Source organism: Ptychodera flava, chromosome 13 (genome assembly GCF_041260155.1).
Source record: "Ptychodera flava strain L36383 chromosome 13, AS_Pfla_20210202, whole genome shotgun sequence".
NCBI lineage: Eukaryota > Metazoa > Hemichordata > Enteropneusta > Ptychoderidae > Ptychodera > Ptychodera flava.
The window spans coordinates 9,108,052-9,163,360 of NC_091940.1; the positions used below are offsets into that span (position 1 = coordinate 9,108,052).

At 37.1% G+C, this 55,309-nt stretch overlaps 1 protein-coding gene and 1 long non-coding RNA gene across 3 annotated transcripts; one reads left to right on the top strand and one right to left on the bottom strand.

Annotated features, from left to right (window-relative positions):
- Positions 1-11,640: 11,640 nt before the first annotated feature.
- On the bottom strand, positions 11,641-37,317 carry LOC139147338 (uncharacterized). 2 transcript variants are annotated; one of them, XM_070718397.1, is made up of 22 exons: positions 37,150-37,317; positions 36,448-36,506; positions 35,227-35,313; positions 33,982-34,080; positions 31,119-31,238; positions 28,451-28,559; positions 27,515-27,639; positions 26,806-26,983; positions 24,126-24,254; positions 23,399-23,582; positions 21,422-21,531; positions 20,717-20,842; positions 20,239-20,499; positions 19,037-19,185; positions 18,439-18,601; positions 17,139-17,258; positions 15,897-16,177; positions 14,682-14,764; positions 14,344-14,384; positions 14,119-14,209; positions 13,647-13,758; positions 11,641-13,450 (listed from the first exon to the last, which is right to left on the bottom strand). In XM_070718397.1, the coding sequence occupies exons 1-22, from the start codon at positions 37,232-37,234 to the stop codon at positions 13,385-13,387; spliced, it is 2,778 nt and encodes a 925-aa protein (XP_070574498.1). In that variant the 5' UTR covers positions 37,235-37,317; the 3' UTR covers positions 11,641-13,384. The 2 variants fall into 2 exon arrangements, 1 of the variants encoding a protein (XP_070574498.1); XR_011555708.1 differs by lacking the exon at positions 14,682-14,764 and having other exon boundaries at positions 12,769-13,450.
- Positions 37,318-43,290: 5,973 nt separating this feature from the next.
- On the top strand, positions 43,291-46,436 carry LOC139147339 (uncharacterized). The gene is made up of 2 exons (XR_011555709.1): positions 43,291-44,291; positions 45,353-46,436. It is a non-coding gene; the product is annotated as an uncharacterized lncRNA (long non-coding RNA).
- The last annotated feature ends 8,873 nt before the right edge of the window (positions 46,437-55,309 follow it).

Genomic DNA, 55,309 nt, shown 5'->3' on the forward strand with positions numbered 1-55,309 from the left:
CGGATCGGACTGTTTATTTAAACCAGGTACGCAATCCTCTACTTTAGTCGATCGAACGAACATTGCTCACACAAGTGAAACTTTGAAAGCCATGCCGTATGTATGCAATATACGCACTGCACGCTGAGATGGTATCACCACAAGTTGAAAGCTGATCTTTCTGCAGCAAATTGTGTGTTAACTGCGAACTTTATTCCGTTTATGAGTTCAGTCAGATGTCTGAGATTGTCATGAGAACATTATTTATGATTGTTCCACTGAACTTTTGTCGATGCGCGGAGTTAGCAGAAGAAGACTTCAGATTAGTTCGGCATGTCCCCGAAGAGCCGGCCGGAAGTAAACACAGACCTAAGATGGCTGCGCCCGTGGTGGCTGAACTGGACGCTGCTTAGCAGTGAATTGCGTGTGTTTTCGCCGACTTTCATGTGCGGACATTACACCGGACTTACAATTGTGCTCATCATCGAACATTAGATAAAGTCGCGTGTGAACTATTTGTGTTTCCGAGCCGCATGGTCAAGTCTGAGGTACCTCTGCGGTAACGATACGTTTTCCATTGAAATTGTTATTATGTTAAGCATTTAGAAAGGGTTTGAACATAGATTTTGTTCTGAAAGTGTGTTCGACTCCTGCCGTCGGGAGGTCGATCAGTATGGTTACTGTTACCATGGAGTAATATTTATAGTTTTGAAGTACGGTTTTACTATTTTATATGTAGACCCCGATATTTGACACAATATAGTAATATACAGAAGTTGTTTGTTACATTATATGACTGTGTGTTAGTTCCTCATTTCATGCCCCATGCTCTGTAGCCCTGCGTACAGGTCTGTGCACGTGTGTTTCCGGCATTATATAGCCTCTACCACAGCCCTGCAATGGTCTGTGAAGAGAACTGAGGTCTCTGTGGCCTGGATCTGGACCGCAATGAAGAAACGGTCTTTTTGGCCGAAATTCTGCACTATTTGGGCAAAATCCTTTCCCTGCCTACCTATACCTCCAATCTCAGAAAAGATGCGATTAACTTCTCCTAACGTCCAAAACCGCTCATTTTCTGAAACATAACGTACTCGACAAGTTGTTTACCCACGGAGATCCCCTTTTGGAATCTCGCTGCATAGACCCCAGTTATCTCCACAGACCGTTGCAGAGCTGTGGTGGAGGCCGTATAACGCCAGGAACACACAGACCTGTACTCAGGGCTACATGCTCTGTTGCTGCTCTAGAGAGGTTAACGCCAGTCTCGGACTTGTTGGCCCTGCTAGAGAAATAAATTTGGCTGAGCTTCGGTCGGTTATTATTCTGCCGTCTCGAAACATCGGTTACACAAGCAACATTTCGGTGAAATTCCAAAGTCAATTTTTTTTCCATAACTCAATACAAACCTTTGTAAAATTTGACCCCCCCCCCTTCAATCATTGATCGTAAAATTTGACCCCCTAAAAAGCGGTTTTGTAAAAGTCAACCCGCCCTGATTTCCACTGACCCCCTCCTGTAAAAAACGAATGCTCCCTTACCTAAACAGAATATACTGATAAGACTGAGTAAGCACAACAATCGCCTGTCCTTGTAACACTCTCCTTGTCTGACGGTCTTCATAGTGGAATTCCAATCAACGCGAATACTTCAAAATGACTTATTTCCAAATTCAAGTACGGTTAGGAAAGCATACCATCCACTTGTCACCACGAGACACAACGAAAAAATGACAGATTATATGAACAGTTTAAAACAACAAAAAAACGTTTGCTTTATTGGACTTCCTCCCACTTTAAATATGAGAACCAAAATAGCATGCTATCCACATTGTACAACACGACGCACTGAAATAAGTGCATAGCATGTGACCAGGAGCAAACAGACATAAAGAATTCAAGTTACATTTAACCTTTGTGCATGATAAGTATGCAAGGGTCAACGTAATGGTTGAATTAAATTGACATTTTTAAAATTGTTTTCACTAGTTTCTGTTCTGCACCTTTGCACTTACGCCGCCGATATAAAAAATGTACCGCAACGGAAATGCTCCATGAATGAAATTAGTAAAAGGATCATTTCAATTCGAGTGATATGGGCTAGTCATGCTAGACGTATACCATTTAGGACATAAATTTGTGTCCTAAACCCCTGTGTCGCTCGCGTTGATTGGTACGTCGTATGTCCCTATGTCCTATCTGCGTTCATTCATTGGCTGCCTATATGTCCTCAAGTCTCATTAATATTTACTGTTCCGAATCCAGTTCATTCATTTGCTGCCGTATGTTCTTGTCCTTGCCTCACTTTCGAGTGTTACTTGTCTCGCTCTGCCATGTGCTCATCACTGTAATGTACAAATCTATCTGCGCGCTCGCAAAGCAGTCCCAGACTCCAGGTGTTTCATTCATCACTTTCGAACAACGACTGGCAGTAACCTTTGTGAAGCCGCCAATAATGATGGATTCAAACACAACGTATCGCCATGACACTCTAAAGTCAAATACGCACCTCTTTACGATGACTAAATGGTCATATAATCCACCCCCGTCTTTGTTTGTCTCTGTGTTTACCGCAGCTCCTCTACCAAAGGCATAGTCAACATAACGAAAAAAAGAAAATCGTATTACTGCATGACCTCTATAATAGCAATTTCTGTGTGTGTGCGCACGCACACACACAATGTCGGCGCAGTCGCTTACTTCAATAGTACAAAATACACGGAAAATGTGTGATGATTTATTTCAAAGACCTTCGCTTGTATATTTGCGTCAGAAGTCAACGCAAGACACGATACAATCGATATCTGATATGTCGTTCGGTTAGGAATGTGCATACTTCAACTATAATAGGCATAAACCAACGTGGGTAAAAGACAGAAGTATCAACAATAATATAACAGGGGCAGCAACATTCGCCATATTTTAAAAAGAATTCCTCCGTTGAAGGTATCGTGTTCTTTTTCAAAGTCTCAAGTTTATTCGGGAAACGTGCGGCATCTAGCAGGGTTGTTTCTGATTGCCTTGAGTTTTGTCAAAGTAACTTCAAACAGGTGTACAACAGGCACATGAATTGCCCTCCACAGCTAATGTCTTGTAATCTTTGTTTCGCATCGAACGGATCACAAGCAGATTCACCTTGATCATTTCGATGATATATGTACACCAACATTGGATCTGTAGACGATTGCGAAAATAATCATCAACAGACGTGAATGTCCGAACAAACTAATGAGCTAGTCTAATTAAAGATGCTGACTAGGTTATACATGTACATGGATCATCTGGAATCAATGATGCAGTCCTTTATTATCAATTCGGAATTCAAGGGACATGAGCTGTAACTTTTGGCTATTTTTTCAGTATTTTAGTTCTGTAAATCTACTATAGTTTCTCATCCTAATTCTTGTGCTATGCTAATTTAAAGTGTCCATTACTCTGCTTTCGTCAACACACCCAGTACATGTGTAATGACCATTGTTATTGTTGATAATGTGGCGTTAATTCACAATCTGATGGCAGGCATTTTGTTGTACAAATGAACCTGTAGCTGAAGAGTGTAACTTCAAAGTTGTATATTTTTCATTTGGTAAGAAGCAGTATATTTTTTTGACAGGATTATTTACAGCTAATAAGACCAATATTTCCACGTGTCACATGTCCACGTGTCAGGGAAATGCAGGCAGCTTTGATACCGGAGCTTCCTGACAATGAGATTATTAGTGCAGCGCAGGTGCAAAGACAAATTTGTCTTCACAAACGTTGCGCCCACGCTACAGCTGTCTGGTAAAGATTGGCTAGGCTCGCAGATGCTATACAGTAATAAGCACATGGCAGAACGAGACAAGAAACACTCGAAAGTGAGGCAGCGACAAAAACATAAGGTAGCCAATGAATGAACTGGATTCGGAACAGTAAATATTAATGAGACTTGGGGACATAAAGGCAGCCAATGAATGAACGCAGATGGGACATAGGGACATACGACCTACCAATCAACGTCAGCAACGCTGGGGTTTAGGACACAAACTTATGTCCTAAATGGTATACGTCTACTTGGACTTGCATGTATGATGTGTCTCGAATATTGTGACATGCGAAATGAAAGTATAATAACCCTGAAGATGTTCTCATAAATACAGAATCCAACAAAGGGAAGTCATGCCGATTACTCGATCATAATTGTGACAAAATGTGTGCACATTGTGGCACAATTTCTATTTGTGAACATGTACTTACATTTAGAGTAATAATTGACTAAAAATTAAGTCTTTTAACCTCTACTTGATAAGGACAAAAGAGTACTTGTCTTTCTCAGTTTTACCATGCATTCTTTACTATGTCAACGTACATTGTTTTGTTGATGTAACCGACTTATCGTGGTATGTTGTTGTCTTACACTGTAATGACTCTACTATAGAATAAAAGAGGGCGTGTGGCGGCGTTTCGCAGATTCGGTACGCTCATGCCACCAAAGAGGTCAAATGGTGGCAAACCAATGCGCACAAACACAAACGAAAATATACGTATTTCTTTGCGCGTTTTTGCACATGATTTTGTTCGTATCGTTTTCTATTCGAATTCTTGGTTTCACCCATTTTATTAATATTTTTGAGAAAGCGAACCGCAAAGGAAAACTGCGTAACTTTCGGTCAAACCTCACAAAACTGCCAGGAAGCGATTAGGCTATATGTGGAATATATAGGTGATCTCTACTTGAATGCTCATTAATGGACGTTTGTCACGTAGATAAAGGATATTTTTTCCATTTCATCAAAGAAAAGCCAGCGGGGGGATAGAAGGCTCTGTGAAGTTGTCGAAACTATCCATACCCAATAACCTTAATTCATCTCATTATGCGCAATGGATGCTTTCCACATGTGATATGGCGTCTACTGACGCACCAAATCGACATTAAAGTAAGATGTAGCGCCGTTAAATGTTTGCAAAGTCAATAAACCAGAATCTTTAGCCAAAGTTTCCAACATCCAGCAGAAACTATAGTATTGCATATAGGTGTCATAGCTATACAATACTACGCCAAGCTGTGGCCAGCACTGTTTCGACTCTATAAACCAACGAAAGGCCTTAGGCATCTTCGATGCAAAAATAATACCTTACTGTTACGTAAGTTTTTTAGCACGACTGACGGAGTCAACAGTGCTGTCGTTGTGGTGTCGAATTCCGTAGAGTAGGCTGTCTGTGTGGATGTCTGGATGGATGTCTGGATGTAGACATTGGGTGTCCGTAAACCGTTTAAACTGACAAACCACTAAACTTTTGGCATTGAAAGTTTGTGACGGTCTAACTTGGTACACGAAGATGGGGATTTGTTCAAATGAAGTTGATTGGAGGATACCATCGAGAGTTATTGATTTTAGAATGATTATTTTCCGGATTTTTCTAGGGTTTTCAGATCACGTGACTTGGTGTTTGATTTGGGGGGGGGGTTGCCTGTGAACAGTCTCCATGCATAGCTTAATATAGTACACGGTCGAGAATTGAATATATTTAATTCAATGTAAATAAACATGAACTTACCAAATCGTGTTGTTGTTGTTATTTTTCGTTAAATATAATATTGGTTGTGAGGTTGTCAGACGAGAGCGAAAAGCATGTCTAGCCGCGATCGACAGCGCGGACGCGTACATGATGATGCACATTATTGTTTCTGATGAAGGCCAAGGCGGATTTGTCAGTGTTCCCGCTAAGGGACTGGTCAGTTTCTTCGGCCTGGGGGGCCGTGGATTATTTTTTGCCGACGTCAAAAAGTGGCTGACCCCCCCTATTCCAAATTTTGAAAACAGGGTGACCCCCCTATTTCAAATTTCGAAAACAGGGTGACCCCCCGCACGCGACAACTGTAATATGTAATAATATAATACTTTAATATATATATATATTATATATATATATATATATATATATATATATATATATATATATATATATATGTGTGTGTGTGTGTGTGTAAATATATATGTTATATTTTACATACATTTATATTTTAAGTCATTCTGTGTTTTAATGAAATTGTTGGCATGTCAGTTGTAAGATGGGAATTTCAAAGTGTCAATCTCAAAGTTTGAATACAGTACATTTTGAATGAGCTGTAAATGTATTCCACACTTTCTATGCTTAACCAGATGTCCTGAACTGTTGTACAGAAATGGATGTCAATCATTAATATCAAACAGGAAAAAGCAGTAAATCAAAAACTTTGATGGGGTTTAAGACTTGCCAGCCATCCAATTAAATCTCCTGAGGAACAATAGAGAGGCATTTTAGCCAAATCTGATGTATGCAGAGTCTGAGATGACCTTTTCTTGTAACATTGATATTTGTGCATGTTGCTTTCTCATACTGAATTGTCATAGAGAGAACAGAAAAGTATCAGGAATTTGTCATGCTTTTCATATGAAATGCAGATTTCATAATACACTTTCACTTAGCAAACATCAAGATATCTCTGGCATATATCTCTGATTTATTAAAGTATGGCGCCCGAAGGACGCGGAGAAAAATATGAAACATCCTGATATCTCTGATATATATGTCTTGTATATTAAAGTAATGCACAGGAAGGGTGTGCTGAAAAATGTCTGATATATTAAAGTAATGCGCTTGAAGAGCACGCTGAAAAATATTGAACATACATATGTATGCCTGATATGTTAAAGTTGGGCATGCTGAAAAATATGTCTGATTATTAAAGTTACGGGCCCGAAGGGGGCGCCGAAAAATGCAACTGGATGAAATTTGTGGCTGACACGATGCATTTTAGGCAATGATGAGCCTGTGTCGAAATTCAAAAACACACTGACCCCCCCCCTATTGGGCATTTCAAAAACATGGTGACCCCCCCTATCACCAAAGTCAAAAACAGGGTGAACCCCCCCCCCCATGAATCCACCGGCCCCCCAGGCCGAAGAAACTGACCAGTCCCTAAGGCTTATTTGCGCGCTAGTTGCGCAGTGTCTCGGACTGCTCTCGCAGTGAAATTTTATGTTTTGCGCAACTTTAGATGCTTTAGTGTCAGTTATTTCGATTGGTATTAGTTTTTGAAACGATAACTCAGGGGAAAATGTGCGATGTCAGCGCCGATTTAAACGATGTTACTTCCGTGTTTCGAGTTTAGCGCCCGTTGGCGGCGCAGTTGCCACCACGTTAACAATTGTACGTTGTGACTACGTACCTCTATAAATCAGCATATATGTATACATGAACGGACATGGCTAGGGGCTGCCCCTGTGAGGCAATCAAGGGTATCTCATGAGCCCTTCAAATGACCAAGATGAAGTTCAAAGTGTGCCGACAGATAATAAAGTGATCCCGAATCCACTGCTAAACGAAGAGCTGGCATGGTAGGGGACGTTTTTTGACTTCAGTTCATGGCAGACGACAGTCGGAACATTTCACTTACGACGAAGTCAGCAACAGGGCAACTTGCGAGTGAGTATCGATATATTCACCGAATTTTCAAAGCATTTGTGAGCTGTGTCATTCATTATTCTCGCCAAATTTACACGTTTTAGATCGTTTAATAGTAATTGATTTGCACGTTTCGTTGCATATAGTGGCACATCATCTGCTAGAATTCAGTCAAGAAGTTTGTAGTTGGATCGGACACTCCATCAGTTCGACTGCTCCATTAATTCGACAAACATTATTTTTCGGATAATTAATTATTTAATAACCTCCAATTGTTCGGCCAGTGTTTAACTGCATGAGTTTCTTTTCCTCTATAATTCGACCACAAGTGTGTTGGCATTGTATCAAAGTAACAGTAACATTGTAATAGTAAAATAAGGCCCGATTCTGAGGTACTTTTCCACTGTCAAAGCCTGCCAAAATCTGGCAATCAAAAGTTTGTCTCCGAATTTAGTATGGCCACAAACAGTAACATAAGGTCCGATTCTGACGTAGGAATCCGACAATTGAAACAGTTTCTCTTCCGAATTAAATACGACCGAAAACAGTAAAATAGGGCCTGATTTCACGTTCTTTTATGTTTTCATATGTCAAAGCCAAATGAAATCGGAAGATTGGAAGTTTTTCTATCGAATTTAGTACGACCGGAAAATATATATATACGAATCGAAATTCTGAAATAAAGTTTTTATAAACTTTTATAGTATTTTAAATATCATCATGATAAAACAAGAGATATAAAAAACAATAGATTTATCCATAAACAGTAAAAATGTCATTCCGTAAAGTTTGGTTGATCCATGCTTAATTCTGTCAGGGAAGTCCTCTAGTCATAGACCTGCCACAAGACTAACCAAACAAAATTCTGAAATAATGATAGTTTTGATAAACTTTTATACATTTTAAATATCATGATGATAAATGCCATTTGAAAAAGAGATACTAAAAACAATAGCTGTGTCTGTAAACAATAATAATATCCATTTTTGTAAAGTTTGGTGACGGGGTGCATAATAAATTCTGCCAAGGGAGACACTCAGTTATAGACCTGCCCACTAGACTAACAAAGCGAAATTCTGTAAGAATTCAAGTTTTGATAAACATTTATAGCATTTTGAATATCATCATGATAAATGCAATTTGGAAATAAGATAAATACAATAGCTGTGTCTGTAAACCATAAAAATTTCATTAAGAAAAAGTTTGGTGATCGATGCTTAATTAATTTTGCCAGGGACACCCCCTCTAGTCATAGACCTGCCACTTCACTTCATAACTTTCATGCAACGCTAGTTTAATGCAAGTAAAGAAACAGAAAAGATAAATATATTTTTCATTCATTTGTTTTATTTTTCTGTTACCATCTTCCTCCATCGGCATCTTCTCCTGTTATTAAGAAAGTTCCTTTTTGCTCAGAGTTCAGCTATGAGTTCTAAAACTGGGGAGGTTCAATTTCCGTATATCTAGCGCCCTCTATGGTATAAATATGCAAGTAAACATGGCGGCCTGCATAAGCGATGTTGTCATGTCTTCATGTACAAGTGTTTTTCTGTCGCCATCGTGTATTTCTAAAGATAAAATCTGCAGCCTGGACCTTCTAAGGTATTGGGAACGAACTTATTTTATTCTCTTTTACCTTAAACAGTCTTTTCATAAATAATATTTATTTTTTTCTGGTTGAATTGATGGAGTGACGGTTAACCTACGTACTACAACGTAGTGAAGTTACTGATACCAGCATAGCCCACTAGCTGAAGGCCACTAACTTGTGATGAACAAATAGTTATCACACTAAATGTCTTTCGCATGCAGATATATCAATTTCCATACCCAAAGATTCTGTCTTGTTGTTGCATAGAGTAACTAGGGTTTGAGTGGCTGTTTTAGCACTTTTAATGTTATTTTTTAATCACTTCATTTTTTATGCCAACGTTATTTGTGATTGTTCTGTTTAATTTTCGAACTGGTAGAAGATCTACTGCCAGACGATTTTGCTATTGGAAAACATGTCCAGACAAAGGATGGCAGGAGTACCTCCAGTGACAAATATAGGAAAGATACACATGTTGCTACTACTGTTACTGTGCACTGTGTTTGTCTGCATCCGTAGCATTTTGAAATTGAAAATAAAATGATATATAAAGGGACAGTAGCTGTAACTTCTGATAATACTGTAATCGTTTTTCATCTGTGTATCAACCATAGTTTCTTCTCAAGCATGTTCAAACACTCAATATTCAGTTTGAATATGGGTCAATCACTCTCAAGTGCATTGTTAATATCGTTGTAGACAACTAAATTTAAGCCCATTAAATTCAGTTTGGCTGTGTTGGATTAGTGATAAATTGATGGTTGTGAAGTGTCCTTTCCTTTCTCTAAAAGCAACTAAACAGTGTTTAAATCAAAACACACATGAATAGCAGAGTCGATCGACTCATTTAGCGCGATACGGGTTACGTGATTGGTCCATATACGATTTCAAAGGATTGGCGTAGCTCAATGGACAACACAGCGACCCGGGCGTTTTAAACTCCTCATGCAGAAGAGCAGAAACCGGAAGAAATGGTATCGCTTGAAAATTGCTTTCTCTTTGATCGCACATTCATTTTACATGTTGAACTTAACACTTGATATTCAGGAGGGGGTAGGGTCTAGAAGATTTATCAGGTAGCATAATTACTTTTTACCAGATCCCTTGTACATTTTTTCCCACTCTTTATTTTTTTTCCCACTATTGCAACCTTTACTTTTTGTCAAGCCTTCTCTGGCTATTTTTTTTGTTGACATTTGCTTATGTATCTAGGATCTGCTTGTCCCATTGCTATAGAATTCGATATGCATGTTGCTAAAGATGACCTCCAGTACCTAAGTTGCAGACCTTATTTGCTTTTGTTATTCTTGTTTTTCTGGTTTAAATATTTCTTGAGTGGACCGATTCAAACCGAATGTAGGCTACGCACACTGTCCTTGACGTTATTTTTTGTATGTTTGTTATATTTTGATTATTTATTTGCTTATTTATTTATTTATTTATTTATTTGTTTGTTTGTTTGTTTGGTTTTTACCTCCCTGCCCCCCCTGTGGTCTACAGACAGGACATTTTCAGTATATTAATGTGAATTACCCGTTATTTGTTGACGTTTTGATTTGAATGTTCAATCCGCAATTCACTGTTCAGCTTTAGAAAACATATGGATCATGGATGTGCAAAATACTTGAAATTTGACAAAACATTTAAAACATTTACGTTATAGACTGCCCTTTTACCTGTTGCTAGGCAGATCAGTTTTGTCATTTTAGCTTTTATTATACAAACTTTTGTCTTTATATAATACAGTAAAACATGTATTCAACCACAGACTTTCCTCGTCTTTCTAATTTCACAAGTCAACCATCTCCCCTCAAATAAGAAAACAAACTACACATACACCTTGAGATGGATATATGCTACCAAATAACTTTGCAAGGAAAGTAGAGACCACTATGAGTGAATATGAAAGGATAGGATGTCATGGCGCATTGCAATGCATCCTGGGTAATCAAGTATATACTCCCATCTACGACAGCGCATTGTAATGCATTATGGGCAAATTATACGGCACCCCAAGGTTAATATTGAGCATAGCGCCCCCTAGGATGGTAATCCATGAAAACAAGGACCAAAACGGTACGAGTTTTACACCTGGTCTTTATGGCATATTCATAGACTTTCAAAATAGCAACAATTGTTTAGATTTTGCTGCATGACGTGTGCATATTTATGAAGACAAATATAAAAAGGTATTCATAAATTCTTTTCAATTCGCCATGCTGTCTGAATTCACTTGTAATTTTAGGTAAATAATAGTTCCAATATCGGGCATAACAGACACCATTACTCTGGCATGTTGTCTATAGTATAACAATATATAAAGAACGGCTATATGGATTTCAGTCAAATTTGATACAGAAGTTTAGTTACCAAATGACCAAAACTCGTCACCTTTTCATTCATGCAGGCTACATATTAATAATTTTATCAAAATTCTAATTTTTCTGTTACATATTACTCAGGGGAGCATCAAAATGACCAAAGTTTGTTACGTACCAAGGTTTGCTACACCAAACAAAGTTTCTTGTAAAATATTCGTAGTGTTCTGCTTCGAGTGAGTTGCATCATAACAACTAGTGATTAAGCATACTTCAGTTAGCACAACAACATCAATAATATTCCAAATGAAATTAAAATAACCAAAATAATGTCAAAAACGAGTGACTTTGTCCCTTTAATGTGCTTGCATTGCAACTTTTCCATGCCTTTGTGCTAAACTCCCATCAAATTAATACTCCTGAATACCGTCAGTCGTGCCACGACGACTTCAGTGCTATGTTTTCAAACTTTACACATGAATGTATTCTTCCGTTGTAGTGTTGCTATTTTAGCAGCTCATTGTCAGCCTGCTTGATGACATGGTATGTTTTCCGTATAAATATGCTACTATGGGAGGCTTTTCATTATTCTATATTAATTAAAAACCAGACCTACTAGACAGGATTAATAAAGTATCGTTTAGATTTAACAGCTGCTAATGCTTTGACGTCCTGGTTTTATCTATCAAAAAAAAACAACAACAACAAACAAAAAAAAACCAATCTTGGCAGCAAAAACGAGGAAAGGCATGTAGCTTTTTCTTAGCAATTAATGTGATAACATTTTTCGAATATAAAGTACTTTAAAGGCAACACATGTCCATTCTACAATAAAGAGGGTTTCAACAACAAACGTGCGCACAACTTACTATCGTTTTTATATACGTCTTTGTCACCAGTAATTGTGGGAAAATGTAAGTAGCTTGGAATATATCGCGGGTGATATCCCGAGTGAGTAATAAGATGCCGTCTGAAATTTACCGTTTTATGTGGCTTACAGTTTTTCTGGAAAAGTTAACCAGTATGATTATTTTGTGAAATCGAAAGCACCTCGTTACCCTTGAGTCAACTTTTGATGACCAGGTATTGTCTGCCACAACAGTGTTTGTTTCTGGTCATTAGCTCGATGGTCTGTTGATCAAGTATAGATTTAAGACGTCCTTGACAGTGACAAACTAATTCATGTACAAAAATTAAATAAAATCACCTAAGGTTAAAATTAAAAATTCTACCAAATTCCAATTCACCAAAATTTCGAACAGATTTTACACGAAGTGAACTTTTTCTTTGGAGTTTATCAGTGTTTTCCTTTCACTGTAGAATACCGTACATTTCTGTAAATGACTAGATGGCCATATCAGTTGTTTAATAGCACAATACCACAAAAGGTTTTACGAGTGTTAATCTTGAGGCACATCGTATTGCGTTTACGAGACACCAAACTGATACCATCGATAATATTAATTCAAAGAAATACTGTTGCCTTTGAGATGCTTTATTCACATGTTACATTACATTCAATTTAACAGGAAAAGATGTCTTAATTTTTATACATGAATGATGATCTCGATGGGTAAATGAATGCGTATTTCAGCATCCCTGTGAACGTTTGTTTCTCAGGCGAAGAGTTTACTATTCGCCCCTGACTGGTGACCTATTACGTGTATCAAAGTATCACTCATAAAATGGCCGGTTCTTATATGTAGATCTCTCGTAAAGGTAAACCTCAAACTTCGAATGTCATCGATCAGTAGAGATGTATCATTTTTTATCAGTTTAGCCGTCAGTCTCAGTGGAATTGAAAGGCACAAACTTCTCTAAATTTGTAACGCAAATACTAGAATGGTCAGTTTTACAATGCAATTTAAGTCATTTCCAAATTTAACGACACCGATAAAATAAATATGGGGTAATTTGTTAGTCGAAATATGGTTTCTTAGTAATGGTCAACATTTCAAATCAAACGTCCATTGTCTATTTTCTAACACGGGTCTTGGGGTAGCCGTACATTAAGGTACGGCACTATGTCTTTCAAGTATTGGTATTCAACTTGCAAGCTATAGTCATGCAGGTCATACACAGGGTTGGCAATTGGCTGGATTCCTGTATCTCTCTTTGAAGGCTTTGGTGAAAAACCTCTGAAAGTAGTGAAGAAAAAGTAAAGTTGTGATTATAAAGGTGTGTGGAAGAACAAACTACTATAATGTCCTGCGCTAATCATTAAAACTTTACTTATACGATCTTTATTCTTACAAATTTGTTACTGATATTAGAGTTCTGAATGAAAGAAAATATACTTGAAAAATAAAGTAATGTGAAACTGTTTGTACGTACTTCAGATTTGTGCGCTGGTTCACTCAACATACAGTAGAATTCGTGATTCAGTTGGTCTGGTGTTGGACGCTCGTGCCTGTTTTCTTGCCAGCAGCCCCGCATAATTCTGTAGCTACAAAGGGTGAAACATAAGGGTCTGTGATGATAAAATTTGTAATATAATCTCTAGGCCAACCCTGAGTGCAATGTTGGTATAACAGTCGAGTTAAAGAATAAGCCATCGGCATTTGGTATCAACGGAAAGAACAAACTGTTCTCTTTTTCAGTCGAGTGGCCTCCATGTCTTCGGAAAGCATTTTCCCAAGACAACAAAGTGCTGCTGTGCTTCATGAAATATAAGCCACGGAAAACAATGATGATAAAGACAAATAAAAAGATAATGTATTTAACAGTTAACTGCAAGTCTAATAAAACTTGGTAAACTTTGGAACACAAGGCTACAAAACCTAGTATTTAAGACTATATTCCTTACGCTGGATGTGTACATCCTTCTGGTTTCGCAGGTCTTCCGCCTCCTTGTAGATACTCTAATAAATTTTCAACTCCCATCATGGGAGAACCACCTTGTTAAAAGACCAGATTAAACACGAAGAATTAAATCAGATGTAACTATTTCAAGAGTGTAGTCACCGAAAGATTATCCTCAGTCTCTTAATTGGAAGCTTACTTTGAATTAAAATATGATGATTTCACTTACCAAGTGAACCTATTTCCCATAGTAGTATTCCATAAGACCATCTGTTATGAAAAGAAAGTCGCCAATGTATAAAATGAATTAAGGCTTTTATTTTACTTTTATTTGAGATGATATCCTGAAAATGCGGCTGTTGCAAACTTGTTTCCTTGTCGTTATATTTGATGGCGCTGCACATATGTCCAATGTAACTGAAAAGACTATCTGCTCTTTGAAACTCACTTATTAAAACTGTTTTTCATTGAAATTATGATCATATTTACTATTTGTAATCATATGCTGAAAGACTAACACGGAAAGAAAATTCGGGGTGTTATATATTTTTCTGAAGTTCATCTTACATGTCGCTTTTAACACTAAACGTTCCATCTTTGAGAAACTCTGGAGGCATCCACCGTAACGGGAATCGATCATGATGATTTGCCTGTGAATAGACATTATCAAGAAAGTTGCTGTGAATTCGTAGTCTCACGTAAAGTAAGGAGGTGCTTTGACCTCGGGGCGGCCCTTTTTTCTATGAAAGACCAGTAATGTTGTATTTGTTACCACAAAGCAATAATAGAAAGGCTCAGTGGAGGAACATTGTAGGGTTAGCGGTCATAACGACAGAGAAACAAGGTAACAATTGCAGCAAATGAGATGCAGAAAGCTTGTGAGCGGTGGATTGAAAGGGCGTGAATGGTAGAGTCAGAAACACCTAATTGTACAGAAGACAAGGGCCAGGAAATACATTATTATTATTACTATTACTATTACTATTATTATTATTATTTGTTTATTATTTGTTTATTATTTATTTATGGAGGGTAATTTGAGTTACAAATGAATTGTAATTTACATAAGAGCCCTCGTCAAGAAAGCAAACAAAATAATACAAATTAAATAATTATACATCAACAGAAAAAAGAACGAAAACATCTAATTCAGTGATGAACCATCATTATTGAATTTTAGAATTGAGAAACTGCGCAATTGAGATTTGAACTGCGATAGTCTTGCAACACTTCGGATGGAAGTAGGCATATTATTCCAAATCGTGGCGGCTCGATAAACGAACGATCTGTGTCCAGTAGCTGTTTTGAAAATGGAAGCGTATAAATTTCTGTTACTAGAACCACGGGTATTAACATTGCTCACGTCAGAGATATAACGGAACTGGTTTAAGGAATCAGCTACAAGCACATTCAAGATTTTAAAGGTCATTAAAGCAATGAAATACTCAATTCGAAAGTCAATAGGTAGCCAATGAAGACGAGAGAAAAGTGTATGCGTAGAAACTGTAAAGTAAAGACCTAAAATAACCCTGGCCGCTCTCTTTTGTAGCCTGTAAATTCTTTGTAAATTACTCTTTGTGGTGTTTCCCCATACATAAAAGCAATAAGGCTATTGGCACATTTCAAACCACTGCATGTTCAAAGCATAAGATAAACTCTTTACAGTCGCAATTGAATGTTCAAATGTACAGCCCTCTTTCTCCAATATTACAAATTTTCTTTGTGACAAAATGGCCGACTCCCCGAGTTATGTTTTATAAATGGAAAATCATCAAAACCTACCCATAAGAGCGATTGATAATCACCAGGAGGTCTTTCGTAAACATCTCGTCCAAGTCCAAAATCTCCGATCTTGGCTGTGAAATCGTTGGTCAAGAATACATTGCGAGCAGCGATGTCTTTGTGCATCACACCTTTCGTCGACATGAACGACAGCGCCTTTGCGATGTCTCTGGCAACTTTTATCAACATTGTTTCAGTCTCGGTGTCGAGTAATCTCAGCGACATGAGGTAGTCCTTAAGATCACCGTTGGATGCATATTCTGTCAGTATGTATTTTGGATCTTGGAAGTCGAAAAAGCAAATACATATGTTACATTGACTTTGCTTCCATGATTCATGATATCGGAAATGTCAATTTGAACCTATTTCAGGTGAAACATGATACAATATTTTGAAAAACACTGTCACGTCTGATTAACATTACTGGGATACATTAACTAAATGACTTGGATAAAGTTATAAATACGTATATTTCAGTTGAAGTGGTGATTCACTTAACCAACGCACTTTGTGTTTAAGCTATATTTATCAAAAAATTTGACTCACAAAACACCTGACTATATATTTCAAAAACAATTTAGTATTGTAGTAATAACTTGGATGTAGGATGAATAGCACATAATATTCCGAACCCCTCAAAGTTGCTATTAATTGTAAATATTAAGTTAGTCTAAAGGTTACACACAATTAAATTGATTTATTTGGAAAAAAACACGACAAGGTTGTTTTGCACTAATCTATTTTCATTCTAAAATATCAGTAATTGAAAAACTGAAATTCAAAAATTATTAAAAATCATTATACGCAAAAGTGAAATGGCACATTCGAATTATTGTTGGAATCTATTGTCAAATACAACTGCAACAGTTGAAAAATTTGAATGTGATAATTTCGCAAAATTAAATGTTATATTCTTGTGAAATGTTGAAAACGCAATACATAAGGATCAATGAAGTCGGGTTATTTCCATGTACTTTCATATTTACACTTCTTTCTCACCCAAATCACACCTCCTTATTACGCTAAGAAGTATTTCGAATATTTCATTCTGGGTTTACAAATTATTTCGAATATTTCATTTTGGGTTTACAAATTAAAAGTCGATGAATTTTTGCGAAAAAATAATTAGCAAACACCGCTGTACAACTCCCCTACATGCCATCTTTCACTTTTCTGAATGTAAGTTCATAGTTTAACATTTTGGTCATACATGTGTTTCTGAGCTGAATGTTTGTGACCTACCTCCAATAGTGACAATACCAAGAAAAGAAATTATATTAGGATGGTTAGGATAGCATACCAATTCAACCAAACACCGAACTTCATTGACGAAATTTTTCCGGCTTATTGCATCTGAACGAGCTGCAAAGAAACGAGAAAATCAATATCAGTCGGCATTGTCGAGTAAACGCTGGCTGCTTTTAGATAAGATGTGATGGGAGAGGTCATATGGAAGACAAACAAAGTGAGTCACGTCTCAGACGTCGTCTGTCTTTACTCTTCAGAGAAGGCTTTCTATACGTTCTTGTACTTGTATCACGAAAGCCAGCCCGCATACAATCAAATAAAGGTGTACTATTGCACCATGCCCTCTTTTTAATCCCCCGAAAATATTACTATATGCATATATTCGAGCTGGAGATTCTGCATTGCTATTAAGCTTACACAGGAAAGTTGTAATTCTTTGGTTATAATATAGTGGATAAAACGGTATTTTTACTATTATATCTCGTGATGCTTACGCCTGAGTTGAAGCATTTCGGTCAATCGTCGACAAAACTACAACTTCTAAAGACAGTATCCAATCACAAATCTTAGAACTCTGTTAAAAGTACCCAAAGCTAGAGAACAATGAATTTATTATGTTTTCTCGTATTTCGTAACAAATGCGATTTGCTTTCAGAAACATTCTCTAGAACGCCCTACCACTACACAGATCCAAGATTAGTGTAAAGCATTTAGAGTAGCCAAATACGATCTAGTTCGCTGTAACTTTCAGAATAATTATGGTTAGGGTCTGTGAAGTTGACTGGTTCCGTTTTACTTTAAAAATCCAATAGATGAACCAATGTTATTTCTGACTAGTCTGCTGTGTATCCCTTAGAGTACATATTTTCTGCTAATACAGTATTCAAACGTTATTAAACAAGCGTTTCCCATTGAATGCGTAACAATTTTACTTGAAATGATGTTATCCAAACACAACATTCACGTAGCTGGAGATAACAAAGACATGCAAATGTTCGAGAACACTACTGAAGTTCTATGAAGAGTACTGCGTTCACAACAGTCGTAAGGTCCATTCGTGCAGCCTATACCCTGCAGAATCATGTTAACTGTGACAGGACCAATCGTAGTGGTAAGATATACGCAACTACACATTTATGCACATAGTCGGCATGCATATGCATGTTTTCGGGCTGGCTGTCCGATTACGATATGAATCCAGTGTTACCTGACGGCAATGCTTCGCCTTCGCATTCAAATCAGTGTACAATTTATGATCAGTGTACAATTTATGTGCACAGAAATCTTGACCTACTTTCGCAGAGAGTTTTAGCAGCAGCTATGTATTCTTTTCCACGGATGGTTAATCGAGCTTTGTAGACTCGTCCATACTCCCCGACGCCAATGGGTTCGTCCTCTAGTATCTTCAAAGCTTTTCTCTCAACATCCCAAGCAAATGCTGCTTTTGGTAAATGTTCCTACATAGCGAATACACACATAAAAATAAAACAGCCTCAGTGGAAACAAAGATAACAATGGTAAACACATAGGGCCATCGTTAAATCTGTAGCATCGGTAGGCATGTTGTTTATTGTTTTAATCATTATTGATGACATTGGTTCGCTTATTACTGGCGAATACATGGGACAGTACACATTAGTTTGAAAATTCAAAACGTTGCATCTTAAAGACCCCTGTATGTAAAGACTTGGAGACAAGGAAACCCTTGTAAGAAAGAATTGGTTGTTGTATTTAACAATACCCTACAGATGATGCCAACAATTTTGAAATCATAACTCAAGATATTTCTTTTCGGCAAACAATGTTTGAAGTCTGACGCTGATTCTCCAATTTACATGAAAAAGAGATATGTATCAGCATTGATTAGAAAGAAATCAAAGTGAATATCTTGCCTTAAGATAATACTCAAACTCCTGGTCGTTTGCTTCTAAAGGTACGTAGAGCCACTGTCGTTTTGCAATATACACAAGCAGCATTACAATAACGACAACTACACTCACTAGTATGGCCCATACATAGACAGGTATAGATATGGTTCCAGCTGTAGATGATAAATTTGCAAAATAAAGTTACTTTTTTGTCCTTATTATAGGTCGTGAAATTAATTTATGAAACCGTACAGCACACAGTGTATGATTAGTACCATCATGATACCGTGATGCCGTGTTATTTGAATATCTGCACGAAAGAAAACGCCCTTACAAAGGACAGAAGTGGTTTCAAGAGACCGACGTGGTACAGTTTGTACGATTAATCGCGCCAGCGGCTTACTGACTACGCATGAGCAGATCCATAATATACTATGCGAGTAACCGGAAGTGTACCCATTTTCACGGGCGCCGCCATGTTTTTTTGAGTGCTCGTAAATAAACAAATACGAAACGTAAAAAGTATTATTTTATAACATGCCAATAATAAAATATATCTCTTTAATTATTTGGCCAATAATAATAATTATCAACCTTGTCACTGATACAAAATATTACTATCATGCCTAAAAATAGAAAAAGAGAGAAAACTGTCGTACATGTGAACGAGAATATTTGCAAAGAATGCTGGGATTGAATTTAGGATAAGCACCCTCTGTGTCAATAATTAAATGCAAAAATTGCCAGTTTTTAGACGGAACGCTATAGTTTCAGCTTGCAAGTGGACGTTGAGCAGTGCAGTTACTACTGCAACGATAATAATGGCACAGGACGTTCCTTGTTGAACACAATAGGTATTTATCATGGTAAAAATTGCCAATTTTTGTTTAACATTTTTACACATTACAGAAAATCCATACCAGTAGTGTATCCGTATGACATCGTGTACAATGCTACATCAGAGGGTAAACTGAGCATTGTTTTCGAACAAACGTATTGAGCAAGTAACAATTAATTATATTTTATCCTTTACTATTACTAATCATGAATCAATACAAATAATATTTCTCATCTTCACCCCTGGGGCGACACCAAGGGCTGAGCCCTTTGTAGTATTAGTGGTTCATTTGATCAGAAAACATGATTATAATTGAGCCTTTTATAAAGTGGCTTTGACATCACTCAATTGGTAAAAGTGATAATTAAAGAGCCTTGAGCGAACTTACCGTTTTCTTCAAGTCTAGCAACAAATACCGAAAAATTGCAAAAAGCAGTATTATTTGATTGATCCGAAGCCCACATGATGATGTCATGCTTTCCAATGGCAAATCTCTCGCCTGATTTTCGATTTGATCCCCAAACAACTGGCTGACCGGAGTTGTCGACTATGGTTGGATTCCACCAGCTGACTTCAGCGGAGTTTTCATCAACTTCTGCCAATACGGTTTTGTCTCCAGGACAGTCAATGATATTTGGTGCCTGGATGTCTGTTGGGTAAGATGAGACAATCATGTTAAACATGCCCCTTCCAACGTGCCTACAATCGTGATAATGCGTGTCAAAAATGATGAAACATACAAACAAGGCAGAATAAAAACAAGAAATAACATATAACCGTTTCCAAATCAACACTTGAGATAATTGTATTCACTGTAAAATCCGTAACACATACATTTTGAATGTTTACACATTGGAAATTCTTACCAAAGTCGCACAATTTTCCAGCCCATCCATCTACACAAATGCAGCCTGTCGAACGATCACATCTTATGGCCTGCTCGCAATTGCATGTGTTGTTACAGAAATCACCGAACAAATTTTCCGCACAACCTATATAGAAATGTATGCCACATAGCTAGTTGGTGAAACATCGTCAAAATGTACAGTTGTTAATGTGATCGGCAGACATACAAAGATGACAAGCTGGATCTAGGTGAAGCAACATTAATTGTAATTGTTGAGACATCGTCCAGAAGAAATCCTCTTCCGGTGTTATCATTCTATCCGTGAAATCGGATTCTTGATCAGCTCTACATACCATGTTAAATTTATCGTATTAAACTTATCATCACAGCCTGTATGGGTCAAATAATGCCTGCATGTGTCAAATAATGACATGTGAAATATAGTCAGGACAAGACAAGAACACATTTTTGAAACATTATTGTATATTTTTGCACACTCTGTTGCGTTAAGCTTAATGTACAGGCGCTGCATGTCACAATTCTTAAGTGGGAAATATAAGAAAATGTAATTTTCAAATGTTATAGTTTTTGCCCCATTAAAGCTATGGCATGTTAAATAAACTTTGAACATTCAGTACCACAGGAAACAGGTGAAGACTGATGGAATACAATTGTTTCTCCTCGATTTAATAAGTCGTCAGCTACAACAACATAGTTTAGTTACCTGCATAGGTAACAGTTGCGTTAGCTGTGTACTGTACTCCATCTTGATCGGTAACTGAACACTGGTAAGTACCAACCCGGTCCTCATTGAAGTGAGCAATTGTCAGTCGACTGAATGACAAGAGGGAATTTGATGTCAAATTGTGTGCATACATAATTCAATATATTGAAGGGGTGCAATATATTGAAAATTGTTTTAGAAGTCAATTTTGCCTACAGTTATATATTTCGCCGTACTCGACTTCACCTACCACATGAGTTTCAATCATAGAAGAAGCGAAGCGAAACAACAGAAACTGAAAAAAAGTTTCGAAAGTAAATTCCCTCTTCGGTGCTAAAGCTACGTTTATTTGATAATTTCATCTTCACATTTTTAATAGTTACCACACAAGGCGTAGTGCATTAAGTACGTATACTTTTCTAGCGTTGTGATTGACATATTTCTGAATATCTGAGTAAAAGCCAAGAAAATTACATTTTGGGGAATCTGTTCTTTGTCACGGTGTTTTCAAATTTCCGAAATTTTATAATGATCTACAAATTTTCGCTGTTTTAAATTGGTCAACATAATGAAAGTATTGCTTCGGTTTCAACCTTATTTCATAGTGTAAAATGATATAAAAATGAAATATAATAAGCAAAATATTTCGCATGAAATATCATTATTTTCTCTCTATAACAGTTAATGATTTTGTAGAAGTTGATGATTCAAATAATTTATTGTTAAATTGGATATTAGAAATCCACTTGCGAATATCACAAATGAATCGCAATGCTAAAACATTGAACTTATCAACATCTTCCTTCTTTAATCTGTAAGTAGCCTACATTAAATACTGAACGTATTTGCTCTGCGATAAAGCTACTCTAATCTTGTACAAAGATTTGAAGATTTGAAGAAGCAAATGACGTTTTGAGGAATCAGACCTACTTTTTTTCACTTTTTCTGAGGTTATAATGGTTTACAAATTTTCGCTGTTTGAAAATGGACAATCTAATGAATGTATTCGTCGGCAGATTAGTAATATGACGTTATTCACAAAATATCGGAATTTATGTTCGACAGTGCAATGGAGGAAATACGTCCAATTTTACCAGAAAAAAAATTATATCGTTTTGAGGATGTCCATCACGCAGAGGGTCGTGCCATTTTAAGCAGACTAGGAAGGTGTTAAGCGTGTACGCAAAGCGCACAAAACGATCGCGAGACTTTAACACGCACAGCGCTCTGACAGTCCACGTGTTAGAAATTGAAGTCAAGCAGTATAATTGTAATCGCATGCACAGGTTTAGGACAGACTATTATTCACTTCATGACGTACTGAATGTTAATTGCAATTGTTTTGTAAAAATATTACATTTTTTCTCGATTTTTCCCTGTGTAAACGTAAAGGAGTTATGCGGTCAAAGATTAAATAGTGTAAAATCTGTACGTTGACTCAAGCAACGCAAATTCTATGAACCCGGCATCACGCTTTTCATTGAGTAAACTCAATCCTTTGGTCAACTTAAAATACGTACATATTGAAAACATTCCTTTCCGTTTTGGTTAGAAGTTTGAATGCAACAATCCTCCTTTTCGTTTCCAAATAGGAGAAATACTTTGAGAGTTAAAAAGTAACACGAAGAAAAGTTTTAAAATTGATTCATCTGTAATTGTAGTTTGAGTATATTGAAACTTTTATACCGCGAAATCTCTAACCCTTTGAGCACCAAGGTCAAAATTAGTCGCCTTTACAAAAGATACTAAAGTCAAATTTTTTCAGGTTTTTTCCAAAATTTTGAAAAAAATTAAATTTTGTTAAATGTGATTTCCATTTGCTCCAAAATTATCAAAACAAATACAGAAAAATTCATGAAAAATGGTAAAATGTTGAACTAAAATTATTTTGGGAAAATTACAGCACTCAAAGGGTTAATTAAAACGGACGTGGTGCTCTCTCGTTTTAGATAGAACAATCGCAGATAAAACACTAACCTGCTATGCAATTCATAAGAGATCTGTTCTGTTGGACTCCCTAGTACTCTACTAGAAGAACCATTGAAGTATGCCCAAGTTGTACCGTTGAAGTTTACTTTCAAGCTGTAGTGACATGAAATGTACAGTATTTCACCGTAGATAGGATTAGCGTCAACTGGTATTACCCATATGTCTTTTAACGCTGTAATGAAGGAAATGCGCATGGTATTAACAAGACATTATACAATGATTTGCCCGCTAAATTGAACATTGCTCATGGCACTAGGAACTGAAAAAACATTTCATGTCGTGTCTCGAATAAGCGATGTCCTTCCATCAGTATGAATCCTATGCATGACAAACGTTTCAAAACATGCTATTGAAATTTACATTCGGTAAACATTTATGTTGCTACCTGTAGCCCCTATACAATGGGAGTGACTTACTTTTCACCAATAACATTTTCCTGTAATTTTAATTGTTTTGTATGAACCCAGACTTATGAATTTTCACTACCTGATTAGAATTGAGAAGCAACGGTATCTACTCGCCCTGTAAAGAGATCGCCGATTAAGACCACATGGCAATATGCCTGTCTCTAAAAAGGAAGTGCAGTAATGGAGACGATGTCGTTTGTTTTTTAGAGTTTGTTTGTTTGTTTGATTTAGTTGATTCTTCAAAATATCCAAACAGGGAAGAAAATAAGTAAAGCGTTTGCAGAGTCGTAGTGATCAAGTTTATTTACCCATATCACAAGCAGGTCCTGTCCATCCATTGGAGCATTTACAAGCACCATTGAACCCATGGCAAGTAGCACCGTTCTGGCATATGCACTCTTTATCACAGAAAAAACCATACCTCCCTTCTGGGCAACCTGTCCGACAATGGCAGAAATAAAGAGCTTCAAAGACTTGATTTAAAACATGTTGGAGGCCGCATGATAGCTGGATCAGCTCTCTCTTCATGTCGTCAAGGAGAATTGCTTTAATGGTCGAAGCACGAGTATATTTTGAAAGGGAAGCATACGCAAACATTTACATTTTCATTTTACTCTAACACATGACCAGATATAGGAATAAATAAAATCTGATAGATAATTAAAAAAACAAACAAATTCATCATCCATTACGGAAGCCCTTATAGATGTCCCTTCCTTTTAAATAACTCGTTTGTGTTCTTAAAAAGTTTGTTGTTTTTGTTATTTATCAGCAGATATCGGATATTGTGATAGCTGATGCTATACTTGATATTGTAAGATCTAGAATCTAAGAATTTTGCAAAGATGGTCCGGAAATTATCTTTAAGCTTAACACTTGACGATTTCCTGTGCTTATCAAATACCTCCGATGAAAAGGGTGAATAAATCTATATTCGCAGATTTAAGTACGTGAACGGTGACTTCAGCATTACAAAATTCCGTCAACTTTACTTTAAGCGCAATATCTTATTATAATACGCAACATGCTCATTCCGTGTTGCGATTCGCCAGAATGCGTCACGTGACGACAAAAATAGATACGCCTGTATCACCCCAATATGTAATAATTGACCCAATATGTATATAACACTTAGCTAATATATATAATACTAACTCAATATGTACTAAAATCTTTACACTGTATGTAATATCACTGAACGTGGGATATAATGCTCAGCAACACAAGACAACTTACGTCGAGCGACCATAACCCTGTCCCTTAGTTACAAATGACCATTCAAAGGTTTTGGTGATAGTTAAGATGGTAATAATTATTTACGTCACCAAATATAATCAAATACTAAGAATACCCAGCAACCATAAGCATGTCAATATAATTTCGAATGATCTCAAAATTATTACAGATTGGGGTGATACGTCTAGTTCCCATGAAATCGACAAAAGTGACGTCAGATGGTATTTCTGAAAGACTACTTCCCTAGGAAAATAGTTTTTTGCTAAATTTGAAATAGTGCCCCATCACGTGACCCCAGTATCGTCTGCAGCTCTGTAGCAATTACGACTGATGCGCGCCGGTAAGAGCGACGAGCGAACAGCGTAGGAACTTGAACAGCTCATTGCCGGAAAAGGATCGAGTATGTTGCTAGGCAAGTTTAGACTATTTTTTTGGAACAAGTGGTATTACCACTGTGGAGAAATCGTCAAGTTTTAAAAGTTGTCACTATGGATTGTTGCCGTGCATAATATCAATCACATTAAACACCATAACATTATACAACATGAGCGTGTGGCGTTTCATAAAACATATTATATAACCTGGTCTTTATTCTGGCTATAGTGCCCGTTTATTACCCAAGAAACACATCGGTATACCGTCGGCCCGGACCTACGGCTTCGGGGAAAAGAGGCGTGCTTCTAGTAAAGCACGACCCCTCGCGGTAATAAACGGGCGCTATAGCCCTCGTGACCAGATAAAAGGTGTTTACTAAGTGAAAGTTCATGGGAAATTTAAGGTTTGACTTAGAGTGTCCGTGCGTCATTATTCACATTATTCTCAAATACCAAAATTTATTGTTTAAAATGTGGTATGGCATTGTTACGCTGTGATGACCAATTTCCATCTACTTATTTTGTATTATAACACGCCGCATGCTCATTCCGTGTCGCGATTCGCCAGAATACGTCACGTGACGAGAAAATTGATACGTCTAGTCCCAACCAGATCGACAAAAGTGAGGTCAGAGGGTATTTTTTGAAAAGCTATTTCCCTAGGCAAATAGTTCTGACCAAATTTGGAAAAGTGCCCGGTCACATGACCATAGTGTCGTCTGCAGCTTTGCAGCAATGGCGGGTGACTAGAACGTGATGTGCGTGAAAAACAGATTTTCCAACATTTTCCAACATTCCAACAGCTTAGGAACTTGAACAGCTCATCGACGGAAAAGATTAAAGTGCAACTAAGGATGTCGCTAGGTATGCTTAGAATATTTTTTGAAAGAAAATGGTACCACGTACAACTGACATCGCCCAGCAAACTTGTCACAATGGATTGTTGCGGTGCAAAATATCAAAATACATTAAAAAATTATGTAACAATACAACATGAGCATGTGGTGTGTTATAAAACACCTATAGCCCGGTCTTCATTCTGGCTATAGCGCTCATCTTTTAACCTTCGTGGCCGTGTGTTACCAGAAATACATCGCTCTACCTCTCGGTCTACGGCCTCGGAGCATAGCGATGTGTTTCTGGTAACACACGGCCCCTCGGGGTAATAGACGGGCGCTATAGCCCTCATGACCAGGCAATAGGTGTTTACTATAACCCGACGCAGTCAGTAGTGCGTCATTTACCATTATCATAAAACTGCTGGAAGAGTGATAATCTATTGGTTCTATCATAATGAGAAAGACTTTGTGAGTAAAGTCAGATTAGAAAGAGCAATCACATAGTAAAAATACAGATGTTGCCCCTTTTTGTAACTCACCTTGAGTCACAAGTTCTACTTTCACCGCGTTAACGACTATATCAACACTTGGAGCAACATCAGACATCAGCAAACCTATCGGTGCGCTCGTATTAACATAAAAGTCTTCCATCTGAATTTCCAAAAGACAATTAGACCTTACAGAGGAGTCCTGGGAAAAGTTCCTTGGAAAGACGCTCTGGAGAAAAGTGAACATAAGGCTTACATTGTCATATTCAATAGCCAAATAGTGGCGATTGCTAAGTACAAAATTTCCATCTCTCTCTCTCTCTCTCTCTCTCTCTCTCTCTCTCTCTCTCTCTCTCTCTCTCTCAATATTGAGAGTTTTATTACACAATGCAATAACATCTTGAAAAGAAGTCGAATGCATACTCAAAATTACGTGAAGTTGAGACTAGTACCAATATTTTAGAGTCCTCACTATGTGTGCCAGATAGCTATAGCGTTTGTTTCCATTCAGAAAAAAATGGATTACTCTTGCCAAATGAATATCGTGAGACCCTCTGAGCAGTGTACAATTAGGCCATATAGTACCAAAGTATGTTGCACTTATCCAAGTCCCATCCATTTTCATGCATTTTTCTTCGAACCATCCCACTTCTCATTTTGCATTGCGTAAAGCTTCACACAAATTAAACTCAAATTATTGGAAAGTCACATGTAGAGAATTCGCTTTTCAAGTTGGAAAATTAATCTCCAGGTTACGTACCCTGTCTTTGTAGTACGTGAACTCCGGTACTGGAATTGGTGGTCCTTCTATTTGGTTGAATACTACATTGTAGTCACAAAAGTACATATATGAGTCGAATAAATCTACAAAGATGTCTGCACTGCCTAGATAATCAAAAGATCATGTTCAAAGGATTATTTGTCGAGGAACAACACAAGCATTATAAACATCTCGTCTAAGGAGAAAAACTCAATTGGCAAACTATTGCTTAAAGTCTTTTGTACGGTTAGAACGCGACGTCCAAGAGGGAGTTCAATGTCTCCAAACAGTAAGTAGCCAGTTAGAACTTGATTCTACAGAGTCGACGTATTTGCAACTTGCAGTATGTAAACGGACGTAAGTTTGTTCAAATATCTGTCGCTTTCAAATTGTATGAGTAACCAGACATCACCCGGAACCCTAACCTAACCTTTGCGTTAGTACATACTGCATAGTTTAAGTATCGAGAACAACTGCTGGCAAATACCCCAAACCCAAACCCATACAGATACCGCAAATATAGAACTGGCATTTTCATGTGTTAGGGTTCTGTTCTTCCAGAAATACTTCGTTCTTTCACTTAAGTATATGCATGCAATCTCAACAATTTGACACTTTATTGCACCAATTTAATTGAGTGAAACGGACGATGAAAGTTTTGCATTATAAGTGAATCTAAAATCTATGAGCATACTGATATTTCAGAAAGCATGTGCATCGACGAAATCATAATGGGTTGGGTATCAAGACAGGCCTACTGGTTTACTCTAAGCGCAATGAGAAGCACAGATAAACTTGAATTCCTTCAAGGTGACACCAGAATAGCTTCTATAGATATTGCCAAGCATCTGGCGGAGTTCTTCCCGCTGTCATCTGTCGATGATTTACAATTGTTAAGGGTATTACATTTGAGAACTTCACTTAAAAGTGACTTACATCGGCCATTGTCAGTGTCTACTTCCAATATTAGATCTAGCAACGCAGAAGCAGGTCTACTCTGTTGTCTAGTGTCGCCATTTAATATAGATATCAACTGAAAACCGCCCTTCAAAAGAAAACAATAAAAGTGTACGTAATATTGACGATCAGCCACCGTAACTTCCTCATGTTACTTGCGTTAATAATGAACACCAGAACATGTTTTTGAAAAATGATATTTCATGAATATTAATGACTTTTTTACTTATATACGTGAATCTGTAAAATATACTTGGTGTTCAAAGTTTCAATAAAAAAAATCGATGCAAATATGATTACATCATTTACAAGTTTTCCCCATTGAGTTCTAAAAAGGACTACTAAATTATTTGGCATTTAATGCATTTTGCCTTGGGCAAAAGGTACCAATGGTTTGACTCGTCGTTGAGAACTATCAGTTAGAAGGTTTGATAAAAGAATATCACAAAAGTAAGGTAGGAAAATCATAGTGGCAAAAATCCACATTGACTACGATTACACCGACATTCGTATGTTCCATGTATTATTTTCGTCACATCGCCGTGTCGAAATAGCTGGCAGCCGAAGGCGGCGGGAAATCAGTTCACTGACACGCATGCGCCACTGCAGTGCGATGAGAAAAAATAACTCGAAGTCGCTGTTATTGCAATCCAAAAATGTGTCATGGCGGCCCGGTTTCAATATTTGCTATAGTGGTGCGGCATGGCAAAGCCATTGTGCATTTTGTGGTAAAAGCACCAAACTTGGCTCAGATGTGTCTTAATATGTGCTGAACAAATTCAGATACCGAGCCACTGAAAATCTACCAAAGCGTTGCCATGGCAACCATTTTCCCAAAATGGCTACCAGACTCGTATTTCTCACTTAGTAAATGTCAACTACATAAGTCGTTGGGTAACTTTAGGTTGAATAATTTCAATAAGAAACTGTGAAAAGTGTTATTTGAAAATTATTTTAAGTTTCCTTCACCACCTGACTTGTTAAACGGGTTGAACAAGAGTAAGAGATTGGGTTAAATTTCCCCACAATTTTCCATGTCAGGCCTTGTGATTTAACACCCTGCAAAACTTGTCAATGGCTGACTAATAAAAATTAGAAAAGATAATTAGTCAATGTCAAAATATTGCACATATTCAATATTTCTACTCAAGAACACTCCATCCATTGGAAGAACATGGAACACGCTGTTTTTACACTCGGACGCATCATACTCTGCCCACCACAGCCATGGGCCGATCTAGGCCTATTTGCAAAACCTGGTGAGTGTCGCACGTACCAGCTACAATTCTAAAAATGCTTAAAACTGGTGCATCAACGATTACAAATAAGAATAAATAAAAAAAACTCTGAACAGTACCTTCTGATAGTCTAACTACACAGAACAGCTGACAGCTGATCATCGTATAAAACATTCAATTTGACAATTTTGATTCTTCCACTTTTGCCTTGTTGCAACCATATTGTCAATAATTTTATTAAGAGAACCCGTTTTTCTGGTAGAATGAAATTATAAAACAATAAAAAATGCAAATAGTAATCTTAATATGCATTTATGATGGTTATACATCCACTATTCACTGCAGAATCATCCGTAAGAGTAGCAACTACGGGATTTTACAGTAATTGATGGTCGTCATATTTAAAAATGGCCGCCACACCAGAACGAGGCTCTACCTGTGAGGGATCTGTATCCAAATTGATTTTAAAACAAAAAATATGCAAATGGTAATCTTAAAAGGCATTTATGATGGAAATACGTCCTTTATTCACCACAGAATCATCTGTAGAGCAGCAACTATGGGATTTTATAGTGACTGATGGTCGCCATATTTAAAAATGGCCGCCACACCAGAACGAGGCTTAACCCGTGGTGGCTCAATATCCAAATTGATTTATATCATGATAATCTACATTCGTACCAAATTTCATGCTTTTATCACAAAATGCACAATTGTTATGAAAATTTTGGTTAGGCCGCACCACTACTATGCAAACGCACAACTTACAGTTACAAGGACTCAGTCTGGTAGTTTTATAATTTTACTGTACCAAGAGCCAGTGAGGCCTGTGGCAAAGAAGGATAATAGGGTTTCCCTAAAAATACTTTTGTCACAAAAAATACAACTACTATAAGCAGTGGACTGTCACTTTCAATCAAAATCATATTTCCATACTTACTCTACGGGAGCTAATGGGCGCAACCTTATTGTATTATTGTTTTTGTATAATAAATGAACAATTCAACCTGTTAATATTATACTTAAGAACAAGAGAGGCCATTATATTCAAAGGTAATTAACTATTATTATTATCATTATAATCATTATCATGACAATTGTTATTAATACCGAAATAATATGACAATTTCCTCAGGTATATCACGATTTCATCAACAATATGTTTATTATTTATAGATCTTTGGCAAGCTTATCCATTTTAGCTAAGAAAATTTTGCAGAATAGATTGGGAAACAAGGATCTGACATATAGGGCATTAGAGTTATTCGCTTCGACTGGTATATATCTCTAGGTGGTCCAGGGAGCTTTTGAATGTTTCATATGAATGATTGGGTAAAGTCCTTTTTCCGTACCCATATGAACACAATTTTTGTTAAAGAAGTAATACGCAAACGACAAAAAATACTCACAGTGTCTATTGGACTACCTTCATAAACTGGAGTTTCACATCTTGAGTTGTAAAATGGTGGCCAACTGATTTCGTCTAGAACAGTCACCGTCAGCGTCGTCTCATTTTCCCATGACTTTACCTGTTACAGATATTGACAAAACAAGGTAATAACATTCAGAATTCTTTCTTGTATACCTTTGGGTATTTTGATCATAACGTTTGGTATACGCTTTGAATTAGGAATCAGAATGCTTTTTTAAGTTTGTATATCCATGTGAACCCTTTGTTGCAAAATTACCAAAATCAGGAAGATCATTGTGATCTTTATGAACAGGAATTAATGTACGTACGTACGTACGTATGTACATATGTATGTATGTATGTATGTATGTATGTATGTATGTATGTATGTATGTATGTATGTATGTATGTATGTATGTATGTATGTATGTATGTATGTATGTATGTATGTATGTATGTATGTGTGTATGTATGTATAAGATAGAAATGTTTCAGATCAAAATAAATGATGCCACAAGATACATAACTTTCAGTCGAGTAAAAGGACCAATCGATAGTAATCAATGATAACGTTGTCCAGTCCCGATAGTAAGATAACTTCTTTCAAGAACAGGGCAGGTAAGTCGAAAAATTTACACCTCCAGATTTCTCGCGAAGCTGTTGACAATTAATAGCTTTGGATTCCTCGACCTGTGGGGCCGGGTAAACATTTCACATTATAAGACACTCCATCCGCAGTCTGTGTTCTAATTCGTCAAGTGATAGTCACGTGGAATGCGTTCTTGTTGTGCTGGTCCACGTAAACGACGTCATCAGGCATCATTTGTCGGAACTTTTGTCTGCCAGGCATCAGTTTTGAATAATAATGCCTGCTGACTTCAAAAAGGGCATTTGCGCATGCGCCAACTAGAATGTAAACAAATATGTCGTCTGCGGCCGAACGAAACGATAGTCGAGAAATGTCTTGGTTTATCCTACTTTCTGAAGAAGAATTGACTGCTCTGGTTTCTAACAAGGTCTTAAAATGGACGAAAACGATAGTCAAAGATGCAATGAACGTTTTGCTGAAAATATTGCGACGCTGTTGGAAAAAAAAAACATTTACGTGCCGAACCACTTCAACATGAGCTTTAATATTACATGCGACAAGTTTTGTGTATGGCACACTCTTATGCAACACTGCGGATGAGGTGTGTTATAAAACACATATTGACTGGCCATTAGGGCAACAGCATACGTCTTTAACCCCTCGAGCCTATGAGTCAGCCCAAAAAACAGACTGTTTCCCTCGGCCTTCGGCCTCGTGAAACAGTCTGATTCATGGGTGACTCACAGTCCCTCGGGGTACAGACGTATTCTTTTGCCCTCATGGTCAGTCAATATGTGTATATTGAACTGGCTCAATTCCATGATCACAGTTTCCGGTCGAATTCGTTTCAAAAGTAACCCCCAACTCTCCACCGCAATGTCTGAATCATACTGCACACAATGTATCGCCATAGGAGTGATTCCTCTTTAAGAATGAACAGAGCTGTCATTGTGTAGTTCACTTGTAGCCTCTCCGATTCGTCTACACAGATTGGTGCAATTGACTACGTCAAAAAATGGGCGCGGTCCCTACAGAGGTTTTTTTTTCAGGCAATGAACATTTTTCACTCTCACATCTATTATCAACAGGAAACAGTGAAATATTATTGCCATTTAGCATAATATTCTATACGGCTTAGCCCTTGGTGTCGCGCCAGGGGTTAAGATTGGCAATGTTATTTGTATTGATTCATGATAAAATAGAATTAAGTGTTACTTCATATGACAACTATACCCAGTTTCCCTCTGATGAAAGCAGTTCACGTACGTACACGACGTCAAACCCTGCAGCAGTGCAGGTATAGATTTTCTGTAATGTGTAAAAATGTTGGACAAAAATTGACAATTTTTACCATGATAACAGCCTAGTGCGTTAAACAAGGGACGTATTATGCAATAATTATCATTGCAATTGTAACCGCGCTACCCAACTTCCACTTGCAAGCTGAAAACTACAGCGTTCCGTCTAAAAACTGGCAATTTTTGAATCTAAACATTGACATAGTGGGCGCTTTTTTAAAATTAAATCCCAGCATTCTTTTCGTATGACCCGTTCATATGCACGACAGTTTTGTCCCTTTTTCTATTTTTGTGGGTTATGTTAATGATATTTCGTATCAGCGACAAGGTGGATAATAATACTTACTGGCTAATAAAAGAGATATATTTTACAAACGGCATGCTATGTAATAATTTGCACATTTAGTATTTTGTTACGAGCACTCAAAAAAAACATGGCGGCGCCCATAAAAGTAGGGTACACTTTCGATTACTCGCATAGTACATTATGAATCTGCTCATGCGTCGTCAGTAAGCCGCTGGCGCGAATATTAATACTATTTATTAGTTTTGTCAAAAAAATTGTCTTCTACGAGAGATATGCACTTATTAGATATGTTGTATTTTTGCCTTTCGGTGCACACTGGGTGTCATAACTCATCATGATACACATTGGCGGAGACAAGTACACCAAGAAGGTAACGTAAAGCGGTGACAAAAACAATGTGCGAAAAGCCACACACACACACACACACACACACACACACACACACACACACACACACACACATATATATATATATATATATATATATATATATATATATATATATATATATATATATAATTATATATGTGTGTGTGTTCTGCGACTACTATATGTGAATTGGCCATTCCATGCACATAAAAGATTGACACACGTACGTGTGAGAGTGTTCGTAAATGCATTTAGTATACCACTTTTGACTGAAAGATTATACAGGATAGATACTTACTGTGTATGAAATGTGCAGCCTGTAATGAGCATAGACATCAAAGTCTAGAAACCCGTTTGTGATTAGAATGCCATTGGACGTTATCTTGAACCTCTCATCCTAAACAAAGAAATTATAGAACATCGACTTAGCCTACACGTTGATAATCAAAAGACGATGTTCGCAAATGAAGTCGCTAATAAAATATCCATAATGCATGTCAATAATTTCATTGTAGTAAATACATAAATGAAATATTCGTGGGGTTAAATTTGTTGTCTCTTAAGTTACGGCTGACCACAAACGTTTCTAAGTTTTTTGAAAATTGCAGTAACCTAAATCTGACATACGTATTGAGAGCATGGTATGGTGGTAGAAATTATTTTGAATGGAAATGATATCTGGAAACCAACATGAAGTTGGTCACAGCGGTGTTCAAAGCGGCAAATAATATTTTTTTATGATTTAGATACTTGTATATAGCGGTCAGGGAGTACTATCTGTAATCATTTTCTCAACGGCGTGTATTTTCACCAATTGACTGTTATGTTAGTTTTGATATAGCTCACTGTTAAAGAAGAATGGCGCTTTAATGCAGAAGTCAAACAATTAAACATGGTGAGTATAGGCTGAAGAACGAGAAATTGTAAAATGAAAAGAGTAGAATGTACCTTAATATGAATGGAACACAAATTACCGATGTATTCTTGATCTTTCCTATCAGAATGCATGTTTACTTTTTGCTTTGTAACATTAAGCATTTGATTTTCATTAAAGGGACAAAGCCGGCTATTTTTCTCGAATTTTGTTCGATAGGAGATATACTACTTATATTGTTTGACATGTTGAAAGATACTGAATGAATGGGTGATTCCTTATCGATCAATTCATCCATCCAATTGCTTTATTTTTTCTGTTTAATTGTTTCAAATAGCAGTACTTGTTACGGAATACGAGACCTAAGTACTCAAAGGTCAAGTGGGGTCACCTGTAGGCCTGTGACAAAGATAACATTGAAAATATTTTTTTCTAAAGGATCATGTAGCTATTTATGTCCTTCCTCGTCACTATTTTCCCAATTTCCCCATTCCATACTTTGAGTATTTTCGCCCCATTTTGTTAGAATGCGCACTTATTAGACTTGGGTCGACATTGTTTCTTTATAGTCTTTTCGCCTATGGTAATTTCCCACATAACGTGTTGCGATGTATTGGAGAAGCAATATTGATCAATGCCAAGAAATTTGGTCCATCTGCATATATTTACCTTGTTTCCTGACAGAATCTGGAACGAATGTACGTCGCTTCCGAAAGTGTTCTGAAAATTAAATACTTTTTCTCCAGGCTTTGAACTCTACAAGACAAACGTTAAAAGTTTATAATTATTTGTCCGTTCTGTACGCTTTCGCACCAATGCACACTTTCGACTTTTGCAGGGTATACGCAGGCGTAATTTAAGAAAAATAAGTGAGTTTTGGTAAATGCTACTATAATATCCTAATATGATTATACAGAATTTTAATTTGTTAACCGTGTTAAAAAACTTGTCAGATTGTGTCCAGTTTATTCAGGAGGTAAAAGAAACGAACATCAAAATGCCAGGTATTAGGTGTGTTGTGATTTTCTCATAGGTTCAGCTGCTGACTTGAGGTGACCCTTATGTGGTATTTAAGTGGGCGTTAAATATTTGCATAATAGCTCACTTTTGAACCTTTCACCGCACAGATTTTATACATGCGGCCTGACCAAATCTACCAGCTACGGTAAGTACACAGTATCTATCTTGGATTACTGCTAGCGGGAAACCACCAACGTCCAGCCTTCATGACATTTCGCTTGAAAATATATGCAGCGATAATACATGAAAAGGCGGAGATTCAACATAAATAACTTTGGGCAACACGAAGGCAGCACAATTGGCGATACTACAGGGAAGTGTAGGGATGTGCTTCAAACAAAGATCATAACCACTGATATTGTCTCACTTCCTCTTTGTATAATTGGCTACAGATCTATCACACAGCAGCTGCACGTTTCCTGCATTCTGTACAAAGACATATTACAATTCCGATTGCTTCTTCTGCTTCGAACAAATACGCCTCCAGCCTCCAACTTATTAATAGAGTCCTGTCTTGTACGTCCTTCAAAATGATTTTGTCGAAAATCCAACCATGAAATTCTTTGAAAATTGGGACGAATAATTTCATGAATGCCATGAATAATTTCTGAAAATTTTGTCGGCTTTGATAAACAAAAACGTCAATCTCTTAATAAAGCAATCATCATATTTTACAAGTCATAAAAAGGGAAGCTACAAAGATGTAAATAATAAAAAAACAAATTAACCCTGTACAGAGAAGCTTCGCCAGATTCGTGATTAAACATCTGTTAGCACGTCCATACTGATGTAGTGGGTAGTCTAACGTATATACATTGCACACTCTTCAGTGGTTGAAAGACACGAAATCATTATTCAGACGGTACTTACTTCCGGTATGCTGACTGTGAAGTTAACGTTACCATCGTCTCCAACTGGCTTTGAAGAGGCTATTGTCGTGAACAGAAAAGCAAATGAGAAAATACAGGATTTTATGATGAAATTGTAATTATAATTTGGTATAAGGTCTGCAAGGTAAAAGTATACCCTTTGATGAACATCCGAGCATAAATATTATGAGATCAGTCAAGGCAAAAATTCAAGTTTATAATTAATTTTTCTGACGATAATTACAGTTTTAGGGCATGACAACTAATCTATCGTCACGACTGGATACTGTCTTGAGTCCGGTGGATCTGTAAGGAAAATGACGACGGCGAAATCACATTGAATAGAAATGGCTTAACTAACTATCCATTAACTATGACGAAATGAAAGCAAAATTACCGCAACTACACAGCTGGAATATACGTTAGAAGGTCACAGGATTCGTTTCCTGTTTCCTTAAACATATTTTTTTACTCTAAGTAAGTTCACTAGGAGATAGGAATGTTGACAACAGAATGTCATTACAGCGTTTTCCATTGCTTATAATCAAAATTGTAAATTAGATTGTGCTTCATAGAAGACGTTACACATGTTGGTTCAGCTCGCCATGAACGTTTTATGAGCCAAGCCGAACCGTAACAGGCTAACATGCAACAATCATACATCTTCGTACGATGACAAACCAACGGCTTCACTCTTACATACCTATACAGAATAATCTAATAAGCCAGCATAAGCACAAGACGCTCGTCTCCAGGTAATATAATTGTCTTCGGACTGTCTCCATCATGGACTCTTCATAACACTGTATGGTTTAATGAACGTTTTCCGAATATGAATATTAAACAAGGAAGAGGGAATACTTTCCACACGATACGCTGAACGTATTTAAAGCTGGGTGCATAACATTTGACACGGCACGAACAGAAATGTGGAATTCCAGTAATTTTTCACTCGAGACTCAATAGGAAGACTGCTTTAATGTGTAATGTTTCATATTTTTGGATAGCGCCACTTCTGTACTAAAAGCATTCAGAGGCGCTATAATAATCACTCAGTGATAATTAATGGCGCCAAAATGCGTGCGCGTGCATATACAGTGGCGCACGCGCGCGTGCATTTAGGCGTCACTCCTCTTCGTCCGGATCTGGGTAATTCCAGCATGAGAATTACTTTTATTTTCAAATGATTGCAAAGTCTTGATTCTCCCTCAAACAGATAATTTTTTAAAGTAGAAACAACACATCGTTATGTAAATAACCTGTTGTAATAGGTTGGTAAATTGGTTAATCTCTCTTGAATGTTTTTATTACCACAACTGTTACCAGGCTACGCTTTCTTATGTTGCTGTACATTATGGAGTTGTTGTAATTTAGTCATTGTGGCATGCTCCTGGCTGCGGGCTGTAGTAACATTCAAATTTATTTTGTTTTAAAAGCGACGTACAATGAAAACTTCAAACCTTTGACCTAAGCCCGACAAGCAGACTGCAAAGGGAAGTCTTTACTTCCCTCAAACTTCGGTCAACGAGGGCGATCTCTACGTGGATATTAACCATGTGAAACGGGCCGCGGGTAAACAACAGAGAGTCCTCGTATACAATACAAGTTAAGAAACTGAAAAAAATATCCAAATGCAAGTCTATACCTGTAGCCTGGCCACCACTTCTCCTAGGTCACTAAGTATGTTCTGAAAGGCAGTGTTACGGCTCAACTAATGGAGGGTTGTATTCTATGAGTAAGTAACCAATTTGGAAACGTACCAAATATAGTTAATTTAGATTTTTACTTAATCTAATATTTTTTTCATCATTATGAGGTTTGACCACTGCTATGACCTCGACCAAGGCTGCTGCTAAGCCATAGGCACTGACCATTTTGGCGGCCGGTGTGAAATACCGCCAAGCTAAAATGCGATTTCTGTTGATTTTTCTCACAAAACTAATGTTTCTTTATACCTATCGCTCGGATTATTCGTCCATTGAACTTTACCGAAGTAGGTATTTGTGCATATTTATTGATTTTTTAATATATAGTCATCAAAACTTAGCCTAGATTGCCGTACGCTGTCAAGGTTCGCTTTGAGTAAAATATTCGTCACGTGGGGTTAATTATTATATTTTGTATGTTCTCGAATTGGCAAACTGGTAGAATTCTCCTTTCGCTGTGGAGAGCTGGTAGTTTCTTGTCTGGTTAACGGAAAAAGATATCCCTGAACTAAAATATGCATGGGCTACCAACCATCGTCATCGGGCTACCAACTTCAGAAAATGGTAGCCCAATTGAACTACCAGGGAAAAAGTTAATTTTGATCCCTGCAGACGCACGTGTATAATCATATAGTGTACGCATTATGCTTTAAGTAGGTTACATTACTGTAGCGACAGCACATTGTTTGTCTGTACGTAAAAGAAATATCTGGATATTTGATTTTGTAACAACGATTTCAAAAGCATATTAAAACAGAACATAGTGTTTTTGTTTTCTACTTACACATAAATAGACCCTTCAGTCCGATAATATTAACTGGATTACTTCTGTTCGTTGTTCTATTTATAACTCCTTGATTTGATTAATAATTTTTATGAGTCAGTTCATGATCTGTCTTCTCTTTTCGAAATCAAATTAACGACCCGCAGAGAGTGAATGTGGGTTGAGTATTCCGCGTGTCACTGAAGAATTCGAACGCGTTCTACTTTACTGCAGACCATATTTTTTAAGTTTACAACATTAAAGACTATGTTCTCCCTTTCTCGTAAATTTACGAGTGAGGTTAATGCACCGTCAGTTTATTATCACATGCACAAGCCAAGTTCGTTTTGCAATAACCACAGGATTTATCCTCGGGTCGTTCTACGTCACGACAACACGCGTATATGTCATGTATTTTGGTAAGTCGGAACTTTTCTGCGTCGATCTTGTATGTGCCTGTTCAAGTAAACAAACAACATTGCGGCCCGCCGATATAAATCTTCCGCGATTGAATCTTTTGTATGACGTAAACATTTCGTATGACCAGTCATAACTATTAGGTTCTGACAAATAATAACGGTGAATGGCTGCCGCGTAATACTGGATTTCTGTGGAGAAACAACTTCCCATACTTTGAGCCTGACATTAAAGTAACTCTTTGTATTGTGTCAGTCTTCATAAGGTATTGTTGCAGGTTAAAATGCATCTCTTAGATAAATTCTTTGAGGTAGAAGGAATGACATTTATTTTAAGAACGTGACTATTATGTCTTGAATCTTTCAAGTTTACCGCTGAAGTTTTGCTTCAGTGTACTTTATATACAGATTTTTCAAAAAACACTGAACAAGATAGCATTTCGATTAAAACTTTTTTTTCTGAAAACTCTTAAAACGTTGTATTATTATATAATCGCTTTTACCAACTTTTTAAAAGAACGCGTGACGTGCGTCTTGTGTCGTCTGTCTATTTTGTATCAGAGCTTCTTTGCTGTAAACTATGGATAGAAAACTGCTTAATTAAACCTTCCCAAAAAATCAGAGCGTAATGTCGAGTCATTGGAAAAGTTCTATGGAAACGTGTTCTGGAGGAACGTGCCACGCATCTCTCTCTCTCTCTCTCTCTCTCTCTCTCTCTCTCTCTCTCTCTCTCTCTCTCTCTCTCTCTCTCTCTCTCTCTCTCTCTCTCTCTCTCTCTCTCTCTCTTTGTTTGAGTTCTCAGGGAAACAAAACTAGTTAAACACCATGTAGCGTTTTCCTCGAAGTTGGAATTGAGGTCCCTCTAATTTTTTGAATGTCAATATAAAACCACAAAGGAATCTGAATTAGCCGCATTAATCTACGAAAACATCAACACCGATAACTGGAAGTGTGCTAAAAGGATTGTTGCACAGTGTCAGTACACCTACGGGTTTTGATCACAAATCATGGTTGCAGATGCGATATAATTGAATGGAAAACTAGACCAAGTTTTTTTCACAGCACGATAGTGGCTGTAAAAGGTATAGAGAAATGTGAAACTGACTCTGCTCTCTCTGACGTCACCAATATTAGTATTGTCCTTCTTTTGCGGATCTGTAATGCGTGGGCAAGCTATAGCTTTAAATCTACGATAGCCACTATGTGTTTCTTTTATGAAGAATGATCGAAGTCACCAGAGAGAGTTGTCAGTCAACTTTGTGTCGACAGTTATCTACAGACTGACATAGTGCAATGTACAGAACGGAAACGAAAGCAAGTCTGCTCAAATAACAACTGACAAATTGCTTCCAAACATGTCTTGAAAATAAACACGTTTTATCAAGGTTATTTATCAGACAGACGGAGAAAACCTCAGCGATCCCTCACTCATTCAACTGTTTATCTATTTCGTTCGACTTTGGAGAGTTATTCACGGGCGTAAATCAAAATTAACAAGTTATCAATAATGATAACAAAATTGCAAAAGAAGAACCACTTCGTGGTTAAAAAATCTGTTAGGATTAAGGCCCCAATAGCTGCGAATGTGTAATGAACCGATCTTTAAATATCCTGAGTTTTCCATGAGTTTTCTTTGAATAAGACCCATGGAATAGAAGAATAAGGGACGGCATTAATGACTACTGTTTTGCTCGTAGTTAGGGGAATTTACGAGTTGCGGCACCAGTCTGGATCGTAATGCTTTCAGTAACTGAAGCTGACACACCAAGATGTAGATTTAACACAACCTTGTACTTTATTGCAAGATGGCGACCGTAACGTTACCGTCCAAGGTCTGATCTCAAGTCTCTCTAGTCTAAGCTCTCTACAAAGTTAAATGCATCTTCAAACTTACATAACTACAAAAGTTATCACGTGATAGTTTTCCCGCCAGTCTTTGATTGTTTCTTAAGATTAAATAAGATCACACCATGGAATATCCCATTCTCGATTGTTCTCATTGAAATCTTAACCAATAATTAATATACACTGCAAGATCCGAGGTGCAAACTTTTTATAGACTACCCCCTCGCTACGTATTTAGGTGTTGCGAGTGTAGCGAAGGTTAGGAAGAAGAGTCTAATTACAGTGAAATATATCAATGCGCAGCCTATTTAAGATGGGACTATTTTCACATAGAGTGTCTGGTATGGAACAGTTCGATTATATATCGTGAATAATTATTCCTTTCATAAGAGAAAGAAAGTTAGAAGTGAAAGAGAGAGGGTCACCGGAACTTTGTTTGAAGGACCAGGGACCCCTACGAATAATATATAAACTATACTAGGGTACGTTGGCGATGGATAAAAGCTAAAACAGTATAATTGTCAAGATATGTTGAGGTGATGCATGTAGATATTCAGTATGGAATACAACAGTAAAGTTGTAAAAGAGCAGTCGCGTCGTTACTCGCCAGAGAGACACCAATCTTGTAGCGTAGTTAAGAACGTGTAGCGAAGTGTAACCAAGTCTAGAAGTAAAATTTTGTGAAAATTGGAGAAGGGGGTGTAGCGAACGTAACGAAGTGTAGCGAGGTGTAAGGGGCTGTAAGATGGTCACTTTTTACTCGCCAGAGAGACACCAATCTTGTAGCGTAGTTAAGAACGTGTATCGAAGTGTAACCAAGTCTAGGAGTAAAATTTTGTGAAAATTGGAGAAGGGGGTGTAGCGAACGTAACGAAGTGTAGCGAGGTGTAAGGGGCTGTAAGATGGTCACTTTTTACTCGCCAGAGAGACACCAATCTTGTAGCGTAGTTAAGAACGTGTAGCGAGGTGTAACCAAGTCTAAGAGTAAAATTTTGTGAAAATTGGAGAAGGGGGTGTAGCGAACGTAACGAAGTGTAGCGAGGTGTAAAGGGCCGTAAGATGGTCACTTTTTACTCGCCAGAGAGACACCAATCTTGTAGCGTAGTTAAGAACGTGTAGCGAGGTGTAACCAAGTCTAAGAGTAAAATTTTGTGAAAATTGGAGAAGGGGGTGTAGCGAACGTAACGAAGTGTAGCGAGGTGTAAGGGGCTGTAAGATTGTCACTTTTTAGCAAAGTTTAACCAAGTGTGGAGAATTTAATTTTCTTGAAAATTGGAGGGAGAGGGGGTTTAAGAATGTAGCTGCGTTTGCATGATGTTAATTCAAGTAATACAACAAAAAGTACAGAGTGTTGTTAAAAATGTTTACCAAATTAGTCGAACATATTTAATTTGAAAAATTGTCACTTGTATAGTGCCCTGTAGCCTCTACAGAGAACCTTTTTTAGATTATTCAAATAACAAAAAATTCCCCAAAACGTCATTCTTTCTTCTTCGATCAAAACCCTCGATCTAAAGTAAATTCTGTAACCTTCGTACGAAGCTATTTAACCTCGCGAAGGCATGGCACTGTGAAGCTCACCGAGCACTCGCACATGCGTAATTATTAACAAAATCACTTCATATAGTACGCAAATACAAACACAGCAACTAACTTATACATCGGTAAATTGTGAAACAGATAGCCTTCCGACAGTGAGTGCATAAATTGGTATCGATGCCCTTATATTATCAGGAAGAGCATTTTCAATAAGGCATATTTTTGTCAGAAAACACTGATAGTTTCATAAAAATTTGTGACATAGAGCAGCTTTTGAAAAGGATATTATTGTATTATTGCTGTGTGACAGTGATTAACTTGAACAGGATAAAATCATCAAAGTTAACCGCGTATATAAAGAAATGTCATCTTTATCAAGAACAACAAGTGGAACTGAATTAAAGCGCAGTGGTCGTCGCACTGCGCATGCTCCTGAGGGGTCCCCCCCCCCCTGTTGACAACATATCCGAGAATGCCGCATGAGGTTACGGGTTGATTATTATGTTTGCGATATTGTCGATAATATGGCGGCTGATTTGTCACAAGCATACCATCTTTCCAAATCTAATGTTACAGAGATATTTTATCTCAGACAACGGTTAATGAACCTAGCGGTCATCGACACCAGTAAAATTGTTAATTAAAACAACAAGATCTCAATTATAAGTCGATATGCATACAAACCATATTGTTACAGAGATATTTTATCTCAGACAAAGGTTAATGAACCTAGCGGTCATCGACACCAGTAAAATGGTTAATTAAAACAACAAGATCTCAATTATAAGTCGATATGCATACAAACCATATTTTTAGACAAACGCACAATAACGCTAATTCCATTTTACGAGGGTGTTTACGGAAGTCAGGACGAAAACAAGAACATGTGTCACAGTGAGGTTTGAATATTAATTGTGACACTGACGTTTATGATTGGATGTATCATTTTATCTTTAATTCATGTCTATCGTATGATCCAAGCCACGCCTTAAAGATAACGTTTAAAATCCCATTCTAAAACAATACAAGTAAGATTAGATTGGAATAGAGAGAGAGGAACACAGCGGACCCAAGACATTTAGACCATGGGAGAAGCGTATCTTGGGCGATGGCAACTGTCAAGCTTGTCTACAGAGAAATAAAGTCTATGTAGTACCAACGAACTCTAAACGTCTCGTGTAGTCAATACACTGAAGATCCCCAGGTACCTCTCAGCAGCCAAGGCGAGTTCAACATATAAACTCCCCATGAAAGAACGATTAGTAATCGAGTGGCCGGAAGTTACTACTTTGAAGAAAAAACGTATAGTAACATGGTGGAGAATCCGGGTACAGAGCAAACTACACGAAGACGGAGAACTGGTAACCAACAACGATGACGACAAGAAGACTGAATACGACGAAATGAACTTTGGAATTCGACTGGCTGAGTAACATTGTAATGTGAACCAATGCGGAATATCTATGAAGAAATCCACTGCAGAAAATCTACGGAAGCAATCAACATACACCGAACAACGAAGAACAATGCAGCGACCCGAGCTTAGAAAATCACAGACTTCCATAGTGAAGCAGCCGTGAGTATCGTAATGAAGTTTGAAGCATCACGGACTCTGCGAACTCTGATTACCAATGAACTTTCGATGAACTCAAAATATGATCTAACAATGAACATTCAATTTGGTTCGTATTACGATATTTAAACATTTTGTTGAAATATTTTACGGTGATAGAGTATTTTTGATGTCGACATCAATATTTTCATTTGGTGAAATATGGTATAGATTTATGACATGTAAGTTAGAACTATTATTATAGACATTTAGTTAATTGTATAGGAATAATTGGAATTCGATGAAGAATTGTCTTTTTTCTGGTTATATTTCTCAAAATCTTACATCCAATCAAGAAAGAGTTGACTGTTCACTTCAGACTACTTTTGATCATACAGCTAGCGATTGAGCAAAAAAAAAAAAATCACTGACAAAACAACTGAGAAATTCATATTTTAATTCATCACGGTATGGATTTGCATGGCTAATTGAGAGTGTGCATTGCAGCCGGCGCAGTGTAACTCACAACGCATGATGTACTCCTACCAGTTGATTTAATTAGATGCATTTTTGTACAAGCCGACTGGTGTCATATGGTATTACGAACAAAATTAACCTCCGTTTCATGTTAACTACTGCTATCATTTAGCAATGATATTACTTATTTGTTGTGAAATCATTCTAAGATTTGAATCGCACTTTAGTAATTGATAAATTGCCTGTGTAAACAATACTTGAAAATAGGAAAAATATCTTGTTTTATATTTGTATATGTAGAAGACAAGTTTTCAAGAGTTTTTAAGAGTTTTAAGAGAATTTTATATAGTCACGATGAGTAAAGGTGACTTTTGTGTATGAAGTTGTGGGGAAACTTCATATCGTAGAAATGATTTTATGTAAGTTATTGTGACGATGCATTTGTAGGAGCATCGGTATAACGAAACAGAGATATTTTTTGATTTGAGCATTATTTATACACAAAGTGAATGCATATTACGATGCTGTGATTCAAGTAGCCTATTCTTATTACAAAACTAAGCTCACGAAATTGTTTTGTGATACTGTTCTATTCTTTGTTTCTTCAGAAGTTCAACAAAAAGGAAGAAAAACGGATAAATGAGAATTTATGATAATTATGCCCCCTGAAGGGAGCCACACGAGGTGAAAAGGACGGAAATATTTAAGCCGTTAATCTCTGAAACTAATATGAGAAATCGGCGATTATCCCACTCTACCTCATATACTGACGAATATGCGTAATTAGGTTGTAAGAAAATATTTAAGTTGAATATAAGGAATCAATGATGTTGTAATAATTTGAAGACGATGTGATGATGACGAAGTTCAAGGAAAATGAAACAAATGTGTACGTTTTCTTCAGAGTTGCGAGGATGGCCATGTATATGCCATTTAAAACTCGATGTAAACAAGGAATTACCTTTGATATGTAAGTTTTCGTTTCTTAAGACTTTACGAATTGTTGTAAATGTACGACTGTTTGCTTTCTTTACACTTTCAAAATTTAAATAGTTTATGGATAACAATGCGGGACGCATTGCTTGAAAGACGGAGAGTGTTACAGAGATATTTTATCTCAGACAACGGTTAATGAACCTAGCGGTCATCGACACCAGTAAAATTGTTAATTAAAACAACAAGATCTCAATTATAAGTCGATATGCATACAAACCATATTGTTACAGAGATATTTTATCTCAGACAAAGGTTAATGAACCTAGCGGTCATCGACACCAGTAAAATGGTTAATTAAAACAACAAGATCTCAATTATAAGTCGATATGCATACAAACCATATTTTTAGACAAACGCACAATAACGCTAATTCCATTTTACGAGGGTGTTTACGGAAGTCAGGACGAAAACAAGAACATGTGTCACAGTGAGGTTTGAATATTAATTGTGACACTGACGTTTATGATTGGATGTATCATTTTATCTTTAATTCATGTCTATCGTATGATCCAAGCCACGCCTTAAAGATAACGTTTAAAATCCCATTCTAAAACAATACAAGTAAGATTAGATTGGAATAGAGAGAGAGGAACACAGCGGACCCAAGACACTTAGACCATGGGAGAAGCGTATCTTGGGCGATGGCAACTGTCAAGCTTGTCTACAGAGAAATAAAGTCTATGTAGTACCAACGAACTCTAAACGTCTCGTGTAGTCAATACACTGAAGATCCCCAGGTACCTCTCGGCAGCCAAGGCGAGTTCAACACATAAACTCCCCATGAAAGAACGATTAGTAATCGAGTGGCCGGAAGTTACTACTTTGAAGAAAAAACGTATAGTAACACTAACACGCAATAAAAGGTCAATTAATCTAAGTTAAATATCTTCTGAATATTGAACAGTAATTACACGATGGATTGAGATCACATTTGATCATGATTTCCTTGAATCAGTTGAATGGGGCTCGCTCGAGCCATGGAGCTGAGTGTACGTCAACGCGGTGACCTTCTCCATTATCGAAGCAACAACACCTCCCTTGTGCTGCTCTGGCTTGCCGATCATGGTCTTGAGTGTAATTTTTGTGTTCAGGCATTGTGCTTGTTCCTGGTCTTCATATATATACAATGTTGATCATTTTAGTGATGCATTTTTACTGTGCTGTACATAGCATTGTGTACAACCAGCGTGACCGCGCGATCAAACCCATTTGTTTACTGTGACTGCGTGCAGTAAACTCAGCGACATAATGTGCAGAGTGTCTCAATGTTCGTAGCCTTACATTAGTTTATAGATAGAAATACACCACTGAAGTTCGTTTCCGATCTTAATATTTTACTATTGCATGATGTTGAGTCTTACAAAGGCGTTAACAAAGTGAGGGACCGCCCCATCTCACTCAAATTGAAGTTGGCAAGACTTATGTGTACAAACATTTATGTTTATAAACAAAAAAATCGCGCACGGGCAGCGCGACGACCACGCACTGCGCTTTAAATTTCCTAAATACCACACATACGTCATGAATCGGCTCTTCAATATATTTCATTTGCAATTTACTCAAACAATGACAATGAGAATGCAACATCGACGATGGACAGAGAGACAGACACTGAACAAATTAGGAAAATACATGTACAGCTGTTTTGCAGTAAAACAACGAAAACATCAAGAAGCCTCAGATCAGAGTGCCATGCATCAAAAGATGAAACTTCTCTATAAAATCATAAACATTGCGGAAGGTGGTACACGGATCGGTATTAGCTGTTCAGTGTTTCCTTACCTGCTCAGTGTCTGTTTTCTCTGAAACAACAGCACTCAATAGCTTGAAATTTAATTTTAAAGTGTACATGCAGGTTTGGCCTATGACAGTTTTTCTGAGATATTAATGTTATGGCTCAAGAATATGAAATTGAGTTCGAACAAGAAAAGAATTAATAAAAAGCCAAAACTACCCGACCAAGATTTGTTTACATTTTCCCAAAATATAGCCTTACTGGTGGCAAACCTAAGTTGTTTAAGGAAAAGCCAAGTTGATCAATTGGTATACAACTAAACATAGGGAGTGATCGCTCTATGACTTTAAAATTTTGTCATTTGTTTTTATGTTGTTGTTGTGCTAGTTTGCTGAACCAAGTTGATGACATAACTACAAACATAATCCAAACATAATCCTAATAGTAAATATAGCTGCAAGCAGCAATGACCGGGTTTCGACACAAGTAGCAGCATTAGAGCAAAAGAAAAATAAGATTGTGCGCATAATTAATGAAGTACAGGATGCAGTGTCATAAGGTCTACCATCATACCACATATGAAGTTTGTAGCACTTGTGGTTACCAAGTTGTGGACATATAGGTATATTTAAGGTCAAAGGTCATCGAGGTCACATGACATTGTGTCAAATAAAAACTGTATTGCTAAGCTATCCCTATATACCAAAAATCAGACCTCTAGCTCTATTGGCTGGCTCAGAATTAGTTATGCACATATATTAATGAGGTAGAGGATGTGGTGTCATATGGTCTCCCATCATACCAAATATGAAGGGTGTAGCACTTGGGGTTACTTAGTTATGGCCATATATGTATATTTGAGGTCAAAGGTCATCGGGGTCACATGACATTTTGTCAAAAACATTGTATTGCTAAGTTATCCCTATATACCAAAAATCAGACCTCTAGCTCTATTGGCTGGCTCAGAATTAGATATGCGCATAATTAATGAGGTACAGGATGTGATGTCATAAGGTCTCCCATCATACCAAATATGAAGGGTGTAGCACTTGTGGTTACTTAGTTATGGCCATATATGTATATTTGAGGTCAAAGGTCATTGAGGTCACATGACATTTGTCAAAAAAATTGTATTGCTAAGTTATCCCTATGTACCAAAAATCAGACCTCTAGCTCTATTGGTTGGCTCAGAATTAGATATGCGCATAATTAATGAGGTACAGGATGTGGTGTCATAAGGTGTCCCATTATACCAAATATGAAAGGTGTAGCACTTGTGGTTACTGAGTTATGGACATATACTCATATTTGAGGTCAAAGGTCATCGGGGTCACATGACATATTGTCAAAAAATTTGTATTGCTAAGTTATCCCTATATACCAAAAATCAGACCTCTGGCTCTATTGGCTAGCTCAGAATTAGAAATGCGCATAATAAATGAGTTGCAGGAAGATGCCAAGGTCAAAGGTCAAGTGGAATCCCCGAAATTGTGGAGTGCAATTTGGTCCCCTACTGGCATTTGTCCAATAGACGTTGGCTGTCTTGGACTTTAACATAGGCCAGAATAAGCCATTGCCATAGCTTAGCTGCATAGGTATAGGGGAGGTCAAAGGTCATAGAAAAATCAGAAAAATAATACTTTAAAAATCTTCTTCTCAAAATTGGCAAGACCTGTGACTTTGATATTTGGCATGAAGGAGCAAGGCTATAAGGTCTAAAAAGTGACTTGAGCAGAATTTTGATTTATCATTTTTTATGCAAATGAAGTCAATTTTAAAGTTTATTTTCAAAATAGCAAAAAGGTCACGTGACCTTTTGTTATGGTCATGTGACAAAAAAATTACTTTTGATGAGTTGTACCTGTGTACCAAATATGAAGTCTCTAGGTGCAACGGTGTTCGCGTGGTAGTTGCAAAAGCTCGTCGTAAGAAGAATAATAATAATAAAAAACAGAACGATACAGAGGTTTCGCACCCATGGTGTCGAACCCTAAATATAGCTTGCAAGCAGCGATGACGGGTTTCGACAGAAGTAGCAGCATTAAGAGCAAAAGAAAAATTAGATTGTGCGCATAATTAATGAAGTACAGGATGCAGTGTCATTAGGTCTCCCATCATACCACATATGAAGTCTGTAGCACTTGTGGTTATCAAGTTGTGGACATATAGGTATATTTAAGGTAAAAGGTCAACGAGGTCACATGACATTTTGTCAAAAATTTTTTATTGCTAAGCTGTCCCTATATGCCAAAAATCAGACCTCTAACTCTATTGGCTGGCTCAGAATTAGACATGCGCATAATTAATTAGGTACAGGATGTGGTGTCATAAGGTCTCCCATCATACCAAATATGAAGGGTCTAGCACTTGGGGTTACTTAGTTATGCCCATATATGTATATATAAGGTCAAAGGTCATGAAGGTAACATGACATTTTGTCAAAAAAATTGTACTGCTAAGTTATCCCTATATACCAAAAATCAGACCTCTAGCTCTATTGGCTGGCTCAGAATTAGACATGCGCATAATTAATGAGTTACAGGATGTGATGTCATAAGGTCTCCCATCATACCAAATATGAAGGGTGTACCACTTGTGGTTACTGAGTTATGGACATATACGTATATTCAAGGTCAAAGGTCATCGAGGTCACATGACATTTTGTCAAAAAAATTGTATTGCTAAGTTATCCCTATATACCAAAAATCAGACCTCTAGCTCTATTGGCCGACTCAGATTTAGATATGCGCATAATTAATGAGGTCTGGTCACGTGACATATTTGCAATAGATTTCTATCCCATAGTAGTCCCTGTGTACCAAAATTTGGATCTCTAGCCCTATTGGTTAGCCTAGAATTAGATATGCGCATAAATAATGAGGTCTGGTCACGTGACATATTTGCAATAGATTTCTATCCCATAGTTGTCCCTGTGTACCAAAATTTGGATCTCTAGCCCTATTGGTTAGCCTAGAATTAGGTATGCGCATAATTAATGAGGTCTGGTCACGTGACATATTTGCAATAGATTTCTATCCCATAGTAGTCCCTGTGTACCAAAATTCGGATCTCTAGCCCTATTGGTTAGCCTAGAATTAGATATGCGCATAATTAATGAGGTCTGGTCACGTGACATAATTGCAATAGATTTCTATCCCATAGTAGTCCCTGTGTACCAAAATTTGGATCTCTAGCCCTATTGGTTAGCCTAGAATTAGATATGCGCATAATTAATGAGGTCTGGTCACGTGACATATTTGCAATAGATTTCTATCCCATAGTAGTCCCTGTGTACCAAAATTCGGATCTCTAGCCCTATTGGTTAGCCTAGAATTAGATATGCGCATAATTAATGAGGTCAAGGTCATGTGACCTGACCCAAAATTTTTTGGTGAACATTAACAGCCAATGATCGTCTATATCGAAAAAGAACCAGACTCCTAGCTCTAATGGCTAGCCTATAATGAGCATTTGTAAATCTGTATGAGAGGTCAAAGGTCACTGAAAAATATGAAAAATAATACTTTAAAAATCTTCTTCTCAAAATCGGCAAGACCTGTGACCTTGATATTTGGCATGAAGGAGCAAGGCTATAAGGTCTAAAAAGTGACTGGAGCAGAATTTTGATTTACCACCTTTTATGCAAATGAAGTCAATTTTAAAGTTTATTTTCAAAATGGCCGCCAGGTCACGTGACCTATTGTTATGGTCATGTGACCAAAAAATTACTTTTGCTGAGTTGTACCTGTGTACCAAATATGAAGTCTCTAGGTGCAACGGTGTTCGCGTGGTAGTTGCAAAAGTGCGTCGCAAGAAGAATAATAATAATAATAATAATAATAATAATAATAATAATAAAAAACATAACGATTACAATAGGGTTTCGCACCCATGGTGTCGAAACCCTAAAAACAGAACGATTACAATAGGGTTTCGCACCCATGGTGTCGAAACCCTAATAAAACATTCTAAAATAAGAAAGTATTTTCGTTGTAGTCTTAATGACATATGAGCAAACTGTCGTTGCAAACAGCATTTTCATCTTTTTGCATGTTCTTTTATAAACTGTGAAGATACATTGTACATGAAGGCCAATGGCCTGTAGTACTGAATAAATATCACTTATCCACTTTGTGTCCAAAAAATTTAGTTTGATCCTAAAAAGGGCTGAAAACATACTCAATTCCGTACAACTTGAAATTATAAAGGTGGGTTGATCATGTCAACTGAGGGAATGGAAGGGATAGGAACAGGAATACCCGTGGTGTGCCGAATATGACTCCGTTCTACGACTAGGGCGATGTTCGGCCTCTGAAATAAACCATTTCATAAACAGTTGAAATATATGTGAGATGACAACTTTCACACCTCGGGTAGCATTCATTGGTTAACCGATCGACCGGTAAGTTATATGGTTGACCAGCTTCTTTGATAATGAGTCATGCTGTCGAGCGTCTGCAATGTCGCATTTGTCGTAGAAAAGGCGATACAATCTATACAAATAGAAAATAGAAATTAGGCTAATCATCAATTTTCAAACGTTTCTTCACGTTGATGAAGCGCACTTTGGCCCTTTTCGAAATGAACAAGTTTTCAACGCCGGTGAAACTATGAGAAATTGGTAAAAACTCTTGTGAAGATGGTACTTTGCGGACAGTCAGTATTTTCATACACAAATGTCATTGTGAATGATAGTTATCTTAGAAAAGTGCCTATTTTCATTGATGTTAGGTAACTTTGTGTGATGCCGATCACCTTTCAAAACTGCAAGTGGGAATTGGCGACTGCAATCTTATTTCCAATTTGCCATTTTCCGACTTCCTATTTGAGTTTAGGCGTGGTCTATGCTAAGAAGAGGCGGAGCACGAGACGAGTTATCATGACAACTAGATTGATGTCTAAGCATTCCCGCAAATATTACGATTAAGCTAATCACAATTTCATGAATGTTTCATCGTTACATTCCCGGCACTTCGCCACCTAATTATGAATCAGCCTATTCCAGACAGTGTACATATTTGGAAGTTTATCCGATAGAAATGAAAGGATTGACATGATTGAATTGTTCATTTTCGCCACAATGCTCATGCAACTTCTCCGGTGCAAAATTAATATATGAAGTTGATCAACGGGCCGCGGTCTATCATTTCGTTAAAATACTAGCGCTCCTTTCGTACCTTATTACGGTGATGAGGGAACTAATAAATTGTACATATTTTAGAAATATATTTTTTACTCTACCCCAAATGGGATTCGAACCCCCACACACTCACGGCAACATCGCCTAGCTGCTAGGCCTCACACAAAACCAGTCGGCTACCGTTTCCAAGAACATTAATTTAAATAATTTTATTCAGCCACAGGAAGTTTTCCTATCTTGAAATGCCATGACGGTCAAGATATTTAACATCGAGACTATAAAGATGTTCACCTTGACTGAGTTCCTGCTGCTCCTCCCGGTTTACGTTGAACCGTTGGCTGTCGAAATTGAGATGCCAACACTCCACTGTGATCATCTGCTGAGCGGTAATATCCAACAAAAAATCAAGTCTGCGAAAGTTGAAACATTAATTGACTTGCGGGAGATCAGACTTGTAGTCAAAACGGATGACACCACACTAGATCCAAGCACACCTGATAGCCACCACACTGGTTGATATTATTAGTGATATATGTCAACGTCATTGTTTGGTTCAATCTGATTGGCTGTTTCGAGGTGTCCATTATTTACGTTCCGGAGGGAATTCCCAATAGACCACCCCTAAACTCTAATAGAAATTAGGATATGATTGACTTTTGGAAAGTAAGAAAATAATCAGGTGTTAGCTAAGCAGCATTTTGAAAAAGATATGATTTTCAAATATTGAATGAAGTTTTCCAAGCATATCTGATTTGCCGCAATGTACCATCCTCACCAGTCCAATCGGATATAGTATTCCTTCATCTATATAGGAATACCGAAAGTTTGCCACAGTTCAAAGCGCAGTTACGTAGTTTTGTAAATGATAAGTTTAAGAAAAAAGGCTTCGATTAAATTTCATTTGTTATTGTTAACTTTCGTATTTTATATTAATTAAAGTCAAATTTTGTATTTTCCTTATCTTTGCACTCGGAAGTCTCTAATGTAAATTATGATTTCAAATGGCAGAAAATGTAAAATATGTAAACTATTTACAACCTTGATACACATAAACATCGATCTCGTCATCCCTGAGAGAGAGAGAGAGAGAGAGAGAGAGAGAGAGAGAGAGAGAGAGAGAGAGAGAATCGAAAGACCTATGGAATATACTTGTTGGAGACCAAACCTGCTAAAATCACCTTCAGCTTTGCTATTTCAATACCAAATACAGTTTTAAATTACCATATAAAATGCTTACTAAATAACCACATTGTATACTCTATGTTCCTGAAGGTATAAAATAAGAACAAGTTTTTTCACAGTATTTATTAATTTTGTTAACGTCATCACAATCTGAATATATGATGGTACTGCACTCAACGAAACTTTCATGCCAAATTTCAACCAGCATCGGAAGTGATTGTTGTAGAGATACATTTACCAAGATCGACAAAGAAAAATAATAAAATATCAGAATTGTTTATCTCATTCTAACATGCAATGTATGTATGAGAACATTTATAGGATTTACAAACCCAATTTCCAATCAATACAACGAACTATTTTCCCGTCAAAAATTCACAAAAACACAAAATTGAAGATATTTCTCTGAAGCTAGAGCCTCTTATGTTATATAGAGAACTTTTTGTGACATATTTGTTGATGAAGGAGGACATCTTTGACAACCATTCCAGGCTAGCCTGACCAAAAATGGCAAAAATAGCTGCAAAAATACTTGATTACATATGTCATCATAATTTTGACATATTAAATTAAGATCATCCATGGGAATATGTCTACTGAATATCAAAGTTATCAGACGAGTACTTTTTGAGAAACAATTATTTAAACCAAAAATGACAAAAATTTTCCCCAAAATACAAAATAATGGATATCATCAGACTTTCAATACATCACATTTCGATTAAGCTTATGAACCATTATACCAAATATCAAAGCTATCATATGAGTAGTTTTTTGACCAAAAATTTGGAGAAAATGCCCAAATATTACCAACAAGAGAATTTCACTACAATTTGGAAAAACTTGACTATAGTCATCCCATGGAACATAGATACCAACTTTCAAAGCAATCGGACAAGCCGTCTCGGGGAAATTTTTTTGACTAAACACTGAAAAAAAACAAGTCATTGACAATGACATAGTCCCCACTAGTAATAGGAGTATTAGTCTTGATGGGGCAGGGAAATGTGGTCATTAAGAAGTATCACTGGATGGTATATGTTGAGATCTATGGGCACATAGGTCTATGTTGTTGTTCCCAATTTGAAACACATGAGGCATGTCTAATTTGTGGTTCTAAATCGGGAAAAAAGATCAGACCTCTAGCTGTATTGGCCAGCCAAGAAATACATATGTGCATAATAAATGAGGTACAAGATGTGACATCTGAAGGTCTAACATCCTATCAAAACTGGAGGGTATAGAACTTGCAGTTACTGAGTTATGCATATATATATATATATATATATATATATATATATATATATATATATATATATATATATATATATATATATGTATAATCAAGGTCAAAGGTCATCGAGATCACGTGACATTTTCAAAAAAAACTGTATTGCTAATTAATCCCTACATGCCAAAAATCAGACCTCTAGCTCGCCCAGAATTAGATATGTACATAATTAATGAGGTACAGTATATGTTCCGTCATAAGGTCTCCCATCATACCAAATA

What these genes read in the sequence shown, in the direction of transcription:
- LOC139147338 (XM_070718397.1), bottom strand. Translation starts at nt 37,234, where the DNA reads ATGATGGAGACAGTCCGAAGACAATTATATTACCTGGAGACGAGCGTC. An exon ending in AAGGTAGTCCAATAGACACT is followed by an intron (nt 28,560 to 31,118) that starts GTGAGTATTTTT and finishes TTTCTTTTGAAG; the next exon opens with GGCGGTTTTCAGTTGATATC. An exon ending in ATTATCAATCGCTCTTATGG is followed by an intron (nt 14,765 to 15,896) that starts GTAGGTTTTGAT and finishes GTCTATTCACAG; the next exon opens with GCAAATCATCATGATCGATT.